This window comes from Urocitellus parryii, chromosome 16, assembly GCF_045843805.1.
Source record: "Urocitellus parryii isolate mUroPar1 chromosome 16, mUroPar1.hap1, whole genome shotgun sequence".
NCBI classification, from domain to species: Eukaryota; Metazoa; Chordata; class Mammalia; order Rodentia; family Sciuridae; genus Urocitellus; species Urocitellus parryii.
Window position 1 is genome coordinate 21,112,096 of NC_135546.1, and position 72,089 is coordinate 21,184,184.

Sequence of the window (72,089 nt, forward strand, 5' to 3'; positions counted from 1 at the left end):
TGGTGATATTTCGTTTTTCATCATGGATTTTAGTAATTGGAGTATTTCTCTCCTTCTCTACAGTAGCATGGATAAGGTTTTATCAAATGTATTTGTTTTTCAAATAGCCAACGTTTCATTTTGAAAATTTTTTTTAAAAAATTAAAAATATATGGCAGCAGAATATATTACAATTATTACACATACAGCACAATTTTCTGTATGTCTGTTTATAAAGTAGGTTGACATCAATTCGTGTGTTCATACATGTACGTTGGATAATGATGTCTATTGTATTAAACCATCCTTGCTAATCCCTTTCCCCTCCCTATTCCTCCCACCACACTGGCCTAAATAGAATTCATCTATTCCTCCCATGCTCCCCCTCCCTACCCCACTATGAGTCAGCCTCCTTATATCAGAGAGAACATTCGGCATTTGTTATTTCGGGTTTGGCTAACTTCACTTAGCATTATCTTCTCCAATGCCATCCATTTACCTGCAAATGCCATGATTTTATTTTCTTTTATTGGTGAGTAATATTCCATTGTGTACAAATGCCACGTTTTCTTTATCCATTCATCCACTGAAGGCCATCTATGTTGGATCCACAGTTTAACTCTTGTGAATTGTGCTGCTAAAATCATTGTGACTGTGTCCCTGTAGTATGCTGTTTTTAAGTCCTTTAGGTATAGACCAGGGAGTGGGATAGCTGGGTCAAATGGTGGTTCCATTCCTAGTCACTTTGTCAATTTTTAATTGCTTATTTTCTTCCAATTTCATTGATCTCAGCTCTGATTTTAATTATTTTCTGTCCTTTACTGCTTTTGGTGTTGATTAATTGTTTTTCCTAGGGCTTTGAGATGTAATTTTAGGTCATTTATTTCACTTTTTCTTCTTTTAAGGAATGAACTCCATGCAATGAACTTTTCTCTTAGTAATGCCTTCATAGTGTCCCAGAGATTTTGATATGTTGTATCTGAGTTCTCATTCACCTCTAAGAATTTTTAAATCTCCTCTTTGATGTTTTCTGAAACCCATTGTTCATTCACTAGAATATTATTTAGTCTCCAGGTATAGGAGTAGCTTCTATTTTTATCATTGATTTCTAATTTCCTTCCATTATGATCTGATAGAATGCAGGGTAGTATCCTTACTTTTCTGTATTGCTTAGATTTCCTTTTTGGCATGACATATGGTCTATTTTAGAGAAGGATGCATTTGCTGCTGAGAAGAAAGTGTCTTTGCCTGTTGAAGGATGAAATAGTCTATGTATGTCAGTTAAATCAACGTAATTGATTGTATTATGAGTTCTATAGTTTCTGTCTGGATATTGTTTGGAATATGTATCCAGTGGTAAAAGAGGAGTCACCCAGAATTATTGTCTTGTGGTCTACTTGGCCCTTAAACTTGAGAAGAGTCTGTTTGAACATAGATGCTCCATTGTTTTGGGGGTGTGTATATTTATAATTGTTCTGTCTTGTTGGTGTATGGTTCCTTTAAGCAGTATGTAGTGTCCTTCTTTATCCCTTTTGATTAACTTTCACTTGAAGTCCACATTATTTGATATAAGAATAGAAACACCTGCTTGCCTCCACATTCCATGTGAGTGGAAGTATGTGTTTTAATATTTATTTTTTTTGTATATGGACACAATACCTTTATTATTTAGTTTTATGTGGTGCTGAGGATCCCATACAGGGTCTCACATGTGCTATGCGAGTGCTCTACCACTGAGCCCAGCCCCAGCCTGAGTGATGTATTTTCTTCCAACCTGTCACCTTCAGTCTGTGGGTGTCTTTTTCTATGATATGAGTCTCTTGGAGGCAGCATATTGTTGGTCTTTTTTAACTCCAATCTGCCTGTCTTTTGATAGCTGAGTTGGAACTAAACTTTCAGGCTTATTATTGAGACAAAATTTGAAATCCCAGTTATTTTTGTTTATTTTTTGGTATTTAACAAAGTCAGGTTCTCTTTGATAGATTTTGCCTTTACAGTGATACTACCCTTTTCTGATTTTTTATTGTTGTTCATTTCCTCCTCATGGAATATTTTGCCAAGGGTGTTCTGTAGTGCAGGTTTCTGGTTGTAAATTCTTTTAATTTTGTGTATGATGGAAGGTTTATATTTTGTCATAAAATAACATCTGAATCGAAATCTAATTGCTAATCAAAATTTAATTTTGCTGGGTATGATTCTTGGTTGGCATCCATTTCTTTCAGAGCTTGGTTTATATTGTTGCAGGATCTTGTAGATTTCAGGGTCTCAGTTCAGAAATCAGAGATCCTGATTGTTTTTCCCCATATGTAATTTGATTCCTTTCTCTTGTGGCTTTTGAAATGTTCTGCTTCTCCTGTATGCTAGGTGTTTTCATTATGATGTGCATTGGTGTAGATCTGTAGTGATCTTGTTCATTTGGTGTCCTATATGATCCTTGTATTTGATTTCCCAATTCACTCTACGTGTTTGAAAATTTGTCTGGTATTATTTCATTGAATAGATTGTCCATTTCTGTAGTTTAGACCTCTATGCCTTCATCTATCCCAATAGTTGTTAAATTTGGTCTTTTCATATTATCTCACAATTCTTGAATCTTCTGCTCATGGTTTCTTACCAGCTTCACTGGGGTCAACTTTATTTTCTCAAGATTATATATTTTGCCTTCAATGTCAGAGGTTCTGTCTTCCAAGTGATCTATTCTGTTGGAGATGCTTCCTATTGAGTTCTTAATTTGGTTTACTGTTTCCTTCATTTCAAGGATCTCTGTTTTGTGGTGTTTTTTATTCATAATCTCTATCTCCTTATTGAAGGAATCTTTTTCTTTCTGTATTTGCTTATTAGCTCTTTATCAAAATGATCCTTTGCTGCCTGTATTTTCTGTCATAGGATCCTTTAATTCACAGAAAATTATGTACCTTCTCCTATTTATCCTGCTATTCTGACCATGGATTCAAATAATATAGCATCTTTGTTTGGGGCACATTCTTTCTTGGTTTCTCATGTTGTTCATGCATATTCCCTTCCAGCTCTGTGTTTTTAAGATATATAGCCATGTAGGCTTATAGTGTCCACAATGTGTTTCAATACCTTTCTTTTTTAAAAATTTGTTTTTTTAAATACACGACAACAGTTGAATGCATTACAATTCTTATTACACACATAGAGCTCAATTTTTTGTATCTCTGTACAGAAAGTATATTCATGCTAATTTATGCCATTATATATGTACCCATTTCTTTCTGCAATACAACTCTTAATACCCATATATATCACAATTTTTCATATCTCTGGTTCTATATAAGGTATGTTGGCACCAATTTGGGTCTTCATACATGTACTTTGGATAACAGTGTCATCACATTCCACAATCACTGCTAATCCCCTGCCTCTTCCCCTCCCCTCCAACCCCTCTGCCCTATCTAGAATTCATCTATTCCTCCTCTGCTCCCCCTCCCTACCCCAGTATAGTCCGCCTCCTTATATCAGAGAAACCATTCAACATTTATTTTTGGGTTTGCCTAACTTCACTCTCCAATACCATAAATTTACTTGCAATTGCCATGATTTTATTATTGCTGAGTAAAATTGCATTGTGTATATATGCCCCATATTTTTATCCATTCATCCACTGAAGGGCATCTGGGTTGGCTCCACAGTTTGCTATTCTGCATTGTGCTGCTATAAACATTGACATGGCTATGACCCTATAGTATGCTGTTTTCAAGTCCTTGTGAATAGTGCGAGAAGAGGAATAGCTGGGTGAAATAGTTTTTTTCATTCCCAGATTTCGCAGGAATCTCTATACAGTTTTCCATGTTGTTTGCACCAATTTGCAGTCCCACCAGCAGTGTATGAGTGTGCCTTTTTCCCCCACAACCTTGCCAACACTTGTTGTTTGTCTTTATGATAGCTGCCATTCTGACTGGAGTGAGATGATATCTGAGAGTGGTTTTGATTTGCATTTCTCTACTTGCAAGAGATGATGAACATTTTTTTAAAATATTTGTTGATTGATTCTACATCCTTTTCTGAGAAGTGTCTGTTCAGGTCCTTGGCCAATTTGTTGGTTGGATTATTGGGATTTTTGGTGCTCAGCATTTTGAGTTCTTTATATACTAGATATTAGTTCTCTATCTGGTGTGTGAGGGGTAAAAATCTACTCCCAGGATGTAGGCTCTCTGTTCACCTCACATTTTTTTCTGAGAAGAAACTTTTTAATTTGAATCCATCCCATTTGTTGATTCTTGGTTTTAATTCTTGTGCTATAGGTATCTTATTAAGGATATTGGAGTGGCCTAGCTCCATGTAATGATGATTATGGCCTACTTTTTCATCTATTAGATGCAGAGTCTCTGGTTTAAATTGTAGATCCTTGATCCCCTTGAGTTGAGTTTTGTGCATGGTGAGAGATAGGGTTTTAATTTCATTTGTTTTGAAAATGGATGTCCAGTTTTCGCAGCACCATTTGTTGAAGAGGCTATCTTTTCTCCAATGCATGTTCTTGGCACCTTTGTCTAATATAAGATAATTGTAATTTTGTGAGTTAGTCTATGTGTCCTCTATTCTCTACCATTGGTCTACTGGCCTGTTTTAGTGCCAATACCATGCTGTTTTTGTTACTATTGCTCTGTAGTATAGTTTAAGGTCTGATATAGTGATACCACCTGCTTTGCTCTTCCTGCTTATAATTGCTTTAGCTATTCTGGGCTTCTTATTTTTCCAGATGAATTTCATGATTGCTTTTTCTATTTCTATGATAAATGTCATTGGGATTTTGTTCATAATTGCATTCAATCAGTATAGTGCTTTTGGTTGTATGGTCGTTTTGATAATACTTATTCTGCCTATGCAAGAGTAAGGTAGATCTTTCCAACTTCTAAGGTCTTCTTTGATTTCTTTCTTTAGGGTTCTATAGGTTTCCTTGTATAGATCTTTCACCTCTTTCGTTTTTTCCCAAGTATCTTTTGTTTTCTTTTTTTGAAGTTACTGTAAATGGGGTAGGTTTTCTTATTTCCTTCTTGAGGCTTTGCCACTGATATACAGAAATGCCTTTTTTTAATGTGTGTTAATTTTTATATAGTGCTGGTTTGCTGAATTCATTTTTAGTTCCAGAAGTTTTCTTGTGGTGTTTTTGGGGTCTTCTAGGTATAGAATCATATTCTCAGCAAATAGTGCTAATTTAAGTTCTTTTCCTGTAGTTATTCCTTTAATTTCTTTCATCTGTCTAATTGCTCTGGCCAGTGTTTCAAGAAATATGTTGAATAGAAATGGTGAGAGAGAGAGCACCCCTGTCTTGTTCCAGTTTTTTGAGGGAATGCCTTTAGGTTTTCTCCCTTTAGAATGATGTTGGCCTTAGGCTTAATGTAGAGAGCCAGTATGATGTTGAGGTATGTTCCTGTTATCTCAAGTTTTCCTAATTTTTTGAACATGAAAGTGTGCTGTATTTTGTCAAATGTTTTTTCTGTGTCTCTTGAGATGATCATATGATTCTTATTTTTAAGTTTATTGATGTGATGAATTACCTTTATTGATTTCTATATGTTGAACCAACCCTATATTCCTGGACAAACCCCACTTGATCTTGGTGCAATACCTTTTTAATATGATTTGTATTTATTTTGCCAGAATTTTATTCAGAATTTTTGTATCTAAGTTCATTTGAGATATTGGCCTGAAGTTTTCTTTCTTTCATTTATCCCTGCCTGGTTTGTGGATCAGGGTGATATTGGCCTCATTGAATGAGTTTGGAAGTGCTGCTTCTTTCTCTATTTACTGAAGTAAATTGAAGAGTATTGGTATTTTGAATTTCTTCTTTAAAGGTCTTGTTTAACTCGGCAGTGTATCCATCTGGGCCTGGGCTTTTCTTGGTTGATAAGCTGCTGATGGCATCTTGTATTTCATCATTTAATATTGGTCTGTTTAAATTGTGTATGTCTTCCTGATTCAATCTGGGCATATCATATGACTTAAGAAATTTGTTGATGCCTTCAGTGTCTTCTATTTTATTGGGGTATACATTTTCAAGATAATTTCTAATTATCCTCTCTATTTCTGAGGTCTATTGGGATAACACCTTTTTCATTATGTATGCTTGTTGTTTGAATTTTCTCTCTCCTTTTCATTAGCATAGCTAGGGCTCTGTCAGAGAACCAACTTTTTGTCAAGGTTTAATTGTTTCTTTTAATTCAATTTAAGTTCTAATTTTAATTATTTATTGCCTTCTACTGCTTTTGTTGTTGATTTGTTCTTATAGGGCTTTGAGATGAAGTATGAGATCAATTATTGACTTTTTCTTATTTTAAGGAATGAACTCCATGCAATGAATTTTCCTCCTAGTTCTGCTTTCATAGTGTCCAAGAGATTTTGATATGTTGTGTCCATGTTATTGTTTACCTCTAAGAATTTTCTAATCTCCTGCTTGAAGTCTTCTGTAACCCATATTTCATTCTATTGTACCAAATTGATTCATTCGTTGAACTGCTTATAGAACTTGAAATATTTCAAGTTTGTCTTTTCACGAGGTGGAAGTGTCACTTTACCTGTCTCCAAACATTAATATTTTATGAATATTTTATACATTGGGAATGTTTCATGGATGATATTTGAAACTAATTGTATTGGGTATCTCAATCTATCTCATGGATAGAAAGCTGAGAGAATAGAAACAAGAACATTTTCAAAAGCTTTTTTACCAGTTTTTTTTCTCCATTGTACACAATCACCTTATGAGAATATCTTTCAGAAGTCTAATTTGCATCTGTAATGTCCGCCAAATTTCACATTCACTGATGACAGAAAAGTTAGGAGTTGGGCTTTTATTCAGTGCTTGGGTTATGGTATATATCCTTCACATCACTCTGATATGAAATATATATACTGTATTTGGACTCATGTATTTTCCTCTGAATTAGATAATGGAAAGTATCTTATTACATAATTAAAGTCACTGTCCTACATGACAGTCAGTTCTACAAACTCTTAATTCAAATTAAAAACTGAATAATGGTTTGTCCATGTTCTATTTATCTAACAATTTTTATTTCAGGAGCCATTGACATTCGGGGATGTCGCTATTGATTTCTCTGAGGAGGAATGGGAATGCCTGGATCCTGCCCAGCAGAATTTATATAGAGAAGTGATGTTGGAAAACTACAGCAACCTAGTCTTTGTGGGTGAGCATAACTTTCCTTCAAAATTAGTAATTATCATTATTTAATTTTCTTCCCTTGAAGTATATCTTTTGGGAACTTCTCCACAAGAATGTGTTGCAGATTTATGCTTTCAATAAAGAAGATGGGGTAGTTCTTGGAGTTGACAAGATAATGTTAATGATGTCTATTTTCACCCTTAATGTTTTCCTTTGGTGGCAAGATATATATCTTTCACTTGAAATATGGTTGACTTAGAGGAATGCAGTGATGTCAACTCCTGTGGCCCACATATAGCAGTGGACATAGTTGAGGTCGGGGAGGAAGCCTACATTCAAAAAGGTTCATTGAGACATTATACACCAGAAAATATTTTTGAGAAGCTTTGAATTCTTTCTCTTGTTATCAGAAAAGCCTGTCCTGTGTTTTGTGCTTTAAAATTATATAGTATCCTGCTTTTCCTTCAGTAATGTCTCCATACATTCAAATTATCAACAAAACACCCCCTTGCCTTGTGAGTGTCAATATTATCTGACAGCTCTTCCATAATTTTAAAAATATTTTTAGTTGTTAATGAATTTCCTATTTATCCATATATGGTGCAGAGAATTGAACCCAGGGCCTCACACATGCTAGGCAAGCTCTCTAACACTACTCTACAACTCCAGCCCTTCTTTCATTATTTGCAGGAAAGTTTTGCACATTTCTGGAGACCTCTAGGTCCACCCATTGTAATACATTACTATCATAAGTCAGTTTCTCTAATCTTATTTGTACATTTTTTCAAGAAAATTTCCTTGTCAGTGTTTTTGTCTGATATGTGTAATGGATTTTCTGTGAAATTATCTTCCATGGAATGAATGTCAAGTTGGACAAAGACTGCTGTTTCGAGAGATGGTGTAAGTTTTATTTGAGTTAGAGGATTTGTAAAATAATACATTGGTAAATATTTACAAATTGCTTTTTTTTTCTTTTTTCTTTTTTTAATTGTATAAGTAGGTTTCCTGTTAAGGACTGGGTTTCCGCATATCAGTTAATTGCTTCACAAACTAAGATATGTATGATTCTTGTTTGTATTGCCAATAATATTATATGTGCTTTTGCTTGTATAAATATTAAGCCTATTTTGTCCATGACTTTTGTATTTTATCTTGATTGGCTTTTGATTCTGCCCATGTACTTTGAAATTGAAGTTTTCTATGTATAAGTATAATGGGGATTGTTGGCAGTGATACTCTCATGCTGAACTACACCCCAAGCTCCTTTTCACTCATATTTGGAGAGAGGGCCTCACTAAGTTATTGAAGATGTCTTGAATTTGCAATTCACATGCCTCAGACTTCCTAGTAGCTGAGATTCCATGCATGCTCATCATTTGTGTATTGATGAGCTTGTTCTTATTTATACGATAAAGACCACATTATTTTAAATGTAGCTTTGAGAAATGTTGCAATTCTCTTTCTTTTAATTTTTATTGTAATCAAAACCACAAAATAAAACTTACTGTCTCTAAAATTTTAAATATACAGTTCAGTAATAGTAATTCAAATTGTTATGCAATATATATCTACAAAGTTTACATCTAAAAAAAAATGCCTAGAAAGCAAGGGCTCATATGTGTCTCCTCATCACGAAACTATTCTCTTATGTTCAGAAAGCTTCTTTTTAAGTTTAGAGATGTCATGTTCATAAAATTCTGCAGTATTCTTTCAGTGACATTTCAGTTAACCTCTTGTACATACATTTTGTAAAATATATAATTAGAATAAATTATTTGACTTCAAAGTTCTATAGTTTGTATATTCCAATATGGCTCATCGTTCTTTTCAAGGGATATTTGGTTTGCATTCCCCATGATGGCTCTGTTGAATAACAATGTAACAACACTGGTGTGCAATGTTTTTAATTTGCTATTGATGTGAGGGCTTATTGCCACACTCACTAAGAACTCCATCTACCTGACTCCATGTTTGCATTTACAATTGAATGCTGTAAATTTTAGTATAATTTTAGCAGGGAAATAGTCTTATTTGTATTTTGGGGTATATTCATACAATTTAAAGGACATATTTCTCGGCAAAAAAAAAATTTTTAACAATGGGAGGTTGATGAATACTACATGGAGCCTATAGTTAAATTTAACTAGTATAAACATCTTTAAATTTAATCTTTCAATTTTGAACAACAGCATGCCCAAGAGTTTTCAACCAACTGACACATATTTAGGTATTTTTGAAAATCCCTACCACTTTTGACTTCAAATATTTATTAGATGTTGGTTACAAAATAACTATCACTTAAATATTTATTAACCTTTGTTTTAATATATAAAATTGATCTAACCAGCATAACATCCCACTTGTGATTAAGAACACGGATTCTATAAGTCTATAGTAGTTTCAAAATATTTTCAAAGTCTTATGATTTGCAATTACCATTTTGCTTCCCTGTATTTTCCTTTTCAGTAAGTGGGGATTAATGTATCTTAGTATGACAGTGATTCTTTGATTTTATTCAACCCTCTCAGTGTTTTCTTTGTGTGTTTGGGAAGTATGAAGTATGTAGCGAATGTATTTACTCTTAATTCAGAAGCTAAGGGAAAGGGTACTTTTCACTCTTTTGCCTCTTTTCAAAGTATTTTTTTAATTTAAAATTCTTTCTATGTCCTATAACTGTCTTAAACTATGTTTTGTGTACAATAATTTAGACAGCCCAGGTTTTGTTCAATCACTTTTGTATGTGTCATTATTATATCCTTTTGCTTTCAGTATGTGTGTGTGCTTAGACTTAGAGTATCCTGTAGACTACCTACAGTTGCAATATTTAGAGTTAATTCAGATATCCAAGTTTTGTTTTGATCAGAATTTTGTAATCTTGCATTTGCCAACAAAAAGTCTAAAACTGAATAGTCTCCTATTCATACTTTGTATGAATATGAACTTGACATCACTTTATTAAAAAACTGAATATATTTATATGTCCTTTTAAAATTATATTATTCTTACAGGTATATATGCCTACTAACAGTATTGTTGTTATGCTTCTTTTCTTTCAAATTCTATTGCAAAATTACATGTTTTATGACCCATCATTACAATAAAATAGAATTGTTTTTGCCAAGAAATGTTTAAAATTTCATATGACTTATGATGCTGTGCACTTACATTTTATTATGAAAGATTACATTTAGTACTTTTTGGAGAACAGATCCAGTGTTGATGAATAGTGTGTGTATTTTTATATGTTTAAAGTCTTCATTTTCCTTCTCTTTTGAAAGGTAGTAGCTGTGAATATAATGTCTTGGTTGAATATAGAAAGACTAGAATTTCTTCCTGTGTTGTGAAGATTGGATTTCACAATTATATAGTTACACATTTATAGGTTACCCATCTTTTCTTCTTGGATGCTCTCAGTATTCTGAGTTTTAAAACTTGGATTAAAAACTACTTTAAGTCTTTACAACATGGAGAAAACTCAGCTGCTTGGATGTTCCTTGTTTTGTATTTTTTGAGATGTGTTTGTTAGTACTGGAAAGAGAACTAAAGGGTGATTTAGCACTTTGCATTTTTCACTTTGTCTGGACTTCAAATTTTGATGCTCTAGCTCACCCTCCTATGTTGCTATGTACAACCACTCCTGACTCTTTCCGACGTTTTCTAAAGAAAGTCTTTAAACATACATTTTCTGCTTATTACTATTAACAATTCTTGACTAATTTTTATTCTGTTTTTTTGTGTGTTGGTTTAGTTCAGTAAACTTCTTTTAAATGATAATTGACTATTCCCTTTGAGTGATTCATAACTTTGCTTACAGTTGATTTAGCCATGTTTTTTTTCTGTTGGTAAGCAGGAACCCCTTTTTGAACAGTCCCCAAATATTCACATGTTTCATATTTTTATCTTTAATGAAACAGAAGAAAGTTGGTAGATTTTGAAAATATATTCTGAAGGAGGAAAATCTTTGTGTAACACAATGCATTTTTCTCTACTATATTACTCTCCATAGTAATGTACTCATCTTGGATACTGTGAACACAAAGATGATTAGGACAATCTTCAAAGTAATTTTCTGTGTGTATTTTTATTTGATTTATATATTTCTACAGTAATGATGGACTTGGATTTAATAATCCACTCCCCTGCTTATGTTATTATTTGCTGTAATTTCTTAGGTTTCCAAAATATACTCAACCCAGTACATTAAGTAAACATGTTTGTTATTTTTATTTATTACAGCCATGACTTCTCATCATCCTCGAGAAATTTTACCAGAGCAGGGAATAAATGAGAGAGAGGGAAGATATGGAAAGTGTGACTTTGACTATCTACAACCAAGAAAACAATGGGAAAATATAGGTGAGAGTAAAGTTCAAAAATCATATTATATTAGACAAAATCAATCAGTAGTCCCTATTTATGATAAAAATTTTTTTGTCAAAAGACACCAGAGACAATTAATATCTGAAACAAAAATTCAATGTATTCCAATTATTTTGAGGAGTTTTATATGTCTTTAAGAATAAATCCACAGCCATTTTTGAACTGAAAGGCAATGTGGAAAATTTGAAATCTAGTCCATGCATCAGGTTTTAACTTGGCCAATTATAAAAGTAGCACTGAGTTAAAATTCCAGTCAAACATTTGTACAGAAAAGATATTTCTAAAAGTGATCCTTTTGGGAGTTTCTTTATAAAATGTCCATTTTCTGAAACAAAAGATTAATTTCTCCTTGTGCCCAAATGGACAATATTAAGAATTGTAGAAAAGTTTCTACTTCCCAGTATTGCTCAATGACAATTCTGATACAGATTTCTGGAAAGTGCACTATATAGATAATGCTATAAGTAACACATTAAGCCATGTATCTACCCTGAGTAATGACCAGTATATTTACATTGGTGATAAAAATTATGAATATAGAGAAATCCTAGTTCTTTTCTGAAGGAAATTTACCAAGATGAAAAATGTAGGAAAGTCTTGCTTTAGTGATCAAAAACTAGTATTCATTAAAATATTCGTAGCCAAGACAAAACCTGCAAGTGTAAGATATGTGAAAGGGCTCTTAACCACAGTGCAGAGCTTGCTTACTACAAGAAAATTCATATAGAAAGAGAGCCCTATATGTATAGAAGATATTGAGCAAGCAAATGCTTTCCTATATTTTTTAAACAAAGCAGATACTATGACAGTGATAAATTCTACAAATTTAAAGAATGTGAAAAAACTTTTAGTGAAAAGTTTCAACTTGTTAAGTAACAGAGGATTTATACTGAAGGAGAGACCTGTAAATGTAAAAAGTGTGGGAAAGCCTTAAAAACTTTTTCAACTCTTACTGAACACCAAAAAATTTATTCTGCAGAGAAGACCTACCAATGTGAAGAATGCAATGCACTCAAGAACTTTACTCAACATCACAGTGTTCATTCAGATGATATGCCATGCAAATGCAAAGAATGTGACAAAACTTCTAATAAAAGCTCAAATCTTATTTGTCACCAGTGGACACACCCTGGAGTGATGCCCTACATATGTAAACAATTTTGCAAAGGTTTCAGTCAAAAACCAAGCCTTAAAAATTGCCAGAGAATTCATACTGGAGAGAAGCCCTACAAATGTAAAGTGTGTGGCATGAGTTTTAATAGAAACTCAAATCTTGATCGCCACAACAGGATTCATACTGGAGAGAAGCCCTACAAATGTAAAGTGTGTGGCAAGAGTTTTAATACAAACTCAAATCTTGGTTGCCACAACAGGATTCATACTGGAGAGAAGCCCTACAAGTGTAAAGTGTGTGGCAAGAGTTTTAGTGAAAAATCATCACTTACTCAGCACCAGCGAATCCACACTGGAGAGAAGCCCTACAAATGTAAAGAGTGTGGCAAAGCTTTTAGTAGAATCTCACAGCGTAATTGTCACAAAAGGATTCATACTGGAGAGAAGCCCTACAAATGTAAAGAATGTGGCAAAAGTTTTAATCAAAAAATAGTACTTACTCGGCACCTGAGAATCCACACTGGAGAGAAGCCCTACAAATGTACAGTGTGTGGCAAAAGTTTCAGTCAACAATCATCACTTACTCATCACCAGCGAATCCACACTGGAGAGAAGCCCTACAAATGTAGAGAATGTGGCAAAGATTTTAATAAACAATCGTCACTTACTCGACACCAGAGAACCCATACTAGAGAGAAGTCCTATAAATGTGAAGAATGGCAAAGCTTTTAATATTGAAGAAAACATCTTACTAAACATTACAGATTTTACACTGGAGAAGTTTTACAATGAAAACATTGCATCAGTGTCTTTGAGGATGAGTCAACCCTTATTTCACAGCAGTTCAACACTATTTCACACCAGAGAGATGATAACACAGAAATTATACAAGTGTAAAATAGGTGTCAGAGTCTCCAATAGTTTTTCACACCCTACTCAGCACCTCAGAATTCATACGAGTGAGAGGACATGTGGAAAAATTTTTGGAAAGCTTTTGGCCATTGATCAAACATTTTTTAAACACTGGAGGATTTATAGCATATAGAAACCCATAGATTGTGTCCAAGACTGTATTCAAATTTCCAACATTTTTTAATTACTGACCTCATATCTGTAGCAAATGTGGAGTAGCATCTGTCCAAAGTGTGTACCTTAGATAACAGCACAATATTTAGAAAAACACCTTGACAAATATAAAGATTGTAGTAAGTTTCGTATCTATAGCCCATCCCTTGAAGTATTTGCGACCTAGGAGGGAAAAAATCATTTAAATGTAGAAAATGGGTAATTGCTTTTGACATTTGCTGAAAATTTTCTAGCATCTTGAGCTGATATTGTAGAAATAAGGAAATACAAGTATAGAATTGTGCATCCCTAAAAGGATATAATTTTAGTATAAATCAACAATTACTAAAGAGTCTCATTTTTCTGGAGAAATAATAATTCTCAGAGTTGATTATTTCAGAAGTTTCTGAAGATTTATATGAAATTTAAAATTTTCGGAGCCCCTTAAACTTAGGGACACTTAATCAGTAAACTACATCCTCAGATTTTTTTTTTTATTTAGAGATAGGGTTTGCTAAGTTGCATAAGTCCTCACTAATTATGGAGCCTGACTTTGAACTTGCAAAGCTTCTCACATCCCTAGGGTTACAGCATGGTCCACCATGCCAGTTTTACAGAGCGTTTTTACTTGTATTTCATTACAGATTCAATTTGTTGCTAAATAAAGTGTGAATTTCTTAATGTAAACCTTGTCATGCATTTAATGATGTTATTAGGTCACACATCTCCCACTATTCACTTTGCTACTGGATCGATGCAATAGTAAAACATTCTATTGGGTAAATAATGCTATAATGTCTCCATTAATTATTTCATATGTTTAATCAAGTATTATTTGGAGAACATTATTTATGTAAATTATATACTCTCTTGTTTGTAATTATGGGAAAATTAAGACAGTTATGGGAAGGACCTAGGGATACTAAAATAATGCCCAGATATCCCTAGTTTGAATAATGAGTTTAACATTTCACCTTATAGAATAGCAGTACACCCTAAGGGATCTACAACTCTGGAGAGTTATACAAGCTCCCAATCAGGGAGAGGAGAAAGACCCAAGAGACTAGGAGCCAACATGTGTATTCAGGCAATAAAGGAGGATTGCTGAAGGGGGGAAGAGTCTTAATGTTTCCTGGGGAATCCACATGGTCCATAGGCCCATCCTGACTCTTGCACTGAATAAACCATGCAGTTCCTCATGAATTCTATGACGTTCATCACTGAGGTGACTATACTCACCTCTAGTATAGGAAGAACATCACACTTTTGGACCACCTCATTAGTTTTGCATACCCAGTAAAGACATGTAAAATAGAAAGATGTAAAATGATGACTGTAAAAAGAAAAAGACATACTGTAGGAGCATTTATGTCCCCACATTTTTTATTTCATTATATATTTTGATTTTGTAGACCCTTTGGTTCTACTTAATAATTTAGAATATAATGTTTGTTATACTTATTGGATTATATGATAGATAGCATGTGTCATGGTCTAGCAGAACCCTCTGCAACTCAGTAATTATAAGGTACTAATAACTAATCATGTTCCTACTCAGATCTTATAGCTCCAAGAGCCCATGACACCACAGAGAGAGAAACACAATTTTGATTGAAATAAACCTTAGACTCTCATCTACAGGTTCTGTTCAAAATGAAAAAAACACAATATTCTCTTTATATGTGAACCTTTTGGGTCAACAAAACACCACTCACCAACATTTCAAACTTTATTTGGGAAAATAAATATTGAAATATAATGATAAGTTCTAGGAGAATAATATTCACACCATTCTTTATTCCAAAGGGTAAATATCTAGGTTTCATGCTTATCTCCACATTATTTTATGCAGAAAACTGGCTTCATTTTACATATGAGATTTTAAACTATATATAAGGCCAGGAGGAAAGACACAGTCATAGAGGTCTAAGGAAAATACTAAAGATCTTCCCTTTTCTTGATTGGAATGATGTCTGCAGTCCTTGATGAAATAAAGAATGCTGATTTCTCAATGCACCTGGCTCGGTGACTCACTCATTGGAATCCCAATTTATTTAGTCATCTCAAGGCTATCATTCCCTCCTCTAGGATCTGACCTGTTCTTGGGTGGACTTCGTGTTCTTCAGGGGATCACCACGTCATGCAAGATGTTAGAATGAACTTTTCTTTGTTCTAACTTGTATTTATTCAGCCTCACTTTCAATACAAGTTGGAACAAGACTTCAGACGCTCACCTGTGGAGAGGATGCTCTGCCCAGCACTTCCCAGTCAGGACCCTGAGAAGCTCTTTGGGACTCCCCAGTACATAGGTTCAGTGTTTGGATTTTCCTAGTCTGGCAATACAGTTGCCTGTGTCTTTCCCTTTTGCTTTCTCTCTTGGTTTCATAGTATTACTCAAGGAAACACTGTCTTGTGTGAAGAGAGTGTCTTCCTTATCTATTGGATCTGACCTGCCAAGTTGAGCAGCTGCCCACATACTGAATGTCACAAACACATGTATGTGTTATCTAATCAGGAAGTAGTGTATCTTTCAACTACATAATTTTTTATTGCATGGGGGAGGAAATTGGGAATGCTTTCTTTGAGTTCCCACAGCACTATTCATAGTATTCATAACACTGCTATGTAATGTTTCCTCTCTGCTCAACTTGTAAGTATTGTTCTTGTGGTGCTTTGTAAAACAAATAGAAAAGAGTTGTAAACCAAAAATTTTGTGATTATAGCTAGTTGTGCAGACTGACATGGGCAACTCTATTTACCATTGTTGTTTTGTATGGGCTCAAGGTACTCTTTTATAATTTTATTTAACCTTAATGACATTACCATTCACTGAAGAGATTTTAACTCACAAACCTTCTTGGTATACAAATTTTCCCTTGTCATTTTTAAATTGTCTTACTCTTTTTAGGTATACATGATAGTAGAGCAAATTTTGACATATTATACATGGAGTAAAACTCATTTTTGTTAGCATTTTATTCTTGAGGTGTACATGGTGTGGACCTTCCCTGGTGGTGTATTTATATATAAACATTGAAAAGTTGTGTCTGATTCATTCTACTGTCATTTGTACTCCTATTTCCCTTTTCTTTTCTTCAATCCAACTTTGTCTAATCCACTGAATTTCTCTTCTGTCCCCCCTCCCTTGTTGAGTGCTTTAGCATCTATATATATTATGTATTATATGTAATGTCTGTTTCACTCTACTATCATTTCTATCCCCATATTCCCTCCCCTCCCTGCAATCCTCTCTACTTAATCTAAATAACTATTCTTCCCCACCCCCATTGTGTATTAGCATACACTTATTGCAGGGAACATTTGGCCTTTGTGTTTGTGTGTGTGTGTGTGGGGGGGGCTTATTTCACTTAGCATGATATTCTTCAACTCTATCCTTTTACCACCAAATGGCATAGTTTCATTCATCTTTAAAGCTAAGTAATATTCCATTGGTGGGTGAAATTTTATATATATATACATACATATATATATCACATTTTATTTATCCATTCATCTGTTTAAGAAAACATAGGTTGGTTCTATGGTTTAAACTATTGTGAATTGTGCTGCTGTAAACATTGGTGCAGCTGTTTTCCTGTAGTATGGTGTTTTTAAGTGCTTTGGGCATAGTCCAAAGAGAGGGATAGCTGGGTCAAATGATGTTTCCATTCTGGTTTTTCAAGGCGTCTCCATACTGCTTTCCATGGGGGTTGCACCAATTTGGAGTCAATCTGATAAGCAATGTGTGAGTGTTCCTTTTCACCCACATCCTCACAAACAATTACTGTTGCCTGTATTATTAATGATTGCCATTCTGACTGAAGTGATTTGTATAAAATGTGTAGGTTCTTTCTTCACATTATTCTTTCTTTTGCTGAGAAGCAGCTTTTTAGTTTGAATCTATCCCCTTTATTTATTCTTGATTTTTAATTTTTGTTCTGTAGGGGTCTTTTTATGGAAGTCAGATTGTGGACCAACATTCACCTCAGATTTTTAAATGGCATCACAAGTTCATGAATGTTTCACTTTTATTGTTTCTCTTACTATCTTGCCTTATAGATCTACATGTTCTAAAGAGTCATGAAATGATCTAGCTTCTCATACATGATTTTCTGATGACTGTTATTTTTCAATATGTAGCTGCAGATGGTTTAAAATATAAATCTATTATTTTAGACTTTAAATAAAGCACATCCATGCCTTGTGTAGGAAGTATTCCATCAATTGATCAACATCAGATCTATAATATATGTATATATATATATATATATATATATATATATATATATATATATATATATATATATATATATATATATGCCTGGATTCAAATGCATGCACATCCACCCCAGAGCTTGGCCCATTACACTTATTGTATACTAGTTCTACACTTTAGAACCTCCATGAAAGCTCTTATATATCCAAAGCCTGAGACTCACTCCGCAGACATTCTTCTTTTGGGGGGTGGTGGTACGATGATGAAGATTGAACTCAGGGGCACTCAAACCCAGAGCCACATCCCTATCCTTATTTTATGTAGAGACAGGGTCTTACTGATCTGCTTAGAAATTTTTTTCACTTAGGCTGGCTGTGAACTCAAGACCCTTTTTCCTCAGCCTTCCAAGCTGCTGAGATTACAGGCAAATACCACCATGCCCAGCTCCCCAGAGAGCCTTCTCTAACTGGTTGGAACCCACTTGTTCAGTATGTTTTGGCCTAATCCTCACAAGTAGAGATGAAACTGTTTTCCTCTATATTAAAAATCAGGGCTACAATGAGATTGGACTCAATAACAGCTAATTACACAGCATGTCCACATTACAACAAAGTTGTGGTCTGCAATTCTCCACCTCTCCAAAGAGCTCTTCTTGGCTCCACAAAGTTGGGAATACTGGCCAACCTTCTGCCATTGATCATTCCGAAGCCTCCATGGAAGTCAGTGTGTATGAGGGACAGAATTCCAGGTGGCACTTTGGTGATTAGTAGGCTATGCCAGGGAGTAAGGCAGAGCCAAATTCACCAAAGGCGCAAAAATTTCATATGGCTGGTCCAGGATTGGGGCTGCATGAGGGGATTCTTTTCCTCCACCCTTGATGTGTCTTTCCTAACTGTTCACATGCTGAAATACTTGTTCAATGACTTTTCCTGTTTTATGTTTCCCTCTCATGTGGCTTTGGAGGTCTCATGCTTTGGCAATTATTGTGACTTTCTTCTTCAGTTTTCCAACCTCCCTCTTCCCATCCATGTGGAATTTCTGTCTGTGGATATTAGTTTTCATTTTATATATTTCCATTTAGTCCAAATTTCCATTACCTCTAGAAAAAATAAATGTTTAATTAATTACCATGCTTGTAATTACCCTTCACATGTTGATAATGGCAGTGTTCAAGAACTATCTTCTGATTTCTATAACTGGAACATAAGTGGGTCTGCTTGAAATGACTGTCCTTTCTTTTGACTCCAGATAACGGGGATCCTTTTTAATATAGCGCATAATGATTTTATGTATATTTATATACAGTACCCAGGATACTGAGCCTGTTTTTTCATGGTTTTCTCCCAGAGAATGTGGAGTTGATCATGTAGTTTTCTCAGAGTGGACTCCAGCTCGGACTCTGCCTCGGCTCTGACTAGATTCCATCTGCCTGTGATTTCTACAACATGTGACCTATAGGTCTTCCTCTTCTTTTCTTAAATTTAATATTTCACTAAGAGCTTAAATCACAGGACTGTCACTTTCAAAAGGATGACTTATGAAACCATCACTACCCCCAAGAAGGTTTGCTCCATGTACAAACTAGGAAAGAGGGGCCGATCACATACTTCAGGGCTTCAGGGAAATTATGGGGGTGCCAGGAGTCCCTCATATCAAAGTAGAGCCATTATAGGATGTGGGACAGGTTTGGCCTAATTTGATTTTAGGACCAGAATTAGAGTAATTTAAGTTTCCTTATCAACATGAGAAAATAATCTCAATCAAGATCCTTTTCCAGATGTGTCCAGGATACTTTAAGGGTTTGAAGCCCAGATCTCTTGGATTGCTGTTATCCATCAGAGAAGACAATAAAATTAAGAGAGATGACATGTCCCACTGGGGAAGCCACAGTTCTGTGTTCTCCAGTGGGAACTTTGTGCCTTTCTACAAACATTAAAATTACAATTCTGCAGAGACAGAACTTAAACACATCCTTTCCATAAAACTTACAAGTGTTTGTGCTCTACTCAGCTTATTCAGGTGACAAAGTACCTCTGTGTCCTCAGATGTGGAGTTAGTTTGGATTCTAAAAAGGGCATTGGAGGAGGGAATTCAATCTACTAGTGAGCTTTTCCAGTAGCTTCTTTGCTTCTCAAAGAAGCAAACATCTTCAGAAGACAATATCCTCATTGCACCATATACAACATGGTCCTCTGAGCTCATTAGGACTGTTGGAGTCCAGAGGACCATGTTCTGTATGGTGTTACAAGGATATTGTCTTCTAAAGATGTTTGCTTCTTTGAGATCCTGCTAAAATGAGTCAATTTTTTTTATAGGGAATGTCAGTTTTTCTTCTTCATTTTTCAATTTAATAACTTCATGGGACACAACTTACATATGGTATGTCATGTAGAGATTTTAAACACTACTAATTTGTATACTTATTACCAGGGAATTAATAAGTTTTAATATTTTGATTGATAATCTTGCTTTGGTCATCTTCATAACTCATAGAACAATTATTGTTTGAGTAATTGTACATTTTGAAATCTTTAGAGGGAAATGAGGTTCTATGTTCAAAACCTCATTTTATAGAATGGAATCTCACATGGTTAAGAACTTTCAGTTGGTAAATGTCAAACAAGGGACCGTGATCAAAAGGAAGTACATTAAGTCTTTTAGAAAATCAAATAAATGTGCTGGTAAGTTCCAATTCATGGTGGCAAAATATAGGCTTGTGAATATAATTCACAAGAATTTGGAAGAATATTTTTATGTATTAGTCCATTCTGTTTTAATCACTAAAAACATTTTGAAATATCTAATAGTGGAAATGTGTATATTTAATTTTGCTTAGAGGAACATTCTGGACACTTGAAAATCATCCTGCCCGGGTCACTTTCAGATTTTTTTCCAAAATTCAATTTTTTATGTCATTAGCACGCACAGGTAAATGTGACCCCAAGACACACAGATCAAGATAAAGCAGAACTTGACTCTTCCATCGCAATATCAGTCAGGGAAAATGGACCCTCCTGCAGGATCATGTGGATTTCCCAGTAATGAGAGCTTGGATTCTGCAGAGAAGTGCTTGGGCTCTCTCATCCCTGAGGATGTCCACAGAACAGAGTAGAGGAGAGTGTGGCTGTGGACTCTCTAATCAAGACCTCCAGAGACCAAGCAGGAAGCTGGCCTGATTTTATGGTGCAGTTACCATGTGTACTCAGGCAGTGCCTAAGCAAAATATAGACAGCCACCAATGTAATGTCTGCTAACTGTTCTTGCAGTGAACAATCAAAGAGTGGGACTGCAACACATGGCCTAGTGCCCAGAGCTGTGCCGATGGGGTAAGCAGTTTGCCACTCACATGCCTAGCATGGGGAGTGGCCTGCCATACAGACACCCTTAATCTATGCCCTGTATGCAGTACTCCATGCACTTGTCCCCACAGAGAAGCACCTCTGGGGCTTCTTTTTTCTTGACTTTAAAGAACAATTTCTCTTCTAGTTGCTTTTCTCAGGAGAAATTTAAAATAATAGTAATATAAATATCATAGATGTAAGTATGAACCCTGAGCTGTATTTTAAAACCCTGACAATTTACAAAAGCAACCCATGGTTCTCATATCTACTTCTCACAAAGAGCTGCCATTCATTCAGTCAAGTCTTGCCCAGGGTTTGCTGGTTGTGTTACTGGAGGGTGTGTTTTGCAGCAGAGGTGCTGGGTGATGGTGTCACCCTCTCTGAGGTGTTGGTCATTTCTCCCTAGTGCTATATATAGATTCCCAACACATAAAGAGCCACAAGTAAGAGGTTTCTGCCTAGGCTGACATCAGTCCCAAGCCCACTTGCTTGAAGCAAGAACAGTCTCAATTCTTCATCTCCCTTTTGTCTGTTTTTCGTTAGTGAATACCAAGAGGACATGGGGAGTGTTGGCTGTAGTGGTGAAGCTGAGCTTCACATATGCAGACTTAAACCCCAAGCTTTAAGTCTGCATATGTGTTATTAGGGGTGACAGATCCTATTTCCTCACCCGTTGTGAACAGGATGGTGCTCAGATTGCATATGGGAGAAGAGATGTTTCTTCCTCTCACTTTCACCATGGAATGTGAAAGCCAGAGGGTCCAAATAACTCTAACTTGCAGTGGGGTGTTCTTCTCCTGTAATTCTCTCTACTTCTGTCCTGACCACCAGCTCGTGTCCACTGCCTTATCAGTCCTCACTAGATGTTTGCAACACAGATGATGGTGCATGTATCACACAGCCTCCCCTGATTTTAGTGACAGCACCATATCTAACATGACTCCTTCCTGGATCCAGATACTAGAGGGAGTCTTTACTATCAGCTCTAACAAACAAAACTTCTGATGTTTTTTGAAAATTTCTTTTTCATGTGTGATCTGTTTTTTCTCATCTCCTCACTTGGCCTTTCCTTCCTCTTACCATATGTGAATTCTTCAAATGTAACCTATTTCAGAAATCTGTGTTAGATTCCCTGTGATTTACATATCCTTCCACACAGAATGCCCACTCTAGGGGGCAGCTTGATTTCTCCAGTGCATAAAGGACATGAGTGCCCAGTACAATAGTGCATCTGTGGACCAAGCTGGAAGTATCACTCCGTAGACCCTTGTTTGAGGGGTGTTTCTCAGATTACCTCCCTGATGTCAGAGAGCTTGTGTTATGTCTCATGATCTCCTGGACTATGTTGTGCCAGGCATAATGTGCACAGCTGGGAAGGTACATAGCTCAGGATTTCTGTCATCTATGAATCATTCCCATTCACCAGGATGCTTCCTAACAACGATGGTACCTTATCATGGACATTACTATAGATGTTTCTTCACAACACTACCATGGTACATTTACACAATTTTAACCATATATACTTGATGCACATCATTTACAGATGATTGTGGTTCAAACTGGAGCTAGCAGAATGACCAGACTGTGCTTTCTCCTGGCCACTACCTGTATGAAGATTAGTTCTCCTCATTATTGCATGAAATTGTGTCCCTTTCTTTGAAGCATGATATCAGGAAAGGGTCTAATTTTTTCCCAATACTGATACAGAAAATTACCATCAGAAAACAATTTTCCAACACTTTCAAGGCAATGAACAACCCATCCATGAGTTCATGACTATTACTGCAAATTCATGGCACCTGCACACTCCAGTTTGTATGACTGCAGATTCCTCAGTTACACTGACCTTAAATTCATCCAATGGCCTTGAGACCCACGTGATTAAAACATGTCATTTATTGAGTGTTAGAAAACTTAGATTGTGTAAGATTCAAATGTTTCAAATGAATGAAAGCAGATTCTGTGTGTCACAGAAAAGTGATAGAATGCAGTTTTTGGTTTTAAATTTCACATGTCTTTTTGTTGTTGAGATAAGGCAATTTTAAACCCTCTTCCTTTCCTTTTACCCCAGATTGAACCCAGGGCATTTAGTCATTAAACTATCTCACCAGCCATTTTTTTTTATATTGGGAGAAAATCTTGCCTAGTTACTGAGCTTTGGCCTTCTCATCCTCTGACTCCTGAGCCATCGGGATTGCAGGCATTCAGCCTCACCTAAAACAATTTTTAAGTTATTTCTTTTCATGCTAATATAGATCAATTTAATCTTATACTATCAAAATATTTATATAATATTTGACTTACATAAAGTAAATTCATAAGTATTGGCATATGACATTTATATATAGATCTCACAAAAAAATAAGTAAGGCCTAGTGATTAAATGTGAACCTTAAAATATTTGGGGGGGTACCAGGGATTAAACTCATGGGCACTCAATCATTGAGCCACATCCCCACTCCTATTTTGTATTTTATTTAGAGACTGCATCTCACCAAGTTTCTCAGGGCCTTGCTGTTGCTGGATTCGAAATCACCATCCTCCTGTCTTAGCCTCCCAAGGCACTGGGATTATAGTTTAGAATTTTAAAATTCATATTTTTTTTCTGGATTTACCATGGGAGACTGTCTTTTTCTAGTGATTTTTCATATTTTACAATTTCTGTATGTTTGCACTCACATGTTGAAGCTGAAAAAGTTGATCACAAAGAACCTCAAATGAGAGAAGCTTTTTATATCTGTTTTAAGAGATAGATGGCAAGGAATGCCAAAAACCAGTTAAGAGGGAAAAGTAACTCAGGTTTTACAGCACATAGTTTGAATCGTACAAGTAATTATTAGACTGTAGACATTCTAAAAAGAGTTCACAGGTTTCAAACACTAAAATGATATTTTAGAAGGTAGAAATTGCACTGATTTGATCACTACACATGTTCAATTAAAATGCTGGGTCCTATATGTAGATACCAATTAAAAATTAAACAATAATTAACACTTCAAGTCAAGTAGCAAAAATAAACAAGGATGGCTGGAAATACAAACCATGTCTCAATAGTAACCTTAAATGTTAGTAGCTTAACACACCAATCAAAAGACATGGGCTAGTAGCCTGGATTTAAAAAATCCAACAATATTCTGCCTCCAGGAGACTCAGGGAAAGACAGATCGAAGGTGAAAGATTGGGAAAAAACATACCACTCACATGAACCTTGAAAGCAAGCAGGGATCTCCATACTTATATTAAATCAAGTAGACTTTAAGCCAAAGTTAATCAAAATAGATAAAGAAGAACATCTCATACTGCTCAAGGGAACCATACACCAACAAGACATAACAATCATAAATATATATGCCCCAAACAATGGGGCACCTATGTTCAAACAAACTCTTCTCAAGTTCAAGAGTCAAATTAACCACAACGTGATCTGGGGTGACTTTAACACACCTTTCTCACCACTGGATAGATCTTCCAAACAAAAGTTGAATAAAGAAACTATAGAGCTCAGTAACACAATTAAGAACTTAATTGACATATATTAGAATATATATCAGACCGGAGGAGGAAGCTCGGCACCATGCCAGGCCAGAGGGAGGAGGAAGGCTGGCCCCACCCTGAGAGCTAGTCTGGAGGAAGCCCATCAACCCTTACAACCCAAAATCAAACTTTTAATCATTTAATATTAACAGTTTTCCCATTTTGTTTCCATGATCTTTTTTGCATTTTATTTTCACCTTTACTTTTTACTTTGCAGTGAACAATTCTTTTGTTAATACTTTCATTTAAATTATTTTCCTATATTTGTGATTTTAACACTGCTCGTTTCTACTGTATATAATTTAAATGATTTAATGTTGACCATGAAATTATTGAACTAATTCTTATGTTTCATTAGTTTATGGAAATTGCTTAGAAACATTGTAAAAATAATAGTATCATCTGCATATGCTATTTGATTTTGGATGAAAATCCTGTTTAATATTCTCAAACAATATTTAGAAGTCAGAAAAGCAAACATTTTTATCTTTTTGTAAAACTAAATCGTGAAACACTTCAGTTAACACCTTTAAATATGAAAACAGTTCATAGCTGCCCTTAAGTGGATTGTAAAAGAATTTTTCTCTGGTCATAAATGGCCATAAGTTTTACAGTAATTTTATAAGTGATTTGCCAAAAGGTATGCTCTATCAAAATGATTTTTGGAAACTTCCCATATGACAATGTCCCTCTTGGTCATGAAGTCCAATCATTCTTTTTGTTGTTGTTCTTAGTTTGCTAGGGGTTTTGAATATCTGGGTCAACATCTATAAAAATATGGTCTGCAATTTCCATTCTTATGCTGTGTTAGCTGGTATTTCTGGCCTTACAGAAAGAATTAGTCAATTTTCTTCTTCTACATTTAGATGTGATCATGAATTATGGTTACTGATCCTTATTACATTTTTCATAGAAATCACCCGTGAAGGCTCCTTTTTAAAAATGTGATTACTGTTTGGTTTTTTTGTGGGTTAATTTTTAGCACTGGGTTTTTGCCAGGTTGGCCTCAAATTCCTTAGCCTAAATCCTCTTCTTGCTGTGGCCTCAAGGTAGTCAAGACTAGTGGCATGTGCTCCCATATCAGCATAACTGCAAGTATTTTTTGAGCAGCTGTAAAGTTAAATGCTGATTTGTAGGTCTATTTTACATTTCTTCACATCTGGGTCTAGTAATGTATTCTATTGATTTCTGAAGTAATTTTCAAAGTTGATGATTATCTAGCAATTTATCTATATTTTGTTGTTTTCCAGGCTTGAGATTTTCTTGGCAATTAAGATGGAATGATGAGCAAGAACAATGTGTGGAAATGAGAACTTGTCATTTTGAGAATTGATCTAAGGATGACCTGTGCTGGATGGAGAGTGTGCACCCATAATCCTGTGAGACAAATGAAGCAGAAAAGCTAAATTATCATTTTATGTAGCCTAATACGTGATCTTGAGTAACTTTCATATGTCTTTACATACTTGTTTAATTTTTAGGGCAGAATCTAAGTATTTTACTATATTTAAATTAGGTTATGAGGGGTTTATATTAAATTTTGGTGAGTTGTGTAAGTTTCTTATATTTTGCATGTTGATCTTTTATCAGACATGGGGCTAGAAACGGTTTTCTTTAACCCAGTCTACTTTTACATTTCATTGATTGATTCCATTGCTGTTGAGCAGCATTTTTAGATTTATATAGTCTCAGCTGTTTTTCCTTGCACAGTCTCTGCATATTCGATCTAAAACCATTGCCAACACCAATGGCAAAAAAAATTCTCATTTTCTTCTGGAATTTTGATGCTTTCAGGTTATATCACAATGAGATATAACCACACACTTGTGGACTCAATCCTCAAAATGTTGGTAGATAGCGCATACTGCAGAGGATATGCAGAAAAGTAGACACTTGGACATCCTTGCCAGGAATATAAATTTGAATAGACATTAAAAAAAACTATAAGGGGGCTTTTCAAAAAATTAGAACTAGAGATGCCATATGACCCAGACATTGAGAATATACCTGTATTTTTAGGATTCTTCAGAAAAATAGAATACATAAAACATGTACATGTGTAGAAAGAAGGGAGCTTATTATATTTACTCACATAATCATGGGAGGAATAGTCACCAAATGTTTGCCTACTGGATGGCAACACTGGGAAACTGGTAACAGCTCAATCCAATCAGCTGGAAGCTTCACAATATGAGGAAGCAAATGAAGCAGCTTTGGTCCAGGACAGAGGACTTAAATAATCCCGGTAGATGAAAAAACAAATAACTTGATCAACAAGTAGGCCAAGGACCTGAACAGATACTTCTCAGGATAGAATATACAATCAATAAATATATGAAAAAATGCTCATCATCTCTAGGAATCAGAGAAATGCAAATCAAAACTACTCTAAGATATCATCTCACTCCAGTCAGAATGGCAGCTATTATTAAGACAAACAACAATAAGTGTTGGTGAGGATGTGGGGAAAAGGTACACTCATACACTTCTGGTGGGACTGCAAATTGATACAGCCAATTTGGAAAGTAGTATGGAGATTCTTTGGAAATATGGGATTGGAACCTCCATTTGACCCACCTATCCCTCTCCTCAGGCTAAGCACAAAGGTTTAAAAACATTATACTACAAGGACACAGCCACATCAATGTTTATGTCACCACAATTCACAATAGCTAAACTATGGAGCCAACATAGATGCCCTTCAGTGGTTGAATAAATTTAAAAAAATGTGGCATATATACACAATGAATTTTACTCAGCAAAAAAAGAACAAAATCTTAGCATTTGCATGTAAATGGATGGAGTTGGAGAAGATAATGATAAGTGGAGTTAGCCAATGCCCCCCCCTAAAAACAAACAAACAAACAAAAACAAATACCGAATATTTCCAGGACATAAGGGGGCTGACTTATAGTTGAGTGTGCATGGGGAGCATAGGAGGAATATATGAATTCTAGATAGGGCAGATGGGTGGAAGGAAAAGGGAGGGGGACAGGTATTAGCAAGGATCTTGGAATGTGTAACACATCCAAAATATATGTATGTAGACTTGAATTCGGTGTCAACATACGTTACATTAAAAAAAAGATACAAAAATTGTGGTATATATGTCTATTAAGAATTGTAATGCAAAAGAAAAAAAGAATCGCATTAACTTACATTAGGTAGAGCAAAGTAAAAGGAGGGGAAGGCAGGGTATGTGGGGAGAAGAAAGAGAATGAAACAGTCATTATTACTTTATATATGTATGTGACTGTATGACCCATGTGATTCTACAATATGTATACTAAGAAAAATGAGAAATTATATCCCATCTATGTATTATATATCAAAGTATATAAATGCATTATGCTGTCATGGATAACTAATTAAAACAAATAAAATTTTTTAAAAAGACCCTGGTAGAGCCAATGGTGCAAGTCCCCAAAGGGGACTTTAAGAAGCTTGGAGAATAAGCAAGTGACTGCTTCTCTTGCTTTTTTTCCAAATCAAACCTATTGAACACCAATATATTTGTTCATTACAGGTATTCCCCAGGCTTTCTGCCTCAGCCTTCTGGAAGCACACTCACAGACACCTGCAGAGATCTTCCACACCAATTCTCTGGGTATCTCAATCCACTGAAATGGACATCTGACATTAACCACTTCAACAATTGAAGGAAATAAAATCCATCTTTAGGAATATCTACCCTCCCAAGTTAACCACCATACTATCCACAAACTAAATTTCCAAAGAGTAACTCAGGAAGAGGAACCTATGGTATATTACAGATAATAGAGAAAGAGAGATTTATTATTGTGTTGACACACAAATGTATAAACATGCATATATAACCTTTTCAGTGTTTTTACAATTATTTTGAGACAAGGTCTTTTAAGGTGCAGAGGGTGTCACCAAGATGCGAGGCTGGCTCCAAGATAGTGATTCTCCTCCCTCAGCCTCTTGAGTCCCAAGCATGACAAAAGAAATGTGCCTCCACACCTCACTTATTACTCAACTTTAAAATAAGGATGATGTATATGGCAGTGTTGCCAAAATTTGAGGGCCAGCCTTAGTAGATTGGTAACATTCTGTCTTAAAACTGAAAAAGAAAATGATGGTGGATCTCTGTCACTGGTAAGGCAACCCTGGGTCGAAACCCCAGAAACAAAAGAATATTCTCCAATAACACAGACAAGCTGGAGGAGTTTAGGATAAGTGACATGATCCAGATGCAGAAATACATTGTATACTCTATGTTCAGAGCCTGGAATAAAATAGAATGGATGTGTAGGGAGAGCCGGGTTGTTATCAGGGAACATCATCAATAATATCGCATCATATACTGGAAATTCCAAAAGACAGGATTATGTTTTTAGTGAAGAATTTGATAATTATGAGAGATGATGGTTTTTATCATCACATAGCAATTGCAAATATTTATGGGATTCAGTGTGATGTTTATATATATGCAGATATATGTATTCATAATATCCAAACACCCTCTTCTGCCTTTGATGCCCCCCACACACTCCTCAGCCATACTAATCATTATTGTACTTGCACATGATATTATATTAGTTAACATATGAGATGTGACACTATTGTGTGTTTTTTCACTTAGCATGACATCATCCAATTTCATCTATTTTGCTGACCATTAGAGGAGTTTGTATTGATGGCTGAGTAATACACCATGGTGAATATATAACCTACTTTCTGGTGGATATGTTCAATTGCTTACCTACAACACTGGCTTTTCTATATATCTGTATTGTTAAACATACTGTTATTCAACTTGAGATTATGTAACAAAAGAAAGCAACAACTACAAAAGAATGAAGAAACTGGGAGTGGGGGCACAAACCTGCAATCCCAATGGCTTGGGAGGCTGAGGCAGGAAATTCACGAGTTCAAAGGCAGACTCAGCAAATTAATAGGGACCTATACAACTAAGTGAGACCCTGTTTCTAAAAAAAACAAACTAAACATGACTGGGGAAGTGGCTTTGTGGTTGAGTGATACTGGGACCTATCCCTAGTATACCCCCCCAAAAAAAAGAGAATAAAAAAACTAGAAAACTATGTCCTAACCTGATTTTATCAAATGAAAACAAGCCAAGGCATAACAAAAATCATATTCTTTAAGTTTGTTAATATAAAGTTAATATGCTATCTCTTTGCGTCTTTCACAAAGTGCAATATTTTGAGAGCATTCAGTAGGTTATATTACATGAAAAACTGCTCTTGTGCAAATAATTAAATAAAACCTTAGCCAGGTGTGGTGGTGCATGACTATAACCCCAGAGTCTCTGGAGGCTGATACAAAGCCAGCCTCAACAACTTAGGGAGGGACTAAGCAAGTCAGTGAAACCCTATCTCTAACTAAATTACAAAAAAGATCAGGAATGTTGCTGAGAGGTTGAGTGCCCCTGGGCTCAATCCACAGCATTAAAAACAAAAACAAAGATAAAAAAGAAATAAGACATTAGGCTGCTGAACATTTATATTTTCAGTGTTGCATATGTTTGGCCCAATACTCCCAAGTTCACTTCATCCATCAATTTATAATTGAAATCTCTAGTTATTTGTTTGTGAGAGAAAAGAGACAGAGATGTTCCTGAGCTCTGCCATTCCTTTGCTAGTTTCTGCCATAAGCTAGGCAAAGATCTGCCCATTGTGATCCCCAGGGTACTATGGCTCAGTCCTTTAACTTCATGCACAGATGCACCTTGAGGAGTGGATGTTGACTTGACTGCTAAAGTGGGGAAGAGGTAAAAGGGAAGTAATGTGTGTGGGCATGTGGGTGGGGTGTGATAATGATGACTTCTGACCAAGTCCTACCCATGATCATCTTTTTAAAATGTACCAAGTAAATGGTTTATTTTCTTATATGTCTTCTGTGATCCTAATCCTACAGTTAAATGTGAGGGACCCTATTCTCCATATCCAGCTACCTTAGCATTTTATTTCTCAATCTGATGCCTCACAATTTGAAATACCTAGTCCCCCTTCCTCAGAGCCTTGACCTCATGTCTCTTGCTTATATTTGTAATATCAGGGAAATCCTCAAATATTAAGTTGCAGGTGAATCCACAGTTGATGTTCCTCTTCCAAGGATAAGGATAGACATTTTCTCTCATTGTGGCCTCTACATTCTACTCACAAAATGAGTACATTATTCACGTTTGCAAACCTAGATATTATCCTGAGCCAACCTGTAATATGAAAGTCAAGAATTTAATCCCTGGGGCTGGGGCTCAGGGTGAGAGCACCTACATAACACATGTGAGGCACTGGGTTCAATCCTCAGCACCACACAAAAATAAATATATAAAATAAAGGTACTCTGTCCACTACAACTAAAGAAAACAAAAAAGACTAATCCCTACCAGGGTTGTGATGTCACATGCATGTAACCCCAGCTGACATGGAAGTCGAGCCTTGAGGGTCACAACTTTGAGTCTGGCCTCACTAACTTGGCAAGACCATATCTCAAAGAAAAATAATAATGGGATGATGATAGAGCTCACTGGTAGACCATACCTAAGTCCTGTCCTCAGGATCACAGGGGAAAGTTTTTAAATCCTATCTTTTTTCTATGAGTTAAGGTCACTACAACAAAGGAGGTGGCTTAGGGATAATGTTATATTCTCTAAAAACAAGCCATGTTAAATGTTCAAATGTTCACGTTTCTTGAAAAATTCCCAAGTATTTTGCTTTTGATATTATGGTCATTAGAACTGTCTTTAATTTTACATTTGCTACTTACTTTCTTATGCACATAAACTACTGATGATATTAAATTTTATTACTGTTCTGAGCTCATCTGTTGCTTCTAATAGTTATTAGTGAAATCCTACATTAAAAATATCCACTTAAAATCCATTTCTACCTCATACCTCATATTGGAAAACCACAAAAGTTAGACAGCAAGAAACAGAAGTAAGTTGCAATACGCCTTTGACAAAGGCAAAGATACTGGTGAGAATCTCAGAAAAAACTCTATTCCCTAAAAGTCAGAAACCAAGAGAAAAAGACCATAATCTCTGACAATCTCACATGATTTTATTCTTTTATTGCTGAATAAAATTCCATTGTGTATATATAATGCATATTTTTTATCCATTCATCCCCTGAAGGGCATCTAGGTTGGCTCCACAGGATATCTGGGTAAAATGGTGGTTTCATTCTCAGATTTCCAAGGAATCTTCATACTGCTTTCCATATTAGCTGCACCAATTTGTAGTCCCACCAGCAGTGTATGAGTGTACCATTTTCCCCACATCCTCGCCAACACTTGTTGTTGTTTGTCTTCATAATAGCTGCCATAATAAAATTTTTATTGTAGTAAAGTTCACAAAGACACACACACACACACACACACACACACACACACTCACACACCCTGGTTTTGATTTGGTGTCTCTGGACAAGATCTTGTGGAGTAGGAACCTACAAACACGATGTCATCCTACTGCCAGTTAAGAGTAGGAATTGGTTCATGGGCAGGCCTCTGGAATCACCCACAGCATCTCCCATAAACCTGAGGATCAAAGGGGTGTGAGGCCTAGAGATGTCAGAGAAGATTCACTGTTTTCCTCCCCCCTTTTTGATAGTGATTTCTGGGCCAATAAACTTTTCTCTAGTTTGATTACATTTTTTGTATTATCTAAAATTCACTCTTGCAAGAACACAAGATCCAAGAAACACAACATAACCTTTGTATCTCTTGGATCACAACAAGCAATAATGTCAGATTTTTTATTGCTTTACTTATTTACTCACTTCATTTGATCTATTTATTAATACAGGTGGACACCAGCAACAGCTCTAGGTCCTGTTGGAAGGTAACAGTCACATACCTACACACAGCATCCTAAGGGGAGACTGTTGAAACAGGAATTCTGACCCTTCATTTTTCAGGAAGACTCACCAGTGTCAGAACTTTGAATATTTTATTTTGAGGCAGGGTCTTGCTAGGAGGCCAACTGTGGCCTCTGACTTGATATCCTCCTGAAGCAGCCTTCCATATTCCTGGCCTTAACGACATGTGCTACCAAACATTGTCCTTTGCTTATTAAAAAAAGTGCATGGCTACTAGTTACCTCCCTCCAGTGATATATGTGATATCAGACCCCAAACAATAAAAAAAACCCCACACAATTACAAAGCTCAAGTCTGACTTTTGCTGTGTGAGGTTGTGTAATGGGAAGGGATTTCAGGGACAGAGAGGGACATCAGCTCAGAAAAAGTAGGTTCCTTGGTTTTCAAAGCAGAAAACAACTTCATCATTGTCAGGTGCCTGAACAGACCTATTTAGAAAACAGATGCACATTCAGGAAAGAACGTGAGAGGCCAGGGATTCAGTCAGGTCGGTAGTGTGCTTGCCCTGCATGCACAAGGCCCTAGGTTCAATCCGCAGCACCACAAGAAGAAAGAAAGGAAAAATGTGAGAAAGCTCTAAAGGGAGAGACAGCAAATACGTGGTCTGAGGTGTTGCTTTTTGGAGAGGGACATTTAAGTGGGGCTGGACTAGAGATGGGGCCAGAGCAGAGTTCTGTAATTTCTCACCCATTTTTCTAAGCTTGCTCATATCATGCTAGTATATGGGGGTCCAGGAAGCTGGTCTAGGAGAAATGCTGCATTGCAGGGAGTTGCTTTTCTTTTTTATTTTAAATCTGATCTTTATTTTTTAAAATAGTTTTTATTTGGAAAGGATACCTTTATTTTATATATTTCTTTTTTATGTGGTGCCAAGGATCAAACTCAGTGCCTCACAGGTGCTAGGCAGGTGCTCTGTCACTGCGCCACCACCCCAGTCCCTTGTTTTTAATTTCAAGTTTTGTGGGCATTCCTGCATTCTGGTTATTTATGAACCTTCTCCTTTGAGGTTCAGTGAAACTTTCTTGTTGGTATCGCAACATTTCTGTCCCAACCAGAATTGTTCCACAGTTCTTTATGGACCTCAAGTGTTGCTAGAGGCATGATTAAATGATCATTTAGTTTTCAAAGCAAATAGGGCAGTGTTTTCAGGAAGAAAGTCTTAAGAGAATGCTCATTATTAGATTTCTATTTTTACTTATGTATTTAACCATGGCTCATATGGATTTGCAGTGATCCACAAACCAGCAGATTTCAGAAACTTTTCATGTTGAGAACTCTTTTCAAATGGTTTCATTCGGATTGAGGCACATTTGACTGAGGGTAAACATTAAGATGTTTTTAAAGTGCTTATGAATTTTCCTGGCTAGAATATTGCAGAGGGTTTTGCCAGTGTTCTCACCACTTTGTTTATGTCATTGGTGTTGAAAAATCTCCCAGATGCAAGGAATTCACCCCAGAGGCAAGCTCCTGCAACTGGCCACCCACAGACCCCCACACCCACTGATCCAATTCTCCGTCCCCCATTAATTGGGTGTCAGGTGCTGTTGGATTGTTAATTATTGGGTAAACCCCAGGGTTTTGTCCCCAAGGAGCCCAAGGTCTAGCTTGTTGGTATTGGAATCACTGGGTTGGTTATTCACTTTTCCTTGCCTCTCAAGACAAATCTGAGCTCCATCCAGGGAATTATATCTAGTAGCTCTGGTAGCTTAGGAAAATCTCTCATTTGGGATAAGAAAACTAACAGGAAGAATAATTTCCCTCATGGGGGAAGGAGAGTTTCTGGCCTAAAGGTGTCCCAAGCTCTTTCCCTCTTCTCACCCACATAATCTTCTCCTCATCCTGGGAAAGACAACTGTGTACTGTTCATCCCTGGAATCCTGGGCATGTGCCTTGACCTTCTCAGTCTTTCTTCAATAGAAATGTTCCCAATTCACAAATGCAGCAAAACTGGTTCCCCAAAGACCCAGGCTGCTGTTACTAAGAATCAAAAGTAAAATATACTGCAAGTGGGGGCTGGGACTGGGTCTCAGCCATAGAGTGCTCACCTAGCATGTGCAAGGTACTGGGTTTCATCCTCAGCACCACAAAAAAATACATGGATAGATTAAAGGTGTTGGGTCCAACTCCAACTATAAAATATATTTTAAAAAATAAATATTGAAAAGGCAATGTATCTAGCAATTAGGGAAATGCAAATTAAAACTGCACTGAGATTCCCTTTCACTCAAGTCAAAATGGCATTTATCCAGAATACAGTAACAATCATGCTCACCCACATGAATGGGGTCCTAAGGGGAATAAGGTACATTTTATGTTTGGATAATTTTACCAAAATGGACTCTATGGTCATGTATAACTAAGAAGAACAAACAAAATAGAAAAAACATAAAACATACTAAACAGGTCCATAGGACCAAATTGATAGCATCACACTCGGATGAGGAAATGTCTTTAGGTACACTACAGAATTTTCTAAATCGCTCCCCCATTGGATGCTGCCAAAGGTGTTGGAGTCTGAAGGGAAGGTGGAGGTTCAGGGTGCTGCATGGAGAACAAAGGACCCCCTCTGCTTTCATCTGCAGGAGCTGGGGTCCCAGGGGCCAGGTAACCTCGAGTCTTCCATGATTAATTAAGGCAGAGAGGAGCAGGGTGCATTCGAATCTATGGAGTTATTTACCAAATTAGGAAAACCTGGAATTGGCTTTCCTGGACTCCCAATCAAACCCAAATTATTTTTCATTAAAAGACAGACCCTGGAGCCCCCCTTAACGAGAAGTCTTCTCTGTATTATGTGAGTTTTTGCACCACTGAATTGGGGGGACAAGACCAGAGCTCTCTTTGGAAACACATCAGCTTTGTTTGCATCATGACAAGCAGGTAAGGTCTATCTTTTTTTCTATTTCTTTTTTCTTGTCAAGTGCAGAGTATTCAGCTGATATAAGGATGCACACCTGGGCAGGGGGTCTCTGGTTTTAGGAGGAGGCAGGATCCCATTGCCTGAGATCCAGGGGACTGGCAGGAACTAAGGAGATCACCCAGGTTGGCCTTGATCTGTGCAAGGCTGTTATCCTGTGGCCACCACAGGTATTTCTCTCAAAAAGAAAAAAAAAAGTGGCATACGCCTGTCATTCCAGTGGCTGGGGAGGCTGAGGCAGGAGGATGGGGAATTCAAAGCCAGCCTCAGCAAAAGCAAGGTGCTAAGCAAGTCAGTGAGACCCTGTCTCTAAATAAAATTCAACTAGGGCTGGGGAAGGGCCTCAGAGTTCGAGTCCTCTGAATTCAACCCCCAGTTTGCCAGAGAGTTAGGGAGCCCAGGTGCAGCTGGGGTTTACCGGGTTTCCGGGTCTCTTCTGTGCTTATCTCCTTACTCTGCCTCCAGCCTCAACGTGGGCTGGAGATGCAGATTCAACTCAGCTAGAGGAACATCAGCTCTAATGCTGCCAACCTGGTTGGAGCCTGCCAGGCCCAGTCGAGAGCCTCCACCATTGGGCAGTTCCCAAGGGAGGAAAGGCCAATTCTGCTTGGAGAATTTTGCACAGAAGAACAGAGGACAAGTCAGCACCCGAAGACGCTCTGGGTGGTCTTAGTATAGGAGGATGCACAGGTGGTGAAACTGTCAAGAAATGACCTCAATTTCCTAACATCAAAACCCAACAGAACTTAGAATTCTGGTTACCCTAACCCTGACTCAATGCCGAGACCTCAAAAGGAGAAAAAAAAAGAGAAAAGTTGCACCCAAACCCTGCCATTCTTGTTTCCTCTGCCTGGAGCAGATATCACCCCCCTGTCACTCAAAAAGAAGGCTCCCTGTGCTCAGGCTGTGGAGAGCGGAGACTGACTGATTCCCTGTCCAATCAGAAGCCCCCGTGCTGAGTGCTGCCCAATCCTGAGCGTAGCCAGCAGCAGGGGGCGGGCCTCTGGGCAGGGAATGGGATTTATTTCTCTGCGGTTGGCGGTTCTTCTCAGATTCCTGCAGTTGGACTCCAGGCTTCGCTCCTGCCCAGGATCCCGGGTGGCCCTGCCATGCATTGTCTAAAGCTCACCAGTCCAGGCTTGGCTGCTGGGCACCAGAAAATGGTGAGTGTGCAGTGGCACCTGGTGCCTGGACAGGGAGGCTCCGGAGGGAGGTCTGGCAGGGAGGCCGTCTGGTAGGACCGGCTGTGATGGGAACTCGAGCTGGCGGACCCTGACTTCGGTCGCTCTCTGAGACCACAGGCTTGAACCCGTTGTGGACAGCGCCCATCAGTCCCCCTGGCCAGCCTGGTGTGGAGCATGACAGTGGCGGAGACCCCTCGCAGGCTCCCCATCCCCTGGGCAGCCTCAGCCCCTGCTCAAGTCCTATCTATCTGGCAGGTGAGCGAGGCTGCCAGGTGTCTTCCTGGCTGTGGTGATTGACAGGTTGGACCACTGGAAGACTCCAATCTCTGAGCCTGGGGATGGCGCACACCTGTCATCCCAGTGGCTGGGGGTGGGGGCTGATGCAGGAGGACTGTGAGGTCAAGGCCAGCCTCCGCAAGTGGGTGAGGCACTTAGAGACTCAGGGAGACCCTGCCTGGAAATCAAATGCAAAATAGGGCTGGGGATGGGGCTCAGTGGTGGAGTGCTCCTGAGTTCAATGCCCAGCACCCCCCCCCAAAAAAAATCAAATTTCCAAACACCATTTTCCTGCAGGAGGGAAGCTGTGGTGAACAGGGACCTTGCCTATTCCTAAGCTAGTTTTGTGGAGTTTATTTATTATTTATTTAATTATTTTTTTGGGTGGTGGTTGTGTTTTGGTAGTTAACAGAAGGGTGCTTTACCACTGAGCTCTCTCCCTTGTAGTTTTTAGTTTTTATTCTGCCCTCTGGTCTAGCTAAGTTGCTGAGATTGGCCTGGTTAGGGTTGGATTGATAATGACTTTTCCGTTGCAATTAAGTGTATGATTTTTACATCCAAGTGGGTTCGTGGGTGGACTCTGTAGACTTCGTGATTCCTTGATGACAATTGTAACAGAACAGCTTCACAATGCACGTGTTAGGTAATAACTTCTTCTTATTATTTTTTTCTCTTATAATTGTTTGCTCTTATACTTCAAAAGTTTCTTGGTTAAGTTTATATATATTTAACTTTGTGGATGAAATTTAGGATTGGATGCTTCCATTAAGAGTAAAGCATGCTGGATTGTTTATTAGTGCATCAGAGTTATACATAATACCACCTGCATATGGCTGGGAGGAGTCTCCTTATCCAGAAGCCACTTCAGAAGTTTCCTGTCCTGACTCCTGTGGATACCTGAACATCAGTGGACATGCAGCCATTTATTAACACACTGGTTAAGTTCTTTGGAAATGCATCCAGAGTGGTTGTTAGCTTTTAAAGAACTCCATTCTGGTTTTTTAAAATGGCTGCACTAAACTGATATTCTAGCCCCGTGTGAGCAGGTCTTTTTCTCCATACCCATGTCGTTGGAAGACTAGTTCCTTCGCCTATTTGATAGGAGCCTTTCCCACAGCTGGAGTCAGGCTGCAGAAGCTCTCCTACTTGGCTGGTGACTGAATTCCTGATGCAATTTGTTAGAACCCAGGCTGCCTGTGCTCACTGCAGGAAGGTGGTGTGAGCCTATTCTAGAAAGAAACAGGGTTTTGACCCCTTTTGTTTTACTCCTGGTGTGGATTGTAGCACAGGGAAATACTCAGACATCAATGTGATGCTCCTCCTTTGTGATCCAGGGAGATATGCACATGCACAGTTGCCATTGCTCCCAAAGCTTGGTAGGTCAGGATGGAGTCCATGAGATGGGGAAAATGTTGGGACCCTGAGTGCCTGGACATACTCCTTCCAGAAAGAACTGGTTAGACCTGGAGTTATTTCTGAGGTAGGGGGGAGAGGGCTCAGGCAGGGCTGCTAGGTGGACTGCATTTGTCCTGTCTACTCTTAGGGACTGGCTAGATAGAAGCTCAACTGTTAGCAACCACAGTTTGCAGATCATGCTGCAAATCCCTTCTAGGGATAAACTGGGAACCTTGACCTCACTCCCCTTCTGCCCTGGTCCCATGGATAAAGCTCATGACCCTCCACAGCCATAGAAAAGCACTCCTTTTTCTCTCGTCCTGATACTTGTGTATAGCTAGCTCTTTCTTCTATGAGCACCAGACAAATTACTTTTCCAGCTACAAGTCATTTAGTGTTCAATGTGCTCCATTTGTGACCCCAATTCAGTCTGCCTCTACTCTGGGTGCCACTGGATGGGGGTATTCTGTCCCAATTATGTGGCACATTCCTCAAGGCAGGACTAATGCCCACGTGTCCCCCAACTTTGCCTGCCATTTGGATGGTAGATATTTTCTGAGTGGTCCAATGCATAGGTCTCTCAGTCCATGTATAACTAACTTTAAGTGGGACTCAAAACAGAAGTAGGTGTTTATTTGGTGTATCCATGTGTGAAGAGAATCCAGGAGCCTCCTATTCTCGTATAATTTTGAAACCTAATCCTACTCAATATGTGCTTCTTTGGGATGCTGGAGTGTAATCCAGTACCACGCACGTTCTGCACCCAAGCCCTACTAGTGTTCTTGGCCTCCAGTTTCCACACCACCCTTCATGTTGGGTTGCCTTGTTCATTCACATCAAATCCTCTGCTGGAGATGGTGGCATTTAGCTAGGCCTTTTCATTGCACTTCATAATAAAAATGACATTTACATACATATGGAGTCATCTATGAAATTTCTGCATTGTGATTTTTTTTGGTCCTCAAATTACTGCAATATGATAATTTTATAACATGCATTAGTGCCTGGTAATGATAGCTCCTGCTTTTGCTCTTAGAGTTCAGAATTCTTGGCTAATTTCATATCAATTCAACCTTCCAGGAGATTTTTCAAACTGTTTGCTTTGTTCCCTTCTTCAATGAAAAGGAAACCATGGTGAAATTTTGATGGGGTGTTGTCATAGATGAACCTGAGGGAAGCTGTCCTCTTTATAATGAGGAGTCCTATCATCTATATCCAGGGTGTGTAATTCAGTCTTTTATTTGCAAATCTGAGTTTGTATTATTTTTCAAATTCTGCAGATGTACTATTTAAGTATGCTTATATGTGAAATGTGACATTTATGTGACAGCTATATAAAACTGACAAGGTGTTTCATAGTATTTGTCAAACTGTATGCAATATGGCAAACAAAATGTGGCTGATTGCCAGAAATGGTTATTTTCCATAGTTTATTATTTATCTATTACCAAATGGACATTCTCTGTCACCAGGCCCTGGGTCTCAACTCTGGAGGAGTGTGCTGTGTCCCCATATGAACAGGTGCTCTGGGGTCCACATCTGTTTCTGTGGACCTTCATGATAACCCCACATGTTCTTCAACACTGTCTCAATTTGTGTTCATCATGACTTTATGGTGCAGTCCCTCCTTTCTTAAGACGTTGATTACTTTGTGATGAAGGGACATTTAGATACCTTCTATTTGAAGGGGCTGTTCACAGCTCTTGCCTGTGTTTCTCTCACAGTCTCTGTTCTCCTTTCTTAGAAGAATGGTTAAAGGTGAGGCAATTGGTTTCTTTCATCTGTCACTTCTCCTTGTTCTCTTTAATGGAGTCATTTGAGGAATAGAATTTTTGTTTTCATATATACAATTTAGAAATTTAAAAATATTTATTCTGTAACTTTGAAACGGACCTTTTTTTCATTCTTTTTTTCCTTTTGTGAAATTGGGGATTGGAACCAGGGTGCCCTATTACTGAACACTATCCTCAGTCCTTTTAAAAATTTTCATTTAAAATTTTTAATTTTTTCTCAATTTTTTAAAATTACTACTGCCTATTTATTTTTAAATTTAGGCAGGGTTTCACTCGGTTGCTAGGGTAAGCTTCACAATTGTGATCCCCCTGCCTCAGCCTCCAGACCACTGGATATATCAGGTATATAGCACCAAATGCATCCTATCTCAGTTAGTTAGTTTGTTTGTTTGTTTTCTTTTTTTCTAGATGTTTTTTAGATCATGATTTTTTATGGTTTTTATTATTTTTTAAATACATGACAACAGTGGAATACATTATAATCCTTATTTCACATAGAGCACAATTTTTCATATTTCTGTATATAATGTATGTTCACATTAATTTATGCCATTGTACATGTACTTTTTTGCATTACAACTCTTAATACACATATATATCACAATTTTTCATCTCTCTTTGTATATAAGTTATGTTGACACGCAATTCAAGTCTTCATACTTGAACTTTGTATAAAGATGTCCATCACATTCCATCATCCTTGATAATCCCCTGTGCCCTCCCTTTCCCCTCAGCCCTATTTAGAATTCATCTATTCCTCCCATGCTCCCCCTCCCTAACCCACTATGAGTCAGCCTCCTTATATCAGATAAAACATTCAGCATTTTTTTTGGGGGGGGATTGGCTGACTTCACCTAGATTTATCTTCTCCAACTCCATCCATTTACGTGCAAGTGCCAAGATTTTGTTTTTTTTTTTAATGATGAGTAATATTCCATTGTGTATATAAGCCACATTTTTTTATCCAGTATAGTGCTTTTGGTAGTATGGTCATTTTGATAATATTAATTCTGCCTATTCAAGATCAAGTTAAATCTTTCCATCTTCTAAGGTCTTTGATTACTCTTTAGTATTTCATAGTTTTCATTGTATAGATCCTTTAACTCTTGTGGATTCCCAAGTATCCTTTTTAATTGAGGATATTGTGAATGGGGTAGTTTTTCTCATTTCTCTCTCAGAGGATTTGTCACTGATATACAGAAATGCATTTGATTTATGGGTGTTGATTTCATTTTATTTCATTTTTTTTCATGCAAAAGCAAAGGGTTTATTGGAGGAAACCAGCATGCTGGGGCTCAGAGTTCTCCTGAGAGAAACTGGAGCCCCGAGTACAGCTTAAGCAGAGTTTTTATACAGTGTTTAAACAGGGAAGTTCATATGTCAGTTAGGGTGAGAGAGTGGGATTGTTACAAAATAACCATTACAGAATAATCATGAGTTTGTCAGGGGGTGTTGGGTCAGGGTACATTTTGACATAAGTAACTGTTTTTAATATAAATTTCGGGTTCCAGGAAGACAGAACTTAAACTTACAGAAAAGCAAAACTTAACAGGAGAGAAAAACTTAAATTTAACCTTTACAATATGTGTAATAAGAATTGTAATGCATTCCGCTGTCGTGTATTTAAAAAAATAAAATCAAGAAAGGAAAAGAGCTGTTTTTTTTATTGATTGTTCAAAACATTACAGAGCTCATGATATATCATCTTTCATACATTTGACTCAATTGGGTTTTTTTTTTATTGTTTCATTGTTTTTATTTTCTGATGTCTAATATTAGCCCCATTATTTCTTAAAGTTTACACGTGACTGTTTTCTAACATCTTTAAACAGTTAACTCATTAATTTTCATACTTCTTGCTTTTATGCCATAAGTTGATTATAAATTTCCTGATGTGTACTGCCTGATAGTTTCCCCCAAACCGTTAAGAGTCTCCAAATAATTTTATTTTTTTTTCTCTTGACATTGGATATTTATTCCCATTTTTGAACTATCATAAATAAATTTTCTACAAACATTATTATGCAAGATTTTTTGTGTACATGTGTTTTCATTTTTTGGAGGTAAAAATATAGTCATGCAATTATTAGGCCATAGGCTAGCCACATATTTAATTTTAGAGAAAACATCCAGACTGATTTTCAAAGTAGTTAGTAGGAACATTAGTTGGTATAAACATAAGTTTAGAAATTGCATTAGCAACTTAGTTAAGCATCAGTTGATCATATCAATTGGTCAATTCCAAAATTCACTATTCCACTATTCTGGTGTTGCTTTTTGAGTCTTCTAGGTACACAATCATATCATCAGCATTGTTTTAAGAACTATATTGAATAGAAGTGTGAGAGAGGGCATCCCTGTCTTGTTTCCAATTATAGAGGAAATGCCTTCAGTTTTTCTCCATTTAGAATGATGTTGGCCTGAGACTTGGCATAGAGAGCCTTAAAATGTTGAGGGAAGTTCCTGTTATCCCTAATTTTTCCTAGTGTTTTGAACATGAAGGGGTGCTGTATTTTGTCAAATGCTTTTTCTGCATTTGTTGAGAATATCATAAGGTTCTTAACTTTAAATCTAATGATGTGATGAATTACATTGATTGATATCTGTATGTTGAACCAACCTTGCATTCCTGGGATGAATCCCACTTCATCATGATGAACCATCTTTTTGATATGTTTTTGAATTTGATTTGCCAGAATTTTACTCAGAATTTTTGCTTCTGCTTTTTTGAGGTATTGGTTTGAAGTACACTTTCTTTTCTGTGTTTGTCTGATTTTAGCATCAAGGAGATATTGGCTTTTTGAGTGAGTTTGGAAGTGTTCCCTCCTTTTCTATTTCATGGAATAATTTGAGGAGTATTGGTGTTAGTTCATCTTTGAAGGTCTTGTATCCATTGAGTCCTGGGATTTATTTATTTATTTTTGGTTGGTAGGCTTTTGATGGTGTCTTCTATTTCATTGCTTGAAAATGATCTGTTTAACTTACTCAGTTTGTGTAAGTCACATGATTCTAGACATTTGTTGATGACTTAAATATTTTCTGTTTTATTGCAGTACAAATTTTCAAAATAATTTCTAATTCTGTATTTCTCTAGTGTTCATGGTGATATTTCGTTTTTCATCATGGATTTTAGTAATTGGAGTATTTCTCTCCTTCTCTACAGTAGCATGGATAAGGTTTTATCAAATGTATTTGTTTTTCAAATAGCCAACGTTTCATTTTGAAAATTTTTTTTAAAAAATTAAAAATATATGGCAGCAGAATATATTACAATTATTACACATACAGCACAATTTTCTGTATGTCTGTTTATAAAGTAGGTTGACATCAATTCGTGTGTTCATACATGTACGTTGGATAATGATGTCTATTGTATTAAACCATCCTTGCTAATCCCTTTCCCCTCCCTATTCCTCCCACCACACTGGCCTAAATAGAATTCATCTATTCCTCCCATGCTCCCCCTCCCTACCCCACTATGAGTCAGCCTCCTTATATCAGAGAGAACATTCGGCATTTGTTATTTCGGGTTTGGCTAACTTCACTTAGCATTATCTTCTCCAATGCCATCCATTTACCTGCAAATGCCATGATTTTATTTTCTTTTATTGGTGAGTAATATTCCATTGTGTACAAATGCCACGTTTTCTTTATCCATTCATCCACTGAAGGCCATCTATGTTGGATCCACAGTTTAACTCTTGTGAATTGTGCTGCTAAAATCATTGTGACTGTGTCCCTGTAGTATGCTGTTTTTAAGTCCTTTAGGTATAGACCAGGGAGTGGGATAGCTGGGTCAAATGGTGGTTCCATTCCTAGTCACTTTGTCAATTTTTAATTGCTTATTTTCTTCCAATTTCATTGATCTCAGCTCTGATTTTAATTATTTTCTGTCCTTTACTGCTTTTGGTGTTGATTAATTGTTTTTCCTAGGGCTTTGAGATGTAATTTTAGGTCATTTATTTCACTTTTTCTTCTTTTAAGGAATGAACTCCATGCAATGAACTTTTCTCTTAGTAATGCCTTCATAGTGTCCCAGAGATTTTGATATGTTGTATCTGAGTTCTCATTCACCTCTAAGAATTTTTAAATCTCCTCTTTGATGTTTTCTGAAACCCATTGTTCATTCACTAGAATATTATTTAGTCTCCAGGTATAGGAGTAGCTTCTATTTTTATCATTGATTTCTAATTTCCTTCCATTATGATCTGATAGAATGCAGGGTAGTATCCTTACTTTTCTGTATTGCTTAGATTTCCTTTTTGGCATGACATATGGTCTATTTTAGAGAAGGATGCATTTGCTGCTGAGAAGAAAGTGTCTTTGCCTGTTGAAGGATGAAATAGTCTATGTATGTCAGTTAAATCAACGTAATTGATTGTATTATGAGTTCTATAGTTTCTGTCTGGATATTGTTTGGAATATGTATCCAGTGGTAAAAGAGGAGTCACCCAGAATTATTGTCTTGTGGTCTACTTGGCCCTTAAACTTGAGAAGAGTCTGTTTGAACATAGATGCTCCATTGTTTTGGGGGTGTGTATATTTATAATTGTTCTGTCTTGTTGGTGTATGGTTCCTTTAAGCAGTATGTAGTGTCCTTCTTTATCCCTTTTGATTAACTTTCACTTGAAGTCCACATTATTTGATATAAGAATAGAAACACCTGCTTGCCTCCACATTCCATGTGAGTGGAAGTATGTGTTTTAATATTTATTTTTTTTGTATATGGACACAATACCTTTATTATTTAGTTTTATGTGGTGCTGAGGATCCCATACAGGGTCTCACATGTGCTATGCGAGTGCTCTACCACTGAGCCCAGCCCCAGCCTGAGTGATGTATTTTCTTCCAACCTGTCACCTTCAGTCTGTGGGTGTCTTTTTCTATGATATGAGTCTCTTGGAGGCAGCATATTGTTGGTCTTTTTTAACTCCAATCTGCCTGTCTTTTGATAGCTGAGTTGGAACTAAACTTTCAGGCTTATTATTGAGACAAAATTTGAAATCCCAGTTATTTTTGTTTATTTTTTGGTATTTAACAAAGTCAGGTTCTCTTTGATAGATTTTGCCTTTACAGTGATACTACCCTTTTCTGATTTTTTATTGTTGTTCATTTCCTCCTCATGGAATATTTTGCCAAGGGTGTTCTGTAGTGCAGGTTTCTGGTTGTAAATTCTTTTAATTTTGTGTATGATGGAAGGTTTATATTTTGTCATAAAATAACATCTGAATCGAAATCTAATTGCTAATCAAAATTTAATTTTGCTGGGTATGATTCTTGGTTGGCATCCATTTCTTTCAGAGCTTGGTTTATATTGTTGCAGGATCTTGTAGATTTCAGGGTCTCAGTTCAGAAATCAGAGATCCTGATTGTTTTTCCCCATATGTAATTTGATTCCTTTCTCTTGTGGCTTTTGAAATGTTCTGCTTCTCCTGTATGCTAGGTGTTTTCATTATGATGTGCATTGGTGTAGATCTGTAGTGATCTTGTTCATTTGGTGTCCTATATGATCCTTGTATTTGATTTCCCAATTCACTCTACGTGTTTGAAAATTTGTCTGGTATTATTTCATTGAATAGATTGTCCATTTCTGTAGTTTAGACCTCTATGCCTTCATCTATCCCAATAGTTGTTAAATTTGGTCTTTTCATATTATCTCACAATTCTTGAATCTTCTGCTCATGGTTTCTTACCAGCTTCACTGGGGTCAACTTTATTTTCTCAAGATTATATATTTTGCCTTCAATGTCAGAGGTTCTGTCTTCCAAGTGATCTATTCTGTTGGAGATGCTTCCTATTGAGTTCTTAATTTGGTTTACTGTTTCCTTCATTTCAAGGATCTCTGTTTTGTGGTGTTTTTTATTCATAATCTCTATCTCCTTATTGAAGGAATCTTTTTCTTTCTGTATTTGCTTATTAGCTCTTTATCAAAATGATCCTTTGCTGCCTGTATTTTCTGTCATAGGATCCTTTAATTCACAGAAAATTATGTACCTTCTCCTATTTATCCTGCTATTCTGACCATGGATTCAAATAATATAGCATCTTTGTTTGGGGCACATTCTTTCTTGGTTTCTCATGTTGTTCATGCATATTCCCTTCCAGCTCTGTGTTTTTAAGATATATAGCCATGTAGGCTTATAGTGTCCACAATGTGTTTCAATACCTTTCTTTTTTAAAAATTTGTTTTTTTAAATACACGACAACAGTTGAATGCATTACAATTCTTATTACACACATAGAGCTCAATTTTTTGTATCTCTGTACAGAAAGTATATTCATGCTAATTTATGCCATTATATATGTACCCATTTCTTTCTGCAATACAACTCTTAATACCCATATATATCACAATTTTTCATATCTCTGGTTCTATATAAGGTATGTTGGCACCAATTTGGGTCTTCATACATGTACTTTGGATAACAGTGTCATCACATTCCACAATCACTGCTAATCCCCTGCCTCTTCCCCTCCCCTCCAACCCCTCTGCCCTATCTAGAATTCATCTATTCCTCCTCTGCTCCCCCTCCCTACCCCAGTATAGTCCGCCTCCTTATATCAGAGAAACCATTCAACATTTATTTTTGGGTTTGCCTAACTTCACTCTCCAATACCATAAATTTACTTGCAATTGCCATGATTTTATTATTGCTGAGTAAAATTGCATTGTGTATATATGCCCCATATTTTTATCCATTCATCCACTGAAGGGCATCTGGGTTGGCTCCACAGTTTGCTATTCTGCATTGTGCTGCTATAAACATTGACATGGCTATGACCCTATAGTATGCTGTTTTCAAGTCCTTGTGAATAGTGCGAGAAGAGGAATAGCTGGGTGAAATAGTTTTTTTCATTCCCAGATTTCGCAGGAATCTCTATACAGTTTTCCATGTTGTTTGCACCAATTTGCAGTCCCACCAGCAGTGTATGAGTGTGCCTTTTTCCCCCACAACCTTGCCAACACTTGTTGTTTGTCTTTATGATAGCTGCCATTCTGACTGGAGTGAGATGATATCTGAGAGTGGTTTTGATTTGCATTTCTCTACTTGCAAGAGATGATGAACATTTTTTTTAAATATTTGTTGATTGATTCTACATCCTTTTCTGAGAAGTGTCTGTTCAGGTCCTTGGCCAATTTGTTGGTTGGATTATTGGGATTTTTGGTGCTCAGCATTTTGAGTTCTTTATATACTAGATATTAGTTCTCTATCTGGTGTGTGAGGGGTAAAAATCTACTCCCAGGATGTAGGCTCTCTGTTCACCTCACATTTTTTTCTGAGAAGAAACTTTTTAATTTGAATCCATCCCATTTGTTGATTCTTGGTTTTAATTCTTGTGCTATAGGTATCTTATTAAGGATATTGGAGTGGCCTAGCTCCATGTAATGATGATTATGGCCTACTTTTTCATCTATTAGATGCAGAGTCTCTGGTTTAAATTGTAGATCCTTGATCCCCTTGAGTTGAGTTTTGTGCATGGTGAGAGATAGGGTTTTAATTTCATTTGTTTTGAAAATGGATGTCCAGTTTTCGCAGCACCATTTGTTGAAGAGGCTATCTTTTCTCCAATGCATGTTCTTGGCACCTTTGTCTAATATAAGATAATTGTAATTTTGTGAGTTAGTCTATGTGTCCTCTATTCTCTACCATTGGTCTACTGGCCTGTTTTAGTGCCAATACCATGCTGTTTTTGTTACTATTGCTCTGTAGTATAGTTTAAGGTCTGATATAGTGATACCACCTGCTTTGCTCTTCCTGCTTATAATTGCTTTAGCTATTCTGGGCTTCTTATTTTTCCAGATGAATTTCATGATTGCTTTTTCTATTTCTATGATAAATGTCATTGGGATTTTGTTCATAATTGCATTCAATCAGTATAGTGCTTTTGGTTGTATGGTCGTTTTGATAATACTTATTCTGCCTATGCAAGAGTAAGGTAGATCTTTCCAACTTCTAAGGTCTTCTTTGATTTCTTTCTTTAGGGTTCTATAGGTTTCCTTGTATAGATCTTTCACCTCTTTCGTTTTTTCCCAAGTATCTTTTGTTTTCTTTTTTTGAAGTTACTGTAAATGGGGTAGGTTTTCTTATTTCCTTCTTGAGGCTTTGCCACTGATATACAGAAATGCCTTTTTTTAATGTGTGTTAATTTTTATATAGTGCTGGTTTGCTGAATTCATTTTTAGTTCCAGAAGTTTTCTTGTGGTGTTTTTGGGGTCTTCTAGGTATAGAATCATATTCTCAGCAAATAGTGCTAATTTAAGTTCTTTTCCTGTAGTTATTCCTTTAATTTCTTTCATCTGTCTAATTGCTCTGGCCAGTGTTTCAAGAAATATGTTGAATAGAAATGGTGAGAGAGAGAGCACCCCTGTCTTGTTCCAGTTTTTTGAGGGAATGCCTTTAGGTTTTCTCCCTTTAGAATGATGTTGGCCTTAGGCTTAATGTAGAGAGCCAGTATGATGTTGAGGTATGTTCCTGTTATCTCAAGTTTTCCTAATTTTTTGAACATGAAAGTGTGCTGTATTTTGTCAAATGTTTTTTTCTGTGTCTCTTGAGATGATCATATGATTCTTATTTTTAAGTTTATTGATGTGATGAATTACCTTTATTGATTTCTATATGTTGAACCAACCCTATATTCCTGGACAAACCCCACTTGATCTTGGTGCAATACCTTTTTAATATGATTTGTATTTATTTTGCCAGAATTTTATTCAGAATTTTTGTATCTAAGTTCATTTGAGATATTGGCCTGAAGTTTTCTTTCTTTCATTTATCCCTGCCTGGTTTGTGGATCAGGGTGATATTGGCCTCATTGAATGAGTTTGGAAGTGCTGCTTCTTTCTCTATTTACTGAAGTAAATTGAAGAGTATTGGTATTTTGAATTTCTTCTTTAAAGGTCTTGTTTAACTCGGCAGTGTATCCATCTGGGCCTGGGCTTTTCTTGGTTGATAAGCTGCTGATGGCATCTTGTATTTCATCATTTAATATTGGTCTGTTTAAATTGTGTATGTCTTCCTGATTCAATCTGGGCATATCATATGACTTAAGAAATTTGTTGATGCCTTCAGTGTCTTCTATTTTATTGGGGTATACATTTTCAAGATAATTTCTAATTATCCTCTCTATTTCTGAGGTCTATTGGGATAACACCTTTTTCATTATGTATGCTTGTTGTTTGAATTTTCTCTCTCCTTTTCATTAGCATAGCTAGGGCTCTGTCAGAGAACCAACTTTTTGTCAAGGTTTAATTGTTTCTTTTAATTCAATTTAAGTTCTAATTTTAATTATTTATTGCCTTCTACTGCTTTTGTTGTTGATTTGTTCTTATAGGGCTTTGAGATGAAGTATGAGATCAATTATTGACTTTTTCTTATTTTAAGGAATGAACTCCATGCAATGAATTTTCCTCCTAGTTCTGCTTTCATAGTGTCCAAGAGATTTTGATATGTTGTGTCCATGTTATTGTTTACCTCTAAGAATTTTCTAATCTCCTGCTTGAAGTCTTCTGTAACCCATATTTCATTCTATTGTACCAAATTGATTCATTCGTTGAACTGCTTATAGAACTTGAAATATTTCAAGTTTGTCTTTTCACGAGGTGGAAGTGTCACTTTACCTGTCTCCAAACATTAATATTTTATGAATATTTTATACATTGGGAATGTTTCATGGATGATATTTGAAACTAATTGTATTGGGTATCTCAATCTATCTCATGGATAGAAAGCTGAGAGAATAGAAACAAGAACATTTTCAAAAGCTTTTTTACCAGTTTTTTTTCTCCATTGTACACAATCACCTTATGAGAATATCTTTCAGAAGTCTAATTTGCATCTGTAATGTCCGCCAAATTTCACATTCACTGATGACAGAAAAGTTAGGAGTTGGGCTTTTATTCAGTGCTTGGGTTATGGTATATATCCTTCACATCACTCTGATATGAAATATATATACTGTATTTGGACTCATGTATTTTCCTCTGAATTAGATAATGGAAAGTATCTTATTACATAATTAAAGTCACTGTCCTACATGACAGTCAGTTCTACAAACTCTTAATTCAAATTAAAAACTGAATAATGGTTTGTCCATGTTCTATTTATCTAACAATTTTTATTTCAGGAGCCATTGACATTTGGGGATGTCGCTATTGATTTCTCTGAGGAGGAATGGGAATGCCTGGATCCTGCCCAGCAGAATTTATATAGAGAAGTGATGTTGGAAAACTACAGCAACCTAGTCTTTGTGGGTGAGCATAACTTTCCTTCAAAATTAGTAATTATCATTATTTAATTTTCTTCCCTTGAAGTATATCTTTTGGGAACTTCTCCACAAGAATGTGTTGCAGATTTATGCTTTCAATAAAGAAGATGGGGTAGTTCTTGGAGTTGACAAGATAATGTTAATGATGTCTATTTTCACCCTTAATGTTTTCCTTTGGTGGCAAGATATATATCTTTCACTTGAAATATGGTTGACTTAGAGGAATGCAGTGATGTCAACTCCTGTGGCCCACATATAGCAGTGGACATAGTTGAGGTCGGGGAGGAAGCCTACATTCAAAAAGGTTCATTGAGACATTATACACCAGAAAATATTTTTGAGAAGCTTTGAATTCTTTCTCTTGTTATCAGAAAAGCCTGTCCTGTGTTTTGTGCTTTAAAATTATATAGTATCCTGCTTTTCCTTCAGTAATGTCTCCATACATTCAAATTATCAACAAAACACCCCCTTGCCTTGTGAGTGTCAATATTATCTGACAGCTCTTCCATAATTTTAAAAATATTTTTAGTTGTTAATGAATTTCCTATTTATCCATATATGGTGCAGAGAATTGAACCCAGGGCCTCACACATGCTAGGCAAGCTCTCTAACACTACTCTACAACTCCAGCCCTTCTTTCATTATTTGCAGGAAAGTTTTGCACATTTCTGGAGACCTCTAGGTCCACCCATTGTAATACATTACTATCATAAGTCAGTTTCTCTAATCTTATTTGTACATTTTTTCAAGAAAATTTCCTTGTCAGTGTTTTTGTCTGATATGTGTAATGGATTTTCTGTGAAATTATCTTCCATGGAATGAATGTCAAGTTGGACAAAGACTGCTGTTTCGAGAGATGGTGTAAGTTTTATTTGAGTTAGAGGATTTGTAAAATAATACATTGGTAAATATTTACAAATTGCTTTTTTTTTCTTTTTTCTTTTTTTAATTGTATAAGTAGGTTTCCTGTTAAGGACTGGGTTTCCGCATATCAGTTAATTGCTTCACAAACTAAGATATGTATGATTCTTGTTTGTATTGCCAATAATATTATATGTGCTTTTGCTTGTATAAATATTAAGCCTATTTTGTCCATGACTTTTGTATTTTATCTTGATTGGCTTTTGATTCTGCCCATGTACTTTGAAATTGAAGTTTTCTATGTATAAGTATAATGGGGATTGTTGGCAGTGATACTCTCATGCTGAACTACACCCCAAGCTCCTTTTCACTCATATTTGGAGAGAGGGCCTCACTAAGTTATTGAAGATGTCTTGAATTTGCAATTCACATGCCTCAGACTTCCTAGTAGCTGAGATTCCATGCATGCTCATCATTTGTGTATTGATGAGCTTGTTCTTATTTATACGATAAAGACCACATTATTTTAAATGTAGCTTTGAGAAATGTTGCAATTCTCTTTCTTTTAATTTTTATTGTAATCAAAACCACAAAATAAAACTTACTGTCTCTAAAATTTTAAATATACAGTTCAGTAATAGTAATTCAAATTGTTATGCAATATATATCTACAAAGTTTACATCTAAAAAAAAATGCCTAGAAAGCAAGGGCTCATATGTGTCTCCTCATCACGAAACTATTCTCTTATGTTCAGAAAGCTTCTTTTTAAGTTTAGAGATGTCATGTTCATAAAATTCTGCAGTATTCTTTCAGTGACATTTCAGTTAACCTCTTGTACATACATTTTGTAAAATATATAATTAGAATAAATTATTTGACTTCAAAGTTCTATAGTTTGTATATTCCAATATGGCTCATCGTTCTTTTCAAGGGATATTTGGTTTGCATTCCCCATGATGGCTCTGTTGAATAACAATGTAACAACACTGGTGTGCAATGTTTTTAATTTGCTATTGATGTGAGGGCTTATTGCCACACTCACTAAGAACTCCATCTACCTGACTCCATGTTTGCATTTACAATTGAATGCTGTAAATTTTAGTATAATTTTAGCAGGGAAATAGTCTTATTTGTATTTTGGGGTATATTCATACAATTTAAAGGACATATTTCTCGGCAAAAAAAAAATTTTTAACAATGGGAGGTTGATGAATACTACATGGAGCCTATAGTTAAATTTAACTAGTATAAACATCTTTAAATTTAATCTTTCAATTTTGAACAACAGCATGCCCAAGAGTTTTCAACCAACTGACACATATTTAGGTATTTTTGAAAATCCCTACCACTTTTGACTTCAAATATTTATTAGATGTTGGTTACAAAATAACTATCACTTAAATATTTATTAACCTTTGTTTTAATATATAAAATTGATCTAACCAGCATAACATCCCACTTGTGATTAAGAACACGGATTCTATAAGTCTATAGTAGTTTCAAAATATTTTCAAAGTCTTATGATTTGCAATTACCATTTTGCTTCCCTGTATTTTCCTTTTCAGTAAGTGGGGATTAATGTATCTTAGTATGACAGTGATTCTTTGATTTTATTCAACCCTCTCAGTGTTTTCTTTGTGTGTTTGGGAAGTATGAAGTATGTAGCGAATGTATTTACTCTTAATTCAGAAGCTAAGGGAAAGGGTACTTTTCACTCTTTTGCCTCTTTTCAAAGTATTTTTTTAATTTAAAATTCTTTCTATGTCCTATAACTGTCTTAAACTATGTTTTGTGTACAATAATTTAGACAGCCCAGGTTTTGTTCAATCACTTTTGTATGTGTCATTATTATATCCTTTTGCTTTCAGTATGTGTGTGTGCTTAGATTTAGAGTATCCTGTAGACTACCTACAGTTGCAATATTTAGAGTTAATTCAGATATCCAAGTTTTATTTTGATCAGAATTTTGTAATCTTGCATTTGCCAACAAAAAGTCTAAAACTGAATAGTCTCCTATTCATACTTTGTATGAATATGAACTTGACATCACTTTATTAAAAAACTGAATATATTTATATGTCCTTTTAAAATTATATTATTCTTACAGGTATATATGCCTACTAACAGTATTGTTGTTATGCTTCTTTTCTTTCAAATTCTATTGCAAAATTACATGTTTTATGACCCATCATTACAATAAAATAGAATTGTTTTTGCCAAGAAATGTTTAAAATTTCATATGACTTATGATGCTGTGCACTTACATTTTATTATGAAAGATTACATTTAGTACTTTTTGGAGAACAGATCCAGTGTTGATGAATAGTGTGTGTATTTTTATATGTTTAAAGTCTTCATTTTCCTTCTCTTTTGAAAGGTAGTAGCTGTGAATATAATGTCTTGGTTGAATATAGAAAGACTAGAATTTCTTCCTGTGTTGTGAAGATTGGATTTCACAATTATATAGTTACACATTTATAGGTTACCCATCTTTTCCTCTTGGATGCTCTCAGTATTCTGAGTTTTAAAACTTGGATTAAAAACTACTTTAAGTCTTTACAACATGGAGAAAACTCAGCTGCTTGGATGTTCCTTGTTTTGTATTTTTTGAGATGTGTTTGTTAGTACTGGAAAGAGAACTAAAGGGTGATTTAGCACTTTGCATTTTTTACTTTGTCTGGCCTTCAAATTTTGATGCTCTAACTCACCCTCCTATGTTGCTATGTACAACCACTCCTGACTCTTTCCGACGTTTTCTAAAGAAAGTCTTTAAACATACATTTTCTGCTTATTACTATTAACAATTCTTGACTAATTTTTATTCTGTTTTTTTGTGTGTTGGTTTAGTTCAGTAAACTTCTTTTAAATGATAATTGACTATTCCCTTTGAGTGATTCATAACTTTGCTTACAGTTGATTTAGCCATGTTTTTTTTCTGTTGGTAAGCAGGAACCCCTTTTTGAACAGTCCCCAAATATTCACGTTTCATATTTTTATCTTTAATGAAACAGAAGAAAGTTGGTAGATTTTGAAAATATATTCTGAAGGAGGAAAGTCTTTGTGTAACACAATGTATTTTTCTCTACTATATTACTCTCCATAGTAATGTACTCACCTTGGATACTGTGTACACAAAGATGATTAGGACAATCTTCAAAGTAATATTCTGTGTGTATTTTTATTTGATTTCTATATTTATACAGTAATGATAGACTTGGATTTAATAATCCACTCCCCTGCTTATGTTATTATTTGCTGTAATTTCTTAGGTGTCCAAAATATACTCAACCCAGTACAGTAAGTAAACATGTTTGTTATTTTTATTTATTACAGCCATGACTTCTCATCATCCTCGAGAAATTTTACCAGAGCAGGGAATAAAAGAGAGAGAGGGAAGATATGGAAAGTGTGATTTTGACTATCTACAACCAAGAAAACAATGGGAAAATATAGGTGAGAGTAAAGTTCAAAAACTGTATTATATTAGACAAAATCAATCAGTAGTCCCTATTTATGATAAAAATTTTATGGTCAAAAGACACCAGAGACAATTAATATCTGAAACAAAAATTCAATGTATTCCAATTATTTTGAGGAGTTTTATATGTCTTTAAGAATAAGTCCACAGCCATTTTTGAACTTAAAGGCAATGTGGAAAATTTGAAATCTAGTCCATGCATCAGGTTTTAACTTGGCCAATTATAAAAGTAGCACTGAGTTAAAATTCCAGTCAAACATTTGTACAGAAAAGATATTTCTAAAAGTGATCCTTTTGGGAGTTTCTTTATAAAATGTCCATTTTTCTGAAACAAAAGATTAATTTCTCCTTGTGCCCAAATGGATAATATTAAGAATTTTAGAAAAGTTTCTACTTCTCCACTATTGCTCAATGACAATTCTGATACAGATTTCTGGAAAGTGCACTATATAGATAATGCTATAATAACACAACAAGCCATGTCTCTACCCTGAGTAATGACCAGTATATTTACATTGGTGATAAAAATTATGAATATAGAGAAATCTTAGTCCTTGTCTAAAGGAAATTTACCAAGATGAAAAATGTAGGAAAGTCTTGCTTTAGTGATCAAAAACTAGTATTCATTAAAATATTCATAGCCAAGACAAAACCTGCAACTGTAAGATATGTGAAAGGGCTCTTAACCACAGTGCAGAGCTTGCTTAACACAAGAAAATTCATAGAGAAAGAGAGCCCTATAAGTATAGAAGATATTGAGCAAGCAAAAGCTTTGATATATTTTTTAAATACAGCAGATACTATGACAGTGATAAATTCTACAAATTTAAAGAATGTGAAAAAAACTTTTAGTGAAAAGTTACAACATGTTAAGTATCAGAGGATTTATACTGAAGGAGAGACCTGTAAATGTAAAAAGTGTGGGAACGCCATAAAAAGTTTTTTAACCATTACTCAACACCAAAAAATTTATTCTGCAGAGAAGACCTACCAATGTGAAGAATGCAATGCACTCCAGAACTTTACTCAACATCACAGTGTTCATACAGGAGATATGCCATGCAAATGCAAAGAATGTGACAAAACTTCTAATAAAAGCTCAAATCTTATTTGTCACCAGTGGAAAAAACCTGGAGTGATGCCCAACATATGTAAACAATTTTGCAAAGGTTTCAGTCAAAACCCAAGCCTTAAAAATTGCCAGAGAATTCATACTGGAGAGAAGCTCTTCAAATGTAAAGTGTGTGGCAAAAGTTTTAATACAAACTCGCATCTTGATTGCCACAACAGGATTCATAGTGGAGAGAAGCCCTACAAATGTAAATTGTGTGGCAAAAGTTTCAGTCAAAAATCATCACTTACTCATCACCAGCGAATCCACAGTGGAGAGAAGCCCTACAAGTGTAAAGAGTGTGGTAAAGCTTTTAATAGCATCTCACATCTTTATTGCCACAACAGGATTCATACTGGAGAGAAGCCCTACAAATGTAAATTGTGTGGCAAAAGTTTCAGTCAAAAATCATCACTTACTCAGCACCAGCGAATTCACACTGGAGAGAAGCCCTACAGCTGTGAAGAATGTGGCAAAGCTTTTAATAGCATCTCACAGCGTAATTGGCACAAAAGTATTCATACTGGAGAGAAGCCCTACAAATGTAAAGTGTGTGGCAAAAGTTTTAATACAAACTCACATCTCTATTACCACATCAGGATTCATACTGGAGAGAAGCCCTACAAATGTACAGTGTGTGGCAAGAGTTTCAGTAAAAAATCATCACTTACTCAGCACCAGCGAAACCATACTGGAGAGAAGCCTTACAAATGTAAAGAATGTGGCAAAAGTTTTAATCAAAAAATAGTTCTTACTCGGCACCTGAGAATCCACACTGGAGAGAAGCCCTACAAATGTACAGTGTGTGGCAAAAGTTTCAGTCAAAAATCATCACTTACTTATCACCAGCTAATCCACACTGGCGAGAAGCCCTACAAGTGTAAAGAGTGTGGGAAGAGTTTTAATCGCATATCATCACTTACTCAGCACCAGCGAATTCACACTGGAGAAAAGCCCTACAAATGTAGAGAATGTGGCAAAGCTTTTAATCAACAACCATCACTTACTCGACACCAGAGAACCCATACTAGAGAGAAGTCCTATAAATGTGAAGAATGGCAAAGCTTTTAATATTGAAGATCACATCTTACTATACATTATAGATTTTATACTGGAGAGAAGTTTTACAATGAAAACATTGCATCAGTGTCTTTAAGGATAAATCAACACTATTTCACAGTACTTCAACACTATTTCACACCAGAGATATGACAGCACAGGAATCATATAAATATAAAATAGGTGATAGAGTCTCCAATAGTTGGTCACACCCTACTCAGCACCTCAGAATTCATACGAGAGAGAGGATGTACGGAAAAATTTTTGGAAAGCTTTTGACCATTGATCCATCATTTTTGAAACCCTGGAGGATTTATAGCATATAGAAACCCAAAGAATGTGTCCAAGACTGTATTCAAATTTCCAACATTTTTTAATTACTGACCTCATATCTGTAGCAAATATGGAGTAGCATCTGTCCAAAGTGTGTACCTTAGATAACAGCAAAATATTTACAAAAACACCTTGACAAATATAAAGATGGTAGTAAGGTACATATCTATAGCCCATCCCTTGAAGTATTTGGGACCTAGGAGGGAAAAAAAAACATTTAAATGTAGAAAATGGGTAATTGCTTTTGACATTTGCTGAAAATTTTCTTAACATCTTGAGCTGATATTGTAGAAATAAGGAAATACAAGTATAGAATTGTGCATCCCTAAAAGGATTAAATTTTAGTATAAATCAACAAGTACTAAAGAGTCTCATTTTTCTCAACTGGAGAAATAATAATACTCAGAATTGATTATTTCAGAAGTCTCTTAAGATTTATATGAAATTTAAAATTTAAAATTTTCAGAGTCCCTTGAACTTAGGGACACTTAATTAATAAAACACATCCTCAGATTTTTTTCTTCTTTATTTATAGATAGGGTTTGCTAAGTTGCATAGGTCCTCACTAAGTTATGGAGCCTGACTTTGAACTTGCAAAGCTTCTCACATCCCTAGGGTCAAAGCATGGTCCACCATGCAAGTTTTACAGAGCGTTTTTACTTACATTTCATAACAGATGTAATTTGTTGCTAAATAAAGTGTGAATTTCTTAATGTTAACCTTGTCATGCATTTAATGATATTAGGTCACACATCTCCCACTATTCACTTTGCTAATGGATCGATGCAATAGTAAAACATTCTATTGGGTAAATAATGCTATAACATCTCCATTAATTATTTCATATGTTTAATCAAGTATTATTTGGATAATATTATTTATGTAAATTATATACTCCCTTGTTTGTAATTATGGGAAAATTAAGACAGTTATAGGAAGGACCTAGGGATACTAAAATAATGCCCAGATATCCCTAGTTTGAATTATGAGTTTAACATTTCACCTTAGAGAGTAGCAGTACTCCCTAATGGATCTACAACTCTGGAGAGTTATACAAGCTCCCAATCAGGGAGAAAAGAAAGACCGAAGAGACTAGGAGCCAACGTGCATATTCAGGCAATAAAGCAGGGTTGCTGAAGGGGGAAGTAGTCTTAATGTTTCCTGGGGAATCCACATGGTCCATAGGCCCATCCTGACTCTTGGACTGAAGAAACCATGCAGTTCCTCATGAATTCTATGACGTTCATCACTGAGGTGACTATACTCTCCTCTAGTATAGGAAAAACATCACAATTTGGGACCACTTCTTTAGTTTTGGATACTCAGTAAAAAAGTCTAACTAGAAACATGTAACATGATGACTGTAAAAGAAAAAGACATACTATAGGAGCATTTATGTCCCCACATTTTTTATTTCATTATATATTTTCATTTTGTAGACCCTTTGGTTCTACTTAATAATTTACAATATAATGTTTGTTATACTTATTGGATTATACGATAGATAGCATGTGTCATGGTCTCCCAGAACCCTCTGCAACCTAGTAATTATAAGATACTATAAACTAACCCTGTCCCTCCTCAGATCTTATAGCTCCAAGAGCCCATGACACCACAGAGAGAGAAACACAATTTTGATTGAATTAAATCTCTAGACTCTCATCTACAAGTCCTGTTCAAAAAGTAAAAACACAATGTTCTCTTCATATGTGAGCCTTTTGGGTCAACAAAACACCACTCACCAACATTTCATTTAACTTTATTTGGGAAAATAAATATTGAAATATAATGATAAGTTCTAGGAGAATAATATTCACAACATTCTTTATTCCAAAGTGTAAATATCTAGGTTTCATGCTTATCTCCACATTATTTTATGCAGAAAACTGGCTTCGTTTTACATATTAGAGTTTGAACTGTTTATATGGCCAGGAGGGAAGATTCAGTCCTAGAGGTCTAAGGAAAATACTAAAGATCTTCCCTTTTCTTGATTGAATGATGTCTGCAATCCTTGATGAAACAGATAAAGAATGCTGATTTCTCAATGCATCTGGCTGGGTGGCTCACTCATTGGAATCCCAATTTATTTAGTCATCTCAAGGCTCTCACTCCCTCCTCTAGGAGCTGACCTGTTATTGGGAGGACTTGGTGTTCTTCAGGGGATCACCAGGTCATGCAAGATGTTAGAATGAAGTTTTATTTGTCCTAACTTGTACTTATGTGGCCTCACTTTCAATACAACTTAGAACAAAACTTCAGACTCTCACCTGTGGAGAGGATGCTCTGACCAGCACTTCCCAGTCAGGACCCTGAAAAGCTCTTTGGGACTCCCTAGTACATAGGTTCAGTGTTGGGGTTTTCATAGTCTTTCAGTACACTTGCCTGTGTCTTTCACTTTTGCTTTCTCTCTTGTTTTCATAGTATTACTCAAGGAAATACTGTCTTGTGTGAAGAGAGTGTCTTTCTTATCTATTGGATCTGACCTGCCAAGTTGAGCAGCTGCCCACAAACTGAATGTCACAAACACATGTATGTGTTATCTAATCAGTAAGTAGTGTATCTTTCAACGTCATGATTTTTTATTGCATGGGGGAGGAAATTGAGAATGCTTTGAGTGCACACAGCACTATTAATAGTATTACACTGCTATGTAATGTTTCCTTTCTGCTCAACTTGTTAGTATTGTTCTTATGCTGCTTTGTAAAACAAATAGAAAAGAGTTGTAAACCAAAAATTTTGTGATTATAGCTAGTTGTGCAGACTGCCTTTGGCAACTCTATTTACCATTGTTGTTTTGTATGGGCTCAAGGTACTCTTTTATACTTTTATTTAACCTTAATGACATTACAATTCATTGAAGAGTTTTTAACTCATAAACCTTCTTGGTATACAAATTTTCCCTTGTCATTTTTAAAATTTCTTACTCTTTTTAGGTATACATGATAGTAGAGCAAATTTTGACATATTACACATGGAGTAAAACTCATTTTAGTTAGCATTCCATTCTTGAGGTGTACATGGTGTGGACCTTCCCTGGTGGTGTATTTATATATAAACATTGAAAAGTTGTGTCTGATTCATTCTACTGTCATTTGTACTCCTATTTCCCTTTTCTTCCCTTCAATCCAACTTTGTCTAATCCACTGAATTTCTGTTCTTCCCCCCGCTTGTTGAGTGTTTTAGCATCTGTATATATTATGTATTATATGTAATGTCTGTTTCATTCTACTATCATTTCTATCCCCATATTCCCTCCACTCCCTGCAATACTCTCTACTTAATCTAAATAACTATTTTTCCCCACCCCCATTGTGAATTAGCATCCACCTATTGGAGGGAACTATTGGCCTTTGTGTTTCCGTGTGTGTAAGGGGGTGGGGTGGGGCTTATTTCACTTAGCATGATATTCTTCAACTCTATCCTTTTACCACCAAATGGCATAGTTTCATTCATCTTTAAAGCTAAATAATATTCCATTGGTGGGGGAAATTATATATATATATATATATATATATATATATATATATATATATATATATATATATATAATCACATTTTACTTATCCATTCATTTGTTGAAGGAAACATAGTTTGGTTCTCTGGTTTATCTATTGTGAATTGTGCTGCTGTAAACATTGGTGCAGCTGTTTCCCCTCTAGTATGCTGCTTTTCAGTCTTTGGGTATAGTCCAAAGAGAGGGATAGCTGTGTCAAATGATGGTTCCATTCTGGTTTTTCAAGGTGTCTCCATACTGCTTTCCATGGTGGTTGCACCAATTTGGAGTCAATCTCATGAGCAATGTGTGAGTGTTCCTTTTCCCCCACAACCTCACCAACATTTATTGTTGCATGTATTATTAATGATTGCCATTCTGACTGAAGTGAGATAAAATTTAAAGTAATTTTGATTTACATTTTCCTAATTGCTAGATAGGTGGAATGTTTTTTCATATATTTCTTAATGGCTTATATTTCTTCTGTGAAGTTGTCTGTTCAGTTACTGAGTCCATTTGTTAATTGGTTTTTGTTGTTGTTGTTTGTGTTAATTTTTAGTTCTTTATATAAAGTAGACATTAGTGCTTTTTCTGAATTACGTGTGGTAAAGATTTGTATAAAATCTGTAGGTTCTTTCTTCACATTATTGTTTCTTTTGCTGAGAAGCAGCTTTTTAGTTTGAATCTATCCCCTTTATTTATTCTTGATTTTTAATTTTTGTGCTGTAGGGGTCTTGTTATGGAAGTCAGATTGTGGGCCAACATTCACCTCAGATTTTTAAATGGTTTCCCAAGTTCATGAATGTTTCACTTTTATTTTTTCTCTTACTATCTTGCCTTATAGATCTACATGTTCTAAAGAGTCATGAAATGATCTAGCTTCACATACAAGATTTTCTGATGACTATTATTTTTCAATATGTAGCTGCAGATTATTTAAAATATATATCTACTATTTCAGACTTTAAATAAAGCACATACATGCCTTGTGCAGCAAATATTCCATCAGTAGATCAACATCAAATTGATAATATATATATATATATATATATATATATATATATATATATATATATATATATATATATAAAAGCCTGGACTCAAATGCATGCACATCCAACCCAGAGTGTGGCCCATAACACTTATTCTATATTAGTTCTACACTTTAGAACCTCCATGAAAGCTGTTATAAATCCAAAGCCTGAGACTCACTCCCCAGACATTCTTCTTTTTTTGGGAAGTACGATGACGAAGATTGAACTCAGGGGCACTCAACCTCTGAGCCACATCCCTATGATTATTTTATGTAGAGACAGGATCTCACTGATCTGCTTAGTAAATTTTTTTCACTGAGGCTGGCTCTGAACTCATGACGCTCCTTCCTCAGCCCTCCAAGCTGCTGCGATTACAGGCAAATACTACCATGCTAAGCTCCCCAGAGAGCCTTCTTGAACTGGTTGGAACCCAATTGTTCAGTATATTTTGGCCTAATGCTCACAATTAGAGATGAAATTATTTTACTCTCTATGGAAAATCAGGGCTACAAAGAGATTGGACTCAACAACACCTAATTAAACAGCATGTCCACATTACAACAAAGGTGTGGTCTGCAATTCTCTACTGCTCCAAAGAGCTCTTCTTGGCTCCACAAAGTTGAGAGTACTGGCCAAGCTTCTGCCGTGGCTCATTCAGAAGCCTCCAAGTAAGTGAGTGTTTATGAGGGACAGTATTCCAGGTGGCACGTTGGTGATTAATGGGCTATGCCAGGGAGTAAGGCATAGCCCAATTCACCAAAGGCACAAAACTTTCATGTGGCTGGTCCAGGATGGGGGCTGCATGAGGGGATAGTTTTCCTCCACCCTTGAAGTGTCTTTCCTAACTCTTCATATGCTGAAATACTTGTTCAATGACTTGCACTCTTTTCCTGTTTTATGTTTCCCTCTCATGTGGCTTTGGAGGTCTCATGCTTTGGCAATTATTGTGACTTTCTTCTTCAGTTTTCCAACCTCCCTCAACCCATCCCTGTGGAATTTCTGTCTGTGGATATTAGTTTTTATGGTATATATTTCCATTTAGTCCATGTTTGCAATTACTTCTAGAAAAAACAAATGTCTCATTCATTATCATGCCTGTACTAACCCTTCACATGTCGAAAATGGCAGTGTTCAAGAACTATCTTCTAATTTCTACAAGTGGAACATAAATTAGTCTGCTTGAAATGACTGTCCTTTCTTTTGACTCCACATAACAGGGATCCTTTTTAATATAGAGCTTTAATGCTTTTATGTATATTTTTATACAGTACCCAGGAGACTGAGCCTGCTTTTTACATGGTTTTCTCTCAGAGAAGGTGGAGTTGATCATGTAGGTTTCTTAGAGTAGACTCCAGCTCAGACTCTGCCTCGACTCTGACTACATTCCATCTGCCTATGATTTCTACAACATGTGACCTATAGGTCTTCCTCTTCTTTTTTAAATTTTAACATTTTACTTAGAGCTTGAGCCATAGAACTGTTACTTTGGAAAGGATGACTTACCAAACCATCACTAACCAGAAGAAGGTGTTCTCCATGTTCAAACTAGTAAAGAGGGGCCATCACATACTTCAGGGCTTCAGGGAAATTATGGGGGTGCCAGGAGTCCCTCACATCAACGTAGAGGCATTATAAGTTGTTGGACACGTTTGGACTAATTTGATTTTAGGACCAGAAGTAGAGTAATTTAAGTTTCCTTATCAACATGAGAAAATGATCTCAATCAAGATCCTTTTCCAGATGTGTCCAGAAAACTTTAAGAGTTTGAAGCCCAGATCTCCTGGATTGCTGTCATCCATCAGAGAAGACAATAAAATTAAGAGAGATGACATGTCCCACTGGTGCAGCCACAGTTCTGTGTTCTCCATTTGTTACTTAGTGCCTTTCTACAGACATTAAAATTACAAATCTGCAGAGACAGAACTTAAACACATCCTTTCCATAAAACTTACAAGTGTTTGTGCTCTGCTCAGCTTATTCATGTGACAAAATACGTCTGTGTCCTCAGATGCAGAGTTAGTGTGGATTCTAAAAAGGGCATTGGAGGAGGAAATTCCGTCTACTAGTGAGGTTTCCCAGTAGCTTCTTTGCTTCTCAAAGAAGCAAAAATCTTTAAAAGACAATATCCTCATTGCACAATACAGAACATGGTCCTCTGAGCTCATTAGGACTGTTGGAGCCAAGAGGACCATGTTTTGTATGGTGTAATGAGGATATTGTCTTCTAAAGATGTTTGCTTCTTTGAGATCCTGCTAAAATGAGTCAATTTTTCTAATAGGGAATGTCAATTTTACTTCTTTATTTTTCAATTTAATAACTTCATGGAACATAACTTACATATGGTATGTCATGTAGAGATTTTAAACACTACTAATTTGTATACTTATTACCAGGGAATTAATAAGTTTTAATATTTTGATTGAAAATCTTGCTTTGTTCATAATTCATAGAACAATTATGGTTTGAGTAATTGTATATTTGGAAATATTTAGAGGGAATTGAGTTTCTATGTTCAAAACCTCATTTTATAGAATGGAATCTCACATGGTTAAGAACTTTCAGTTGGTAAATGTCAAACAAGGGACTGTGATCAAAAGGAATTACATTAAGTCTTTTAGAAAATCAAATAAATGTGCCTTTAAGTTCCAATTCATGGTGCCAAATTATAGGCTTGTGAATATAATTCACAAGAATTTGGAAGAATATTTTTATGTATTAGTCCATTCTGTTTTAATCACTGAAAACATTTTGCAATATATAATAATGGAAATGTGTAAATTTAATTTTGCTTAGAGGAACATTCTGGACACTTTCAATCCATCCTGCCCTGGTCACTTTCAGATTTTTTTCCAAAATTCAATTTTTTATGTCATTAGCATGCACAGATAAACGTGACCCTAAGACACACAGAGCAAGATAAAGAAGGAAAACTGAAAGCAGAACTTGACTCTTCTATCACAATATCAGTCAGGGAAAATGGACCCTCCTGCAGGATAGTGTGGATTTCCTAGTAAGGAGAGCTTGGGGTCTGCAGAGAAGTGCATGGGCTCTCTCAACCCTGAGGATGTCCACAGAACAGAGTAGAGGAGAGTGTGGCTGTGGAGTCTCTAATCAAGTCCTCCAGAGACTGATCAGGAAGCAGGCCTGATTTTATTGTGCAGTTACCATGTATATGTACTTAGGCAGTGCCTAAGCAAAATATAGACAGCCACCAATGTAATGTCTGCTAACTGTCCTTGCAGTGAATAATCAAGGAGTGGGACTTCAACACATGGCCTCGTGCCCAGAGTTGTGCCGATGGGGTAAGCAGTTTGCCACTCACAGGCCTAGCTTAGGGGGTGGCCTCCACTCAGACGCCCTTAACCTATGCCCTGTATGCAGTACTCCATGCACTTGTGCCCACAGAGAAGCACCTCTGGGGCATCTTCTTTCTTTACTTTAAAGAACAATTTCTCTTTTAGTTGCTTTTCTCAGGAGAAATTTAAAAAAATAGAAATATAAATATCATAGCTGTAAGTGTTAACCCTGAGCTGTATTTTCAAACCCTGACAATTTACAAAAGCATGGTTCTCATATCTACTTTTCACAAAGACCTGCCATTCATTCAGTCACGTCTTGCCCAGAGTTTGCTGGTTGTGTTACTGGAGGGTGTGTTTTGCAGCACAGGGGCTGGGTGATGGTGTTGCCCTCTCTGAGGTGTCAGTCATTTCTCCCTAGTGCTATTTATAGATTCCCAGCACACAAGAGCCACAAGTAAGAGGTTTCTGCTGAGGCTGACATCAGTCCACTTGCGTGAAGCAAGACCAGTCACAATTCTCCATCTCCCTTTTGTCTGTTAGTGAATACCAAGAGGACACGGGGAGGGTTGGCAGTAGTGGTGAAGCTGAGCTGTGAGATGAGGACAACCCCAAGCTGTAAGTCTGCACATGTGTTGTTAGGGGTGACAGATCCTATTTCCTCTCCTGTTATGAACAAGATGGTGCTCAGATTGCATATGGGAGAAGAGATGTTTCTTCCTCTCACTTTCACCCTGGAATGTGCCCACCCAGAGGGTCCAAATAACCCTGACTTGCAGTGGGGTGTCCTTCTCCTGTAATTCTCTCTACTTCTGTCCTGACCACCAGCTCGTGTCCACTGCATGAGCAGTCCTCATTAGATGGTTGCAACACAGATGATGGTGCTTGTATCACACAGCCTCCCCTGACTTTAGTGACAGCACTATATCTAACATGACTCTTTCCTGGATCCAGATATTAGAGGGAGTCTTTACTATCAGCTCTAACAAACAAAACGTGATTTTTTTTTTTGAAAATTTCTGTTTCATGTGTGATCTGTTTTTTCTAATCTCCTCACTTGGCCTTTCCTTCTTCTTACCATATGTGAATTCTTCAAATGTAACGTATTTCAGAAATCTGAGTTAGATTCCCTGTTATTTACATATCCTTCCACCCAGAATGCCCACTCTAGGGGGCAGCTTGGTTTCTCCAGTGCATAAAGGACATGAGTGCCCAGTACAATAGGGCATCCATGGAGCAAGCTGGAAGTATCACTCTTTAGACCCTTGTTTGAGAGGTGTTTCTCAGATTACCTCCTTGATGTCAGAGAGCTTGTGTTATGTCTCATGATCTCCTGGACTATGTTGTGCCAGGCATGATGTGCACAGCTGGGAAGGTACATAGCTCAGGATTTCAGTCATCTATAAATCATTCCCATTCCCCAGGATGCTTCCTAACAACAATGGAGCCTCAGCAGGGACATTACTATAGATATTTCTTCACAACACTACCATGGTGCATTTACACAATTTTAATCATACTTGATGCACATCATTTAGTGATGATTGTGGTTCAAAACTGGAGCTAGCAGAATGACCAGACTGTGCTTTCTCCTGGCCACTACCTGTATGAAGATTAGTTCTCATTATTACATGAAATTGTGTCCCTTTCTTTGAAGCATACAATCAGGAAAGGGTCTAAGTTCTTCCCAATACTGATACAGAAATTTACCATCAGAAAACAATTTTCCAACAGTTTCAAGGCAATGAACAACCCATCCATGAGTTCTTGACTATTACTGAAAATTCATGGCACCTGCACACTCCAGTTTGTATGACTGCATTTTCCTCAGCTACACTGATCTTAAATTCATCCAATGGCCTGGAGACACACGTGACTAAAACATGTCATTTATTGAGTGTTAGAAAAGTTAGATTGTGTAAGATTCAAATGTTTAAAATGAATTGAAGCAGATTCTGTGTGTCACAGAAAAGTGATAGAATGCAGTTTTTGGTTTTAAATTTCACATTTGTTCTTGTTGTTGAGACAAGGCAATTTTAAAAGCCTCCTCCTTTCCTTTGTACCCCAGATTGAACCCAGGGCATTTACTCATTAAACTATCACCCCAGCCATTTTTTTATATTGGGAGAAAACCTTGCTAAGTTATTGAGCTTTGGCCTTGTAATCCTCTGACTCCTGAGCCAATGAGATTGCAGGCATTCAGCCTCACATGTAAGCATTTTTAAGTTATTTTCACATGCTAATATAGATCAATTTAAGCTTATACTATAAAAATATTTATATTATATTTGACTTACATAAAATAAATTCATAAGAATTGGCATATGCCATTTATATATTGATCTCACCAAAAAATAACTAAGGCCTAGTGATTAAACGTGAACCCTAATATATTTTTTGGGGGGTTACCAGGGATTAAACTCATGGGCACTCAACCAGTGATCCACATCCCCACTCCTATTTTGTATTTTTATTTAGAGACAGCATGTCACCAAGTTGCTCAAGGTCTTGCTGTTGCTTGATTTGAACTCACCATCCTCCTTTCTTAGCCTCCCAAGGCACTGGGACTATAGTCTACAATTTTTAAATTTATATTATTTTTTCTGGATTTACCGTGGGAGACTGTCTTTTTCTAGTGATTTGTCATATTTCACAAATCCTGTGTTTGCACTCATATGTTGAAGCTGAAAAAGTTGATCACAAAGAACCACAAATGAGAAAAGCTTTTTATATCTGTTATAAGAGACAGATGGCAAGAAGTGCCAAAAAGCCTTTAAGAGGGAAAAGTAACTCTTAGGTTTTATAGCCCATAGTTTGAATCAGACAAGTAATTATTAGACTGTGGACATTCTAAAAAGAGTTCACAGGTTTCAATCCAAAATGATATTTTAGAAGGTAGAAATTGCACAGATTTGATCACTACACATGTTCGATTAATAGGCTGCATCCTATATGTAGATACCAATTAAAAAATTAAACAATAATTAACACTTCAAGTCAAGTAGAAAAAAATAAAACAAGGATGGCTGGAAATACAAACCATCCCTCAATAGTAACCTTAAATGTTAGTAGCTTAACACACCAATCAAAAGACATAGGCGAGTAGCCTGGATTTTTTAAAAAATCCAACCATATTCTGCCTCCAGGAGACTAGGGAAAAGATAGACTGAAGGTGAAAGATTGGGAAAAAACATACCCCTCACATGAACCTTGAAAGCAAGCAGATGTCTCCATACTTATATTAAATAAGGTAGACTTCAAGCCAAAGTTAATCAAAATAGATAAAGAAGAACATCTCATACTGCTCAATGGACCATATGCCAACAAGACATAACAATCATAAATATATATGCCCCAAACAATGGGGCACCTATGTTCAAACAAACTCTTCTCAAGTTCAAGACTCAAATTGACCACAACGTGATCTGGGGTGACTTTAACACACCTCTCTCACCACTGGACAGATCTTCCAAACAAAAGTTAAATAAGGAAACTATAGATCTCAATAACACAATTAACAACCTAGACTTAATTGACATATATAGACTATACCACCCAACATCAAGTAGTTACACTTTTTTCTCAGCAGCACATGGAACCTTCTCAAAAATAGACCATATATTATGTCACAGGGCAACTCTTAGACAATATAAAGGGGTAGAGATAATACCATGCATCTTATCTGATCATAATGGAATGAAACTGAAAATCAATGATAAAAGAAGGAAGGAAAAATCAAGCATCACTTGGAGAATGAACAATAGGTTGCTGAGTGATCAATGGGTTTTAGAAGACATTAAGGAGGAAATTAAAAACTTCCTGGAGTTAAATGAAAACACAGACACAACATATCGGAATCTATGGGACACATTGAAAGCAGTTCTAAGAGGAAAATTCATTGCTTGGAGTTCATTCCTCAAAAAAAGAAAAAACCAACAAATAAATGATCTCATACTTCATCTCAAAATCCTAGAAAAAGAAGAGCAAAACAACAGCAAAAGAAGTAGAAGGCAAGAAATAATTAAAATCAGAGCTGAAATTAATGAAATTGAAACAAAAGAAACAATTGAAAAAATTGACAAAACTAAAAGCTGGTTCTTTGAAAAAATAAATAAAATTGACAGACCCTTAGCCATGCTAAGGAAGAGAAGAAGAGAGAGAACCCAAATTACTAGCATACGGGATGAAAAAGGCAATATCACAACAGACACTTCAGAAATACAGAAGATAATCAGAAATTATTTTGAATCCTTATACTCCAATAAAATAGAAGATAGTGAAGGCATAGATAAATTCCTTAAGTCTTATGATCTGCCCAGATTGAGTCAGGAGGATATTGACAACCTAAACAGACCAATAACAATAGAGGAAATAGAAGAAACCATCAAAAGACTACCAACTAAGAAAAGCCCAGGACCGGATGGGTATACAGCAGAGTTTTACAAAACCTTTAAAGAGGAACTAACACCAATACTTTTCAAGCTATTTCAGGAAATAGAAAAAGAGGGAGAACTTCCAAATTCATTCTACGAGGCCAACATCACCCTGATTCTGAAACCAGACAAAGACACTTCAAAGAAAGAAAACTACAGACCAATTTCTCTAATGAACCTTGACGCAAAAATCCTCAATAAAATTCTGGCGAATCGGATTCAAATACATATCAAAAAAATTATACACCATGATCAAGTAGGATTCATCCCTGGGATGCAAGGCTGGTTCAATATACGGAAATCAATAAATGTTATTCACCACATCAATAGACTTAAAAATAAGAACCATATGATCATCTCGATAGATGCAGAAAAAGCATTCGACAAAGTACAGCATCCCTTTATGTTCAAAATGCTAGAAAAATTAGGGATAACAGGATCATACCTCAACATTGTAAAAGCAATCTATGATAAGCCACAGGCCAGCATCATTCTGAATGGAGAAAAATTGAAGGCATTCCCTCTAAGATCTGGTACAAGACAGGGATGCCCTCTCTCACCACTTCTGTTCAACATAGTCCTCGAAACACTGGCCAGAGCAATTAGACGAAAGAAATTAAAGGCATAAAAATAGGAAAAGAAGAACTTAAATTATCACTATTTGCAGATGATATGATTCTATACCTAGCAGATCCAAAAGGGTCTACAAAGAAGCTATTAGAGCTAATAAATGAATTCAGCAAAGTGGCCGGATATAAGATCAACACGCATAAATCAAAGGCATTCCTGTATATCAGCGACAAATCCTCTGAAACGGAAATGAGGAAAACTACTCCGTTCACAATATCCCCCCAAAAAATAAAATACTTGGGAATCAACCTAACAAAAGAGGTGAAAGATTTATACAATGAAAATTACAGAACACTAAAGAAAGATATAGAAGAAGACCTTAGAAGATGGAAAAATATACCCTGCTCATGGATAGGCAGAACCAACATCATCAAAATGGCGATATTACCAAAAGTTCTCTATAAGTTCAATGCAATGCCAATCAAAATCCCAACAGCATTTCTTGTAGAAATAGATAAAAGAGTCATGAAATTCATATGGAATAATAAAAGACCCAGAATAGCAAAAACAATGCTAAGCAGGAAGTGTGAATCAGGCGGTATAGCGATACCAGACTTCAAACTATACTACAGAGCAATAGTTACAAAAACAGCATGGTACTGGTACCAAAATAGGCGGGTGGACCAATGGTACAGAATAGAGGACACAGTAACCAATCCACAAAACTACAACTATCTTATATTTGATAAAGGGGCTAAAAGCATGCAATGGAGGAAGGATAGCATCTTCAACAAATGGTGCTGGGAAAACTGGAAATCCATTTGCACCAAAAAGAAGCTGAATCCCTATCTCTCGCCATGCACAAAAGTTAACTCAAAATGGATCAAGGAGCTTGATATTAAATCAGAGACACGGCATCTGATAGAAAAAAAAGTTGGTTATGATCTACATACTGTGGGATCGGGCCCCAAATTCCTCAATAGGACACCCATAGCGCAAGAGTTAACAACTAGAATCAACAAATGGGACTTACTCAAACTAAAAAGTTTCTTCTCAGCAAAAGAAACAATAAGAGAGATAAACAGGGAGCCTACATCCTGGGAACAAATCTTTACTCCACACACTTCAGATAGAGCCCTAATAACCAGAATATACAAAGAACTCAAAAAATTAGACAATAAGATTACAAATAACCCAATCAATAAATGGGCCAAGGACCTGAACAGACACTTCTCAGAGGAGGACATGCAATCAATCAATAAGTACATGAAAAAATGCTCACCATCTCTAGCAGTCAGAGAAATGCAAATCAAAACTACCCTAAGATACCATCTCACTCCAGTAAGACTGGCAGCCATTAGGAAGTCAAACAACAATAAGTGCTGGAGAGGATGCGGGGAAAAGGGCACTCTTGTTCATTGCTGGTGGGACTGCAAAATGGTGCAGCCAATTTGGAAAGCAGTATGGAGATTTCTTGGAAAGCTGGGAATGGAACCACCATTTGATCCAGCTATTCCCCTTCTCGGTCTATTCCCTAAAGACCTAATAAGAGCATGCTACAGGGACACTGCTACATCGATGTTCATAGCAGCACAATTCACGATAGCAAGATTGTGGAATCAGCCTAGATGCCCTTCAATAGATGAATGGATAAAAAAAATGTGGCATTTATACACAATGGAGTATTACTCTGCATTAAAAAATGACAAAATCATAGAATTTGGAGGGAAATGGATGGCATTAGAGCAGATTATGCTAAGTGAAGCTAGTCAATCTTTAAAAAACAAATACCAAATGACCCCTTTGATATAAGGGGAGTAAACAAGGACAGGGTAGGGACGAAGAGCTTGAGAAGAAGATGTACATTAAACAGGGATGAGAGGTGGGAGGGAAAGGGAGGGAGAAGGGAAATCGCATGGAAATGGAAGGCGATCCTCAGGATTATA

General features: G+C 36.3%; 1 protein-coding gene across 1 annotated transcript; it reads left to right on the forward strand.

The window, feature by feature from the left end:
- Positions 1–8,021: 8,021 nt before the first annotated feature.
- On the forward strand, positions 8,022–56,996 carry LOC144250616 (uncharacterized). Its single transcript, XM_077793520.1, has 3 exons — positions 8,022–8,026; positions 12,880–13,317; positions 56,114–56,996. The coding sequence occupies exons 1-3, from the start codon at positions 8,022–8,024 to the stop codon at positions 56,994–56,996; spliced, it is 1,326 nt and encodes a 441-aa protein (XP_077649646.1).
- Positions 56,997–72,089: the final 15,093 nt, after the last annotated feature.

Excerpts from the sequence above, each read along its gene's own strand:
- LOC144250616 (XM_077793520.1), top strand. Across the intron at positions 13,318-56,113 it reads AGAACCCATACTAGAGAGAA|TGGAGAGAAGCCCTACAAAT; the intron begins GTCCTATAAATG and ends CAGGATTCATAG.